Source organism: Penicillium robsamsonii, assembly GCF_028829455.1.
Source record: "Penicillium robsamsonii strain IBT 29466 chromosome Unknown utg000001l_segment0_segment0, whole genome shotgun sequence".
Lineage (NCBI taxonomy): Eukaryota > Fungi > Ascomycota > Eurotiomycetes > Eurotiales > Aspergillaceae > Penicillium > Penicillium robsamsonii.
In genome coordinates this window covers 5,525,900-5,583,812 of record NW_026643219.1, presented here as the reverse complement: position 1 = coordinate 5,583,812, position 57,913 = coordinate 5,525,900, and the positions used below count along the sequence as shown (strand labels likewise).

Sequence of the window (57,913 nt, the reverse complement as noted above, 5' to 3'; positions counted from 1 at the left end):
AAGGCTTATAGTTATGCGTAGAATCCTTGATTATGGTATGCTAAAGCCTAGTGTCGAGATCTAGGCGAAGAACGATCATAAAGGGGCATCTAGTCGTAAGTGTATTAGTATTCCGCCGCTTTATAGGGGGATCTGTATCCTATATGACCTTTCGACCACGGTCACAGCAGAGATAGATAGTCTTTTTCACCCCTTTCTTTATGTTTTTAGAACGTAGAGAGGTGACCGCATACCCGTACGACCGCGTAAAGGTATTTATCGCGGTAATCGCTTCATCCGAGGTAGCGTATGTCTAGTCCATTAGCGGAAGCGGGAAGGTAAAGCTTAGTATAGACTCGTTAGCGTGATTAGTGCTTAGCGGCGCCGGTGGGGACTCGGGGACGATCTCACGGTCGGAATCAGCGTCTAAATCGGACGAATCAAGGTATGCTAGGCCTAAAGAGGCCATTTTGGTTACTGAAATGATAAAAGCAGGATGGAAATGATGAAAAAAAAGGATTAAAACTGATGATTTAGTGTAAATACAGATGAAAAAATGAGTTAGGAGAAGGCAGGTTAATATGTGTAAACTAAAATTAGATTTGCTACTCGAGTCCTATAACATACATAGGACAAAAGTGACTTATTTTTACTATATGTTTGCATATAAATTGTAGGTATCTGCTATCGTCCTATAGTGTTAGAGGGAAGTTTGACACGAAGGCGGTGTAAAAACTCGAAGGCGGTGTAGAGAGCGGTAAATTGATGCTGAAAAATCAGGCAGAGGGGTGTCAGATTACTGAAAGGGGTGTCAGATTACTGAAAGGGGTGTCAGATTACTGAAAGGGGTGTCAGATTACTGAAAGGGGTGTCAGATTACTGAAAGGGGTGTCAGATTACTGAAAGGGGTGTCAGATTACTGAAAGGGGTGTCAGATTACTGAAAGGGGTGTCAGATTACTGAAAGGGGTGTCAGATTACTGAAAGGGGTGTCAGATTACAGGGAGGGGGTGTCTCTATACCAATCCCCTATATAGATCTAATAGATCGTAAATTAAGTGTAGACCCACTATCTATTATAAGCTGATTAGCTATAACGTATTTCACATGCGAGTGGTCCACACAAGCGAGTGGTCCACGCAAAAACACATAGTAAAAGCGATATAGTTGTCACTTATATTTCAACAACTAACGTTTTTATCTAGCTTCATAACTTGCCGATAATGATTGATAAGCATTTTTAATATAATATATCAATCTTAAACGAATTGAATACTTCCATTGTTGTGGTATTAAAAATTACGCCGCTGGATTCTACAAATATATATATCTCAATTACCAGCCTATTAAATTCCCTCAAAATATATAAAGTAACTAGATATCATATAAGCAGCATTAGGCTGCAAGAGCCAGTTTATATACAAAACCGTTGTTGCACTAACATGTTGTAATTTATCGCTTTTACTATGTGTTTTGGCGTGGACCACTCGCTTGTGTGGACCACTCGCATGTGAAATACGTTAAGTGTCTTTATCTATAGGCGTGCCCACGGGTATACCTATAGATATATACCTAAACGCCTATCTTAAGTTATAATCGAAGGATTTAAAACCCCTGGAATAATAACGTAAGTCTTTTAGTGATTTAATTAATAGAATTTAGTGATATAAGCTTATAAAATAAGAATTATACTAATTTACTTTCGATCTACCTATAAGAAATATACTAGAGCGAGAGATAAAGTAGAATCTATGAGTAGTATTTTACTTATGGAAAATAGTAGGTATATACCACTGACTTAAATATATATCTTTAAACTGTTATAGTATGATTTAATAAGTTAATAAAAATACCACATAACATGATATATTTCAATCAAAAATTTATTCTAAGTCGTATCATATATATATTAGTTTCTCATATACTCAGATATTTCAGTAAATTTTATAGATGTTATAGATTAAGACCGCGATTTTACATGGAGTTAGTAAAACAGGTGTAAATAACAGTTATTTATTATGCAATGGTGGGCATAGTGGGCATGCCCGTGGGCCTTGGGCGTTATGGACGGGCACTCGAAGATCCAAATAGCCCACCGCCCACCGTGGACGGGCGATGGGCGTCTCCTAGGTGCCCATAGACGGGCGATGTCGCAGTCTAGGTCCCATTACCCTGTCACTCCCATGGGAGTCCCACGGGGGTGATGGGACTCCCATATGGTCCCACGCTAGCATAATTTTGCTTAGTATTTCCTATTTCGGTTGCATAAGACTTCTGACTGTTCAGATAAAATACTGTTATTTATGTTATATCGGTGTCGTTACTTTTATTATTAATATAGCTTCTTTACATCATATAGTTTAAGGGAAGTTAATATGTTATTCCAGTCCTTGTTACAAAATCACATGTCAAGGAACCACTTAGAATATAGAAGTGTGGTGGCTTATAGATAAAAGGAGGTGGTTAAACTTAGAATCATATAGAAGTGGTAGAGTAGAATATATATATTCAAACCTACTTTCCACCATTACTATTTCTGACCGCGGTCAGAGATTACTTATGTGCTAAACCTCTTTTATACCACCACTATTTCCGACCTCGGTCAGAAATTATACCTATAGGCTTTATGAGGTCTAATTCCTATATACCTATCAGTATAAAGATTAAATTTTAGACTTATGGGGATCGTAGATACCCCTAAATCTAATCAGCTCTTTATAATTTAGGACTCCCATTCGATAGTCTAATAGGCATACTCTGTTAAGTGGGTGCTAGCCTATTTATGATGTATAATCGCGCTGCCCTTAATTTCAATTTACTAGTGCTAAACGCGACTCTTACCCTTATAAAGGTAGGCGTTAGAGATCTTCCTTTTATACCTCTTCCTTACTAGTAAACTGTTTTTCTAGTATATCCCAGTATGACCTATATACTAATGCTGGCCCTTCGTCTCAGATTACGTTATCCTAAATTCATCCTCCACCTTCTTCTATCTTTAGCGTCGGTGTTATTAATGAGCCCCTTACGCTAGATCATTTAATTAGCTAATAGCTAGTTAATAACGGCCTAGAATCCGATACTCTCTATCCGTAACCGAATACTATTCCTCCTAGTCTCTGTCTAATTAGCCTAAGAAATTAAAAGTTCTGGGTTCTTTAGACTTAAATGAATAAGACCGACTTTATCGAGTGGTGGCGCTATATAGTAGGTGCTCACCCACTACCTCCGACTCGTAAAGTTAACTTCGAAGTAAAGTATACCTCTACTACTTAGGAGCACTTTAACTAAGTAGCCCACTTCTAAACTAGGAAACTAATGGCACTCTATCGGAGGTATAGAAAGGCACTACCACACCTATCTTTAACCTTAAATAGGTCGAAATCGCTCGCTGCGCATTTATTAAGCCGCGTATATAGAGTTATCGGGTAAAAGGAGTTAACCTAGCAGGATATATAGTAATCGCTTTAGCTTTCGGTATATTATATATCTTAATCTATCTATGCCTTATTAACCTAATACTAATATATATCTTTATCTAGTCTACTCGTGCGCCTACCCGAAGAACGTTTAACTAACAGCGATTTAAACGAGCCTAAGTTAAATTTATTATAAACTCACGCCTTCCCTTTTAGGTCCTCCGGCATAAAGACTTCTAAGATCTAATCATAGAGGCCCAGCTTTCTTAATAAAAGCTAACCCTACTCTCACTAAAGACTACCCGGCGCCGGCTTAATCCATCGTTTAGGTAGAGTAGTAAAAGCTACTCTCGCTCCTCCCGACCGGGGTAAAGCTCTCGATTATACTCGATTACTAGACATCACCCTTCTAATAAGCCTTTATAGCTATCACTAGCTATTTCGTGGACGATAAATAGGATTACCATAAGATTCTCCTTAGTTTTATACTAATTCGTGGCCAGCACTTTAGCGCCTATCTTATAGATATTCTCCTTAGGGTTCTCGAAGAGCATTAGATTACTAATAGAGTGATTATAATTACTATAGATAATGCGTCGAATAATAAAACCCTAGTTAATAGCCTATGTGATTCGATTAAATAGATAGAGCTTCCTTCTTCCACTAAGATTATACGGATTCTATGCCTTACTTATGTGATTTAACTGAGTCTAAAAGATCTCCTTAGCCTAATGAAGGCCGATCTAAAAAACGATATAATAGTAATAACTTAGAAGAAACCGGGAGTATTCTTCTAAAAGTAAAGAGACAGAAGGGTATTATTTATACCCTAGTAAAGGTAAGCTAACTAAATAATTAATTAATCTCGCCTAATACTAACTATATAACTAGGTGCGGGCTTTCGTAGTTTTTATTAATGCTAGCCCGCAGCGGCGGGAGGCATTTTTATATCTATAGAGCGAGGAACCACGGCTCGCACTAATCTAGGATATACGCACTCGGTGGAATTTAACATATCTTATGCTCTAGCGTGCTAATCGTCTCTCGGTTAGCTACTAAAGATATTATGTAGAGCACTAGCGCCCTAAATTCCGACTTAGTAAAAGTGAGTGGCGGTAGATCGAGTACCTACTCTATATTATAAAGCCTTTCTATAAGTGGACAGTCAGCCTATTAAAGATTAAGGCGATAACTATCTATAACGTGTTCTAGGTTTATAACCGGCTATTTACCTATTTTAAGTAGGCTTAGGCCTAACTTCGGCGAAAGAAAGTGCCCTAGAAGAAGGCTATGCTTTAAGCTCTTAAAGTAGGAAGTAAGAAGCTTTCGGTATACTACGAGGCGACCGAGTAAGCACATAGAAGTGTGTACATAATCGGTATAATTCTTATACCATAGTAGAAGCTTAAATTTTTTAAGGGACTAGAGTGGGAAGGAGAAATCGATGATTCTACTTCTTCCTAGTATAATATATACGAGAGCTCTCTCTATAGTTATCTCGAGGATTATTTAAAACGTAATCCAGAAAAGTAAGTGCTTAAAAAGATAATCCTCTCGCTATATAGCACGGATATAATAATGAGTCTTTTTAAGGAGGATTAGCCAGAGCGACTACCGCAGCTAAAGGCTAGCTAGTAAGAAGAACTTAGGGGATATCTTAATCTCGGTACGTATAAAGGATCTTAATTTATATTTAACTATACTAATAATCTATAACGTATTTCACTACCGAGTGGGCCACCACTACCGAGTGGGCCACCTATCCAAAACGCGTTAATTAATTTAACCCCTTCTTCTTTAACCACCCACCATGCCACTAATTCGCTCTCAACGCTCTAGAAATTTAATAGAGTAAGAGGGTAGGATCTTACTAGCTATCCAGGCTTTTAAGAATCAAGAAATCTCTTCAATTCGTGAAGTGGCACGCCGTTTCGAAGTCCCCGCTCTACCTTATAACGCCGCCTCGCTAGTGATACCTTTCGTCCTAAAACACGCGCTAATAGTCATATATTAACAGAACTCGAGGAGGAATCTCTTTAAAAATGGATACTCTCTATGGATTCTCGTGGAGGGGCCCCCCGGCACTCTATAGTACGAGAAATGGCGGATCTTCTTCTTTAAAAGCGTGGAACTACCCCGGTTCTTTCGGTCGGCGAAAACTAGGTTACGAAATTTATATAACGGCATCCTCTCCTCTCCTCCCGATTCTTAAAACGGTATAACTACGAGAGTGCGAAATATAAAGACCCGAAAATCATTTAAGAGTGGTTTAATCTAGTTTAAAAGATAATCCTTTAATTTAGAATCGACCCCGACGATATCTATAACTTCGATAAGACCGGTTTCGCTATAGGAGTGATTTTAACTATAAAGGTTATCACGAGAAGTGATTTACCTAGTCGAAGAGTAGTTTTATAACCTAAAAATCGTGAATAGGTGACTATAATTAAGTGTACGAATGCTTTAGGTTAGGCCCTCCCTCCGTGTGTGATTTTTAAAGGTAAAAAGTCTTTCTTAAATCATGGTTCGAAGGCCTTCCGGAGAACTAGCGTTTCGAAGTAAGCCCTAACGGCTGGACCTCTAATAAAATTAGACTCTATTAGCTAGAAAAGCTCTTTATTCCTAGTACTTCTGCGCGTACGAAGGGGGAATATCGGCTTCTAGTACTTAACGGCCACGGAAGTCATTTAACGCCTAAATTTAACGAAATTTATGAGTAAAATAAGGTAATACTAATCTATATGCTAGCACATTTATCTTATCTTTTATAACCTCTAGATATTAGCTATTTTACGGTATTAAAACGATCGTACGGTCGGATAGTTAAAACTAAAATGCGGAACGGGATTAACCATATCGATAAGCTTAACTTCCTCGAAGTATACCCCCTCGCACGAATTAAAGCCTTTAAATCAGAGACTATTAAAAATAGCTTCGGAGCAGCTGGCTTAGTACCTTTTATACCCGACCGAGTGATCTCGAAGCTAAATATTTATCTTCGAACACCGACCCCCCCTCCGAGCCGGGGGAGCGAATCGAGTTAGAATTTTACACTAAAAATACTAGCCACAGAGAAAGAACTACGTCGATAGGCTTCGTTAATTAAAGCTTTACTTCGTATAAGATCTCGAAGTCCGCCTAGCCCATCAGATCGTGCATTAAACTAGCTTATAAAAGGCTTCCGTCTTATAATATAAGGTGCTATCTTACTCGCTAAAGAAAATAAGGAATTACGCGCCGCTAACGAGAAGCAGAAGTAAAAGCGTACTCGATCCCGAAAGCAGATACCCGCCGAAGAAGGCCTTTTAGTTTAAGAAGCTTCTCAATTAATTACTGGGCTAGTAGAAGTAACTAAAGCACCTCTCCCCGGCCCCGGCATACCTAGAGAATCGGCTATTTAGCCACGTACGCGGCCCCCCCCCGGGGGTGTGGAATATATAGATTACCAGGGCATAGAAGAGAAACATGTCTAGATAGACCACTTAGTTAGTTGAATTACTTTAATGGCGTTTTAGTTGAGATAAATGCATTTAAAATTGGTAGGTTAGATGGGGTGGCCCACTCGGTAGTGGTGGGCCACTCGGTAGTGAAATACATTAACTAGAGCGAGTTATAATTAATCTATGCCACTTCTAGAAGGAGAATAAGGATAAATTTCCTACACTCGTAGCTATTATACGGGATATCTTTTCTATCCTAGCTATAGGGGCGGGTATTAAGCGCCTCTTTAGCACTACTCGCGATATCTGCTATTATCGACGAGGCTCACTAAACGAAGTAACTATTTAAGATTTAATGATACTTCGTTATTTATTAAAGTTTAATATTAAAAGTGAGGAAACTAGAGAGGAATCCCTATAAGAGTCTACCCTTAACCTAGACGAAAGGACTAAGGCCGATGAGAGAAGGGAGGTAGCACTTCCTAAGTGTATACCAGAGCTAATTAGCGATAGTGAAGATAGTGATAATGTAGAAGAAGCGGATAAAATTAATATCGATGATGAAGCTATTAAGGAGGAGTCGGAGGATGATGATTCGGCATATAACACCCATTACCTATGATTAAAAGTACTAGCTAAATACGCCCCTGAAGACAGCGTAAGCGGCGTAGAGATAAAGATGAATACGAGTACACTATATAGCGTAGATAGTTTAATCGCAGAATAATATGATATACTATCTTAGGCCGAAAGTCGTTCTAAGATAATTCTCTGACTATAAGTAGAATACCTAATAATATAAGGCATTTCTACATAACTTATATAAGTCACGTTTTTCTATATATTTGCATTATTTACAGTCCCATGGGACTACTCCCACGGGAGTAAATGTGGGAGTTGGCAAGGTCTAGGACGAAGTCGGGGAAGGGGACGCGGAGCGAGTACTCCTATCACTAAGAACGCCGAGGAGAGTAACGATACCGAGACCGGAGGACAGGGACGTGGAAAACGCGCGGGGAAGTGCCTGAGACAAAGGGTAATCAATTTATAGAGTAGACTAATGCAGAAACCAATAAAACGTACGATTTTTTCTAATTAAAATGGTGCATTTTTTACTATGTAAACCAGAATTACTATGGTGGTGGCAGAATATATGGCAGAATTACTGGTCGCACCCAATTAGACAGGCGGTACTGAGAAATCAGGCAGGGGGGGGTCAGGTTAGCAATCCCCTTTTTTTAATATGATAATACCAAAACCTTTATTACTTGTTAAAGGTTCTGGAAAAGTTTATTTTATTATTTGAAGTGAAAAGTATTATAATACTCATACTTATTGGTATAAAAATTGTAGATTATAATATATAATACATACTTTATTATGATATTGTGATTATACAATATAGTAGAGTGAGTATTATAATGAGTGTAATTTCAAATAAGTCTTAAATCTATTAAGATAATATTAGAGATAACAATTATTAATAATCCAATAACCATTATATTTTACTAGTATGCTGCATTAGCCCGTTGTAGTATTTATTAGTAATATAAGCCGAAAAATACTTACGAAGTTATAGAGATATGTTTTAGTGATATATATTTCACTAGGATATTATAGTTATTATATTTTTAAGTTCTTAATAGCTCTTCGGGGTATAGTGCGGGGTTTTGCGGGTCTTTTATGGGTTCTTACGGGGTTATATGGGGTTTACCCATTAAAGCTGTAGTAAAGCAGCTAATTACTAATATTTTTAAGGTTTCCAAAGTACGACGATATATTAACTCTAAGAGTGATAACGTACTAGTTAAGACTTTATATAATTATTCTTATATATGAAACCTTTCTTCTACTAAACTCTACTATTCTGCTATTCCCTTACGCTATATCTATCTTAAGACTCTAAGTTAATGTTCTGACACGTTCTTATTATCTCTTTACGATATTGAAGTTAATAACTTTACCTACCTTATACCTAATAACGAGTAACCCTCTACCTCCGAACCCCTAAATAGCTAGTAAGCAGTCGATACATCTAGTACTAAGTTTCTTCGCCCCTATAACGTATTTCACTACCGAGTGGGCCACCACTACCGAGTGGGCCACCCCATCTAACCTACCAATTTTAAATGCATTTATCTCAACCAAAACGCCATTAAATTAATTCAACTAACTAAGTGGTCTATCTGGACATGTTTCTCTTCTATGCCCTGGCAATCTGCATATTCCACACCCCCGGGGGGGCCGCGTACGTGGCTGAATAGTTGATTCTCTAGGCATGCCGGGGCCGGGGGGAGGTGCTTCAATTGCTTCTTGTTGCTGCATAATTAATGCAGAGGCTTCTTAAACTGAAAGGCCTTCTTCGGCGGGTATCTGCTTTCGGGATCGAGTACGCTTTTGCTTCTGCTTTTCGTTAGCGGCGCGTAATTCCTTGTTTTCTTTAGCGAGTAAGATAGCACCTTGCATTATAAGACGGAAGCCTTTCATAAGCTGGTTTAATGCACGATCTGATGGGCTAGGCGGGCTTCGAGATCTTGTACGAAGTAAAGCTTTGATTGATGAAGCCTGACGACGTAGATCTTTCTCTGTAAAAGGGGTTTTTGGTGTAAAATTCCGGCTTGATTCACTACCCCGGCTAGCTGGGGGGGGTTAGAGTTCGAAGCCGAATATTAAGCTTTGAAATCACTCTCTCCGGTAAAAAGGGGACTAAACCGGCTGCTCCGAAGCTATTTTTAATAGTCTCCGATTTAAAAGCTTCAATTCGTGCGAGGGGGTATGCTTCGAGGAAGTCAAGCTTATCGATATGGTTAATCCCGTTCCGCATTTTGGTTTCAACCATCCGACCGTACGATCGTTTTAATACCGCAAAACAGCCAATATCCAGAGGTTATAAAAGATGAGATGAATGTGCTGGCATATAGATTAGTATCACCTTATTTTACTCACAAATTTCGTTAAATTTAGGCGTTAAATGACTTCCGTGGCCGTTAAGTACTAGAAGCCGATACCCCCCTTCGTACGCGCAGAAGTACTAGGAATAAAGAGCTTTTCTAGCTAACGGAGTCTAATTTCATCAGAGGTCCAGCCGTTAGGGCTTACTTCGAAACGCCAGTTCTCCGGAAGGCCTTCGAACCATGATTTAAGAAAGACTTTGCCTTTAAAAATCACACACGGAGGGAGGGCCTAACCTGAAGCATTCGTACACTTAATTGTAGTCACCCATTCACGATTTCTAGGTTATAAAACTCCTCTTCGACTAGGTAAATCACTTCTCGTAATAACCTTCATAGTTAAAACCACTCCCATAGCGAAACCAGTCTCATCGAAGTTATAGATATCGTCGGGGTCGATTCTAAATTAAAGGATTGTCTTTTGAACCAGATTAAACCACTCTTAAATGATTTTCGGGTCTTCGCATTTCGCACGCTCGTAGTTATACCGTTTTGAGAATCGGGAGGAGAGGAGAGGATGCCGTTATATAAATTTCGTAACCTAGTTTTCGCCGACCGAAAGAACCGGGGTAGTTCCACGCTTTTGAAGAAGAAGATCCGCCATTTCTCGTACCATAGAGTGCCGGGGGGCCCCTCCACGAGAATCTATAGAGAGTATCCATTTTTGAAGAGATTCCTCCTCGAGTTCTGTTAATATATGACTATTGGCGCGTGTTTTAGGACGAAAGGTATCACCAGCGAGGCGGCGTTATAAGGTAGAGCGGGGGACTTCGAAACGGCGCGCCACTTCACGAATTGAAGAGATTTCTTGATTCTTAAAAGCCTGGATAGCTAGTAAGATCCTACCCTCTTGCTCTATTGAATTTCTAGAGCGTTGAGAGCGAATTGGTGGCATGGTGGGTGGTTGAAGAAGAAGGGGTTAAATTAATTGACGCGTTTTGGATAGGTGGCCCACTCGGTAGTGGTGGCCCACTCGGTAGTGAAATACGTTATACCACTTTTAGTCCCTAAGAACCTTATACGCGTGGGTCTAGATCGCAGAAAGGCATTCGTTCTTTATAACGATATGTTTAATAAGGAATTTATATAATAGTGGATTAGAACATAATGTGGTAGTCTAATACTGCTAAGATTAAATGGGACTCGAAGCATCTGTTAATGAAGTCTTAAGATAAATTCGAATAAGTCGCACATAGCTCCGATAGCGCACCCAAGGTGATATATAAGCGATGTGGAGTAATCTTAGAGAGCATCCTTAGTCCCTTTTATTAGGAATAATAGCACGGTATAGGACCTCTATAATGGGAAAGCATCTTAAAGGTATAAGCTGTACTAAGGCAGTTAGGTACCGTACCCAGAAGCCGGGTATTACTTAGTTTATAAAAGCAGCTGAGAGTTTATACCCTATAATATCTAGTTTTAGACTAATATCTCTTATTATAAGAAATAGGATTCCCTTATAGAGATAACCTTTAGCTAGGACGCCTAGGATGACCAGCTACTACGATTCCTTACGGTCGCCCGCCTTCTATTCCGGTTGATTAAGTATCCTAAATTTCATAACTTAGTTATACTTAAATAAGCAGTAAGTTCTCTCCCTTGAATTCTATATGCGAAAATAACCGACGACGCCTTTAGAGCACTATATAAGAGCGCCAGGAGAGTATTCTTCGGAGACTACCCTCTAACCGGCCCTTACATTCTTTTACAAAAATTACAGACCCTCCTTACGGAGGAGGGTCCGCCACCCAAACGTAAGATTTTTTATCATTTCTACTTTAACCACCATTTACTATACAACCACATAGTAAATTAATTAATTTAAAATAGTATATGAATCAATTGATCAATTTACTATATAAATATAAAATCAATTTAATTTCCCCGACGTTTTTTAGCCCTTCTAAGCTTCCTAATTTCAATCAATATCTTCCTCTACTTCCGTCTTATTTTTTCTAAATCGACTTTCTCAGTTAATCTATACTCTTTTCTTCTGATTTCTCTGACCTAGCTAGCATTAGCGATGCTAGTAATCTGTACATAACGACGAGAGGCGTTATATTAGGCGTGGCGTGCTCCTATAATAGCTTTTATATTATCGAATTCCCGCTATAGTTAGTAAGCTAAAGTAGCTTATACCTTAGCCCCCTTTATAAGCTTTATAAGCCCTTCTTTAAATCGTAAATCAGTAGGGGTATATTAATTAAGACGATCGCTAATTCTTCGGACTTTTTCAGCTATTTTTAGGGTGCTAAAGTCGGTACATTAAGACGTTATTAAAGGGGTATTCGATCTCTATAGATTATTAGGATAGGGGTCGTACGTCGTTAATTCGTCCGTAATTAGCTTCAGATTCATAGGCTAAGGGCCTATTAATTTAAATCTGAGCTTAATTATATACGGATAAAAGGTCTTTTCTCTGATTTCTGCGATAGAATAGAGGAATTCGTCCTTTATGAATTTACGGTAGCTAGTCTTAGTAGCAGCTTTAATAGCCTCACTATGCTAGTGTTTATAGACGCTAAACACGCCTATATATAAAGGCTATATAGTATATAACTAGTATACGAAAGTAAAAAGAATAAAATGATATTATTCTCTTTATAAAAATCGATAAATTAACGTGTTATATAGGATCTAAAACGGTCGCATAAAATAAGCCTATATCCACTAAGTGTACGACTTTTTATCCACTTATGATTTTAAATAGCTTAGTCCATTAAAGTGCTAGGGTATTATTAATATATCTAATATCTATTAGCACTACGATATACTTATCTGCTTTAATAGTATCGAACTAGCGTAGGAGAGCTTATTTTATACTTAAAATAATAAGCGGAGGATAGATAAAACTATCGGCCGAAATAGCTTATAAAATAGTGATAGATTCGCGATTTATGATAGATCTATTAAATAGCTTCTTTTTTAGTTCCCTTATAACGATAAACTAATTAAGACCGACACTAATTTAAAAGCTAGTTTCGTTAAAGTTATAGATATCTCGGGGGTTAATGCCGTAGATCCTAACTATACGAATATAGTCTTTAAACCACCTTTATACCATAGATTTATTAAGTGTGGTGGCTCTTTCGACATTAAGAGCTCGCCGGCGTCGTATATAGTACTTAGGATAACGTTTAAGAAAACGCTTTAGCTAATGGTCGCCGGTTCGTGGGGGTTCGGTTAAAGGGTCTTTATGGTCGACTTTAAGAATTAAATCGGCAGCGATCACGATTTATCGACGATTTATTAATGCTCCCACCGAGTTAAAGTAATTAATATATTCACATAGAGCCTATTCTTACTCCGTACTGAGTTTCTGACCGTTAGGTTATCTTTAAAATAGCGATTTTCCTCCTTTCTATCGGCGTCGGAGTCGACTTTCTGGGACCGCGAATTCTCGCGCAGTTTTCGCGACATTAGGCTTTATTTAATCTGATAGGCAATTAAGAGCCTTACTGATCTGATCCTCGATGATTTAGGTAGATTTAGGCATATTTAGTGGAGTGGTTAGTGGTTAAAGATGAAATTGAGAAATGATAAAAAACCTTACGTTTGGGTGATCCCCTCCGTTTGGGTGGCGGACTCTCCTCCGTAAGGAGGGTCTGTAATTTTTGTAAAAAAATGTAAGGGCCGGTTACTGCGGATATCCGTAAAATATCCATCCTCATTGAGGATATGGCATGTGACCCGATATCCAGTGGAGAGGATATGCCGCAGTCTAATACTATAAAATAAGACCACCCTTATAGGACTATACGCCGTAGTATAGGTATCCTATATCTAGCCTAATAGGTTATACTTTACCAAAGTCTATAAAATATATCCTTTATCTCCTATCTAGAGACGCTATCCCAACTTAGTATAATACCGGTGCTATTATACCTATAACGTAATAAGTAATAGCCGTAGGAAAGGGTTCGGACATATGATATAATAACCCTCTAAGTACTGCTAGTATATAATAGGGATAGGCTATCGAAGTGTTAGCGAATTAGAACTAAATTAATCGCGATCTTATATCACTCACTTAGCTTTTATCCTTTTTATTATCCTTATAGAGGCTATAAGCAGATTTTATGCGCTTAATGCATAGCCTTAAAGTCCTTTAGAAACCTAAGAAGCTCGTCGTATATATAATAACCGTTATCGCTAGAATAAACCTAGGCTACCTATTAGAGAATCGACCCTAAATTACAGGCGTCTCGCTATATACCCTCGTATAGATGTCCGTAGCACGAATGTCGATCGATATATTATTTATACTTCTTTAAATACTCGATACTAAGAAAGCACTAAATCGAAAACGGTTCACTAGTATCCATAGTGTCCTAACTCTTAATGCTAGTGCATAGGCACTATATATACCACGCGTTCTTTAACTAAATCTGGTTTTTACGTAGAGTCGGAGGCATAATTGAAACTCGAGGATTAATTAATATTTTAAGTTCTACGGGATAAATACTAGGTCTATATAGGAGGTAGTATAAAGGATCATAATAAGAGGGTTTAAATTTCTCTATGCTATTCTAGATATATCCTCTTTATCACGAATCACTACCGATTTCTCCCTAATATTTCATTATTTCTATATATCTATTTTAATGTATTCTTTACTTTAGACAGGGATATCCTCCTAGAGGAGAGGGGATGATTATAATAGATAAAGATCCTTATAACATAGAGACGGAGTCACTTAACCGCATCTGTTAGTAGGCCTTAACAAGTACCGTGGCGGTACTAAGAGTCTACTCCGGTCTCTACGGTACTAAGCTTGGCGGTACCAATGCTCTAGTCCGGTGTCGTGGTACCGCGACGGTAGTACCGCGGTACTGTAAATAATGTAAACACAGCTAAATTTATAAGATCCTGTGACTTACATAAGTTATGTAGAAAATCTCTGTATTTTTAGGTATTTAACTTATAACTTCAAAATCGCTAATAATTCTAATGAAATTAATATTCCTAGTAATCTTAATTCCTAAAGTCTACTTCTGCTTCTTTATATATATACATATTCATTCTCATCTCTACGGCGCTTCCGCTCTGTCTGGGGACGCTCGCTGTTAGAAATCTGTCCTTAAGGGATTAAAATGCTTAGTAATGGGAGTTTAGTCGAGTCATCCTTAGTACTATCAGCATTATCGTTTTCGCTATCACCATCCTCTTCATCATCACTAATCGTAGTTAAATCATAATCAAGAAGCTGTTCTTCTTCCTCTGTATCAGCTTCTATTTATTTAGTCGGATCTTCACTTCTTATAGAAACCTGAGGTCTAGTTTCCATGTTAAATCGGGTCATATAACGAAAGATCATTAGATCCTGGATAGTCGTTACATTAAGAGATCCCCGTCGGTAGTGACATATATCACGAGCAGAGCTAAATAAGCGCTCTACACCTACCTACACCAGTAGTAGGAATCAAGAAAACCTCTCGTGTAAGCGCTATAAGTGTTAGGAACTCCTTCTCATGGAGTCTCTAGAATCGACATGAATCATCTTCATCGGTACCTAGGACGATCAGTTAGCTATAGACTTAATTAAGATTAGTAGATAATATACATACGAAGATTAAGATATTCTTAGAGTTCCTCTTGCCAACCAATCTTTCCTGGTATTAGAGTCTGCTTCTTTGGCTTGGCTTAGGCTAACAGACTAGACATTGCAGTACTAGCTGGAGCCTTACCTTTATCCGCTGCCTGTATGTTCGGCTGAAACTAGGAGTACTCTTTAAGGTAGGAATGTAAAGTGTGAAGGTGGAAGTTAAATTGATTCAATACTAACTAAGCCAACATGCTGTTTACAAAAAGCTTGAAGAGAAGGAATGAAACAAGCGGGACAGTAATAGAGGTGACAGGCAAGGCGGTGGCAGAACGGAGGCGTGCGGGAGTGGAAGGCTATATGGCCCTGCCATATAGTATAGGAAGCGGGTCTAACCCATTACATAAAGAGCTTTCATACTCATGATACCAATCCCGGTCATCACTAACCCAGTCGTCACCTTTGAAGTAGTCTAACTTATACGACGGGGCAAGAATTGTCCTTATCGCATAAAGATGTCCATGAGTTTCCTTAGTATCATGGTAGTACACTGAGAGTTTCTGTTCACCAGCCTTTAAAGCCCGTAACATAGCCTATTTCCAAGGGACTCTCTTCCGAGCTAATAGACGCTAGGCGTCTTCGAAATGGCGGAATAGTACATTATATACTTTAAAGACAGAGGATATAGTCACATCCTTAATCCTAGAGAGTCTAACAGTCCATGTGTAGAAGGGCTTCATGATATAAAGAAGGTAATCGACTTATCGCCACTCTTGTATGCTAAGTCAAAATTAACACTGGTTATATACTGAGCAGTATTAGTTAAATACTTAAGAAAGGCGGTTTACCCGTCGGAGCATTAGATATATAGAGTTCTAGCGAGTCCGGATATCCTATATTAGTGTAAGCCTTAGCTTAGCCTCTTGAAGATTTAAAAAGAGTTCTCTTCGCCGAGGGCTCGCTCGTATTAATAAAGACTGCGAAAGCACGAATCTATAATATTAGTTAGGAATATTTAAAGAAGAAACGTAGGATATAGCTTACCTTTATAGGGGTATAGATAATACCTTCTTTAGACTTTATTTATTATAGCGTAACACTATGATCTTCCTCTGACTATATGGTATAGGCTATGTTATTCTTTAGATTAACTTTTATTAGTCCGAGGAGACCTTTTAAGCTAAGCTAAATCATATAAGTAAGGCATAGGATCCGTGTAATGCGTATGTGACTTAGGGGGTCTAATGCTTTAATTAACTAGTGGAGACTTTCCACTAGTGTTTTATTATTTAATCCATTATCAGTGGTCACTATAAGTACTCGATTCATTATGCTTATTAAGTACCTATCAAAGGATCTCACTAAGATAACTACCAGTATACTAACCATATACTAACGTATTTCACTACCGAGTGGGCCACCACTACCGAGTGGGCCACCTATCCAAAACGCGTCAATTAATTTAACCCCTTCTTCTTCAACCACCCACCATGCCACCAATTCGCTCTCAACGCTCTGGAAATTCAATAGAGTAAGAGGGTAGGATCTTACTAGCTATCCAGGCTTTTAAGAATCAAGAAATCTCTTTAATTCGTGAAGTGGCGCGCCGTTTCGAAGTCCCCCGCTCTACCTTATAACGCCGCCTCGCTGGTGATACCTTTTATCCTGAAACACGCGTTAATAGTCATATATTAACAGAACTCGAGGAGGAATCTCTTTAAAAATGGATACTCTCTATAGATTCTCGTGGAGGGGCCCCCCGGCACTCTATAGTACGAGAAATGGCGGATCTTCTTCTTTAAAAGCGTAGAACTACCCCGGTTCTTTCGGTCGGCGAAAACTAGGTTACGAAATTTATATAACGGTATCCTCTCCTCTCCTCCCGATTCTTAAAACGGTATAACTACGAGCGTGCGAAATGCGAAGACCCGAAAATCATTTAAGAGTGGTTTAATCTAGTTTAAAAGATAATCCTTTAATTTAGAATCGACCCCGACGATATCTATAACTTCGATAAGACCGGTTTCGCTATAGGAGTGGTTTTAACTATGAAGGTTATTACGAGAAGTGATTTACCTAGTCGAAGAGGAGTTTTATAACCTAGAAATCGTGAATGGGTGACTATAATTAAGTGTACGAATGCTTTAGGGTAGGCCCTCCCTCCGTGTGTGATTTTTAAAGGTAAAGTCTTTCTTAAATCATGGTTCGAAGGCCTTCCGGAGAACTAGCGTTTCGAAGTAAGCCCTAACGGCTAGACCTCTGATGAAATTGGACTCCGTTGGCTAGAAAAGCTCTTTATTCCTAGTACTTCTGCGCGTACGAAGGGGGGGTATCGGCTTCTAGTACTTAACGGCCACGGAAGTCATTTAACGCCTAAATTTAACGAAATTTATGAGTAAAATAAGGTAATACTAATCTATATGCCAGCATATTCATCTTATCTTTTATAACCTCTAGATATTAGCTGTTTTACGGTATTAAAACGATCGTACGGTCGGATAGTTAAAACTAAAATGCGGAACGGGATTAACCATATCGATAAGCTTAACTTCCTCGAAGCATACCCCCTCGCACGAATTAAAGCTTTTAAATCGGAGACTATTAAAAATAGCTTCGGAGCAGCCGGTTTAGTCCCCTTTTTACCGGAGAGAGTGATTTTAAAGCTTAATATTCGGCTTCGAACTCTAACCCCCCCAGCTAGCCGGGGTAGTGAATTAAGCCGGAATTTTACACTAAAAACCCCTTTTATAGAGAAAGATCTACGTCGTTAGGCTTCATTAATCAAAGCTTTACTTCGTATAAGATCTCGAAGCCCGCCTAGCCTATCAGATCGTGCATTAAACCAGCTTATGAAAGGCTTCCGTCTTATAATATAAGGTGCTATCTTACTCGCTAAAGAAAATAAGGAATTACGCGCCGCTAACGAGAAGCAGAAGCAAAAGCGTACTCGATCCTAAAAGCAGATACCCGCCGAAGAAGGCCTTTCAGTTTAAGAAGCCTCTGCATTAATTATGCAGTAATAAGAAGCAATTAAAGCACCTCCCCCCGGCCCCGGCATGCCTAGAGAATCAACTATTCAGCCACGTACGCGGCCCCCCCGGGGGTGTGGAATATGCAGATTACCAGGGCATAGAAGAGAAACATGTCCAGATAGATCACTTAGTTAGTTGAATTAATTTAATGGCGTTTTGGTTAAGATAAATGCATTTAAAATTGGTAGGTTAGATGGGGTGGCCCACTCGGTAGTGAAATACGTTAGTTAAGATCCGAGGAGAATTTTATGATAATCCTAATTAACATCGAGGAAGTAGCCAGTAATGGCTATAAATGCCTATTAGAGTAGAGATATCTAATAGTTAAGAGTAATTAAGATCTTTACCCCGGTCGGAAGATAGGAAAACACCTTTTATTAGTCTATTTAGATCATTGTTTTAAGGCGACGTCGCGCGGTCTTTAGTGTTAGGAGTGGAGGCATCTCTTTTAATAGATGGGTGAAACGGGTAAACTTGAGGAGCTCTAGCCGTGTGAGGAATTAGAAAGGAAGTTAATACATTCTAAGTAAATTAATCTAGATTCGCTCCTAGTCCTTAGTGTTAAAGGCTATCTTCTAGGGGGTTAGGTAGTTAGACTAGGAAGTTAGAATATTAATTATCTGAGTTTAGGAGTCTTGGTATAATAGTATATTATGGCAGAGTATAATGTTGTTGTGGAAGTCATATATAAACTACTGATAATATTAATATATCTATGGATATATTAAATCTGGTAAACTGTAATATGACTCACCTCTAAATCGCCATAAATCATGAGATAATGAAATATCATCGATTATCTTATATTTGCCTCCTAAATGATCTATAAAAAGGCGCTGATTTACACTTTAGGACATGATTCCTAATATATTCTTAACATATACATATCCTCATCTCCTCCTTATCTCCTATTTAGGATAAGTATACGTTGCTTATTAATATCTTATATAATTTGCTTATATAAGATATAACTTCCCTAAATATTATAGTCTACTACTAGACTATAATAATTGTTCTGCTTAATTGCTCACAAGGAGAATACTTTACTATAAATTATAGCGATTACTATAAGGTTTATTAAAGTGATATATTAGTCCCTACCCTTATATAGGACTTACTCTCCTGGTGCTTTTTTAGCGAACTAAGTGTTCTAGTTACTAATGGGTGAGGTATATTCTTTCCACGCCTAATATAAGGGACTAGCTTCAGAGAATGGCCGAAACTCTGATATCTTAAAAGAATAGAAATAAAGGCACACATTTAACTTAAAGAGTGAAGGGAGTGATTAAAAAATATACTTATATAATTAGGTAGCTTTAATCTATAAAAATAAAAGGAGTAGGTATTCAGTAATAATGACATATACCTTTATAAAGCGCGATAACGTATTTCACTACCGAGTGGGCCACCACTACCGAGTGGGCCACCTATCCAAAACGCGTCAATTAATTTAACCCCTTCTTCTTCAACCACCCACCATGCCACCAATTCGCTCTCAACGCTCTAGAAATTCAATAGAGCAAGAGGGTAGGATCTTACTAGCTATCCAGGCTTTTAAGAATCAAGAAATCTCTTCAATTCGTGAAGTGGCGCGCCGTTTCGAAGTCCCCCGCTCTACCTTACAACGCCGCCTCGCTGGTGATACCTTTCGTCCTGAAACACGCGCCAATAGTCATATATTAACAGAACTCGAGGAGGAATCTCTTCAAAAATGGATACTCTCTATGGATTCTCGTGGAGGGGCCCCCCGGCACTCTATGGTACGAGAAATGGCGGATCTTCTTCTTCAAAAGCGTGGAACTACCCCGGTTCTTTCGGTCGGCGAAAACTGGGTTACGAAATTTATACAACGGCATCCTCTCCTCTCCTCCCGATTCTCAAAACGGTATAACTACGAGCGTGCGAAATGCGAAGACCCGAAAATCATTCAAGAGTGGTTTAATCTGGTTCAAAAGACAATCCTTCAATTTAGAATCGACCCCGACGATATCTATAACTTCGATGAGACTAGTTTCGCTATGGGAGTGGTTTTAACTATGAAGGTTATTACGAGAAGTGATTTACCTAGTCGAAGAGGAGTTTTATAACCTGGAAATCGTGAATGGGTGACTACAATTAAGTGTACGAATGCTTCAGGTTAGGCCCTCCCTCCGTGTGTGATTTTTAAAGGCAAAGTCTTTCTTAAATCATGGTTCGAAGGCCTTCCGGAGAACTGGCGTTTCGAAGTAAGCCCTAACGGCTGGACCTCTGATGAAATTAGACTCCGTTAGCTAGAAAAGCTCTTTATTCCTAGTACTTCTGCGCGTACGAAGGGGGGTATCGGCTTCTAGTACTTAACGGCCACGGAAGTCATTTAACGCCTAAATTTAACGAAATTTATGAGCAAAATAAGGTGATACCAATCTGTATGCCAGCACATTCATCTCATCTTTTATAACCTCTGGATATTAGCTGTTTTGCGGTATTAAAACGATCGTACGGTCGGATGGTTAAAACCAAAATGCGGAACGGGATCAACCATATCGATAAGCTTGACTTCCTCGAAGCATACCCCCTCGCACGAATTAAAGCTTTTAAATCGGAGACTATTAAAAATAGCTTCGGAGCAGCCGGTTTAGTCCCCTTTTTACCGGAGAGAGTGATTTTAAAGCTCAATATTCGGCTTCGAACTCTAACCCCCCAGCTAGCCGGGGTAGTGAATTAAGCCGGAATTTTACACCAAAAACCCCTTTTACAGAGAAAGATCTACGTCGTCAGGCTTCATCAATCAAAGCTTTACTTCGTATAAGATCTCGAAGCCCGCCTAGCCCATCAGATCGTGCATTAAACCAGCTTATGAAAGGCTTCCGTCTTACAATGCAAGGTGCTATCTTACTCGCTAAAGAAAACAAGGAATTACGCGCCGCTAACGAAAAGCAGAAGCAAAAGCGTACTCGATCCCGAAAGCAGATACCCGCCGAAGAAGGCCTTTCAGTTCAAGAAGCCTCTGCATTAATTATGCAGCAATAAGAAGTAATTAAAGCACCTCCCCCCGGCCCCGGCATGCCTAGAGAATTAACTATTCAGCCACGTACGCGGCCCCCCCGGGGTGTGGAATATGCAGATTGCCAGGGCATAGAAGAGAAACATGTCCAGATAGACCACTTAGTTAGTTGAATTAATTTAATGGCGTTTTGGTTGAGATAAATGCATTTAAAATTGGTAGGTTAGATGGGGTGGCCCACTCGGTAGTGGTGGCCCACTCGGTAGTGAAATACGTTAATAGATCTTAAATCGTATAGTGCTATTGTATCTTGATTAGGTACATCCCTTATATACTCACATATACCCCACCGGAGTGCTACGGGAGTACCGCCGGTGCAATCTATAGTACCGTAGGAATAGGAGTTTTTAGGGTCTACACTATTCCCTGGGTGAAAGATTTTTAGTTCAGTTAATATTAAACCATTCCACACAGCATAGACTTGACGTGGTTTAAAATGTAGACGAAGGATAAAACCCTGAAAACTCCTAAATATAAATTTATACATCAGTATTACTTAACTTAGTCTGTAGAGTGATCTATACACCTAAACACGGAATACTTAGAATAATACAGGTATATAAAGGTAGTACTAATAATATATATGGGTAGTCATATCTCCGAGTACTTTTTTTAAAGTAAGAACAGGTAGTTCGAACGATGTATACTCGTTAATGATCATGAAGGTAGAAGACTCGGGTCCAGATACAGCCTATACACTCATAAAAAACAGTATTTTATCGACTTACGCAGCATTTTATGCAACCTAAATAGATAATTTCTTAGCAAATTATGCAGAAACGGTACCATATAGAGACTACCGTTGGTACCGCAGCACCATGCGGTACCGACACCGAGTAACGGTGCCAAAATCTGTAAAGTCACGCGGTACCCCACGACACCGAGCAACATTACCAAAATTGGCTTGGTACCGCGTGACTTGCCAAGGCCTAGTGATATATATCGAGCCTTATTCTAAGATACTCTTATACCTTACTAAGAGCGTTAGGCTACTAGCTAAGGCCTACTAGTCTCCTCTCCCGGATTAAGGCTAAGCATAGCTCTACATAATCCACTTCGCCTAAAGAAACCTAAAGCGAAGCCGGTTAGTGACGAGATAACCTAGTATCTTAATAGTAATAAGTTATACCCTTCTTCTAATCTTATTTCGATGAATATCTATTACTAATTTTATATAGATATCGTTAATTCTAAGCCGCTACCCTTTTAGCGAGAGAACTATAACCGTTTCCCTACAATTACTTTGCTTACGTGGGATATTCTTATAATTCTAGTAACTAGTATAGGTGTAGAACGATTATTTAACACTACTCGCGATATTTACCATTATCGCCGCGGTCGTATAAAGGCTAAGACTATTAAAGAGTTAGTGCTATTCCTTTAACGTATTTCACTACTGAGTGGGCCACCACTACCGAGTGGGCCACCCCATCTAACCTACCAATTTTAAATGCATTTATCTTAACCAAAACGCCATTAAATTAATTCAACTAACTAAGTGGTCTATCTGGACATGTTTCTCTTCTATGCCCTGGTAATCTGCATATTCCACACCCCCGGGGGGGCCGCGTACGTGGCTGAATAGTTGATTCTCTAGGCATGCCGGGGCCGGGGGGAGGTGCTTTAATTACTTCTTATTACTGCATAATTAATGCAGAGGCTTCTTAAACTAAAAGGCCTTCTTCGGCGGGTATCTGCTTTCGGGATCGAGTACGCTTTTACTTCTGCTTCTCGTTAGCGGCGCGTAATTCCTTATTTTCTTTAGCGAGTAAGATAGCACCTTATATTATAAGACGGAAGCCTTTCATGAGCTAGTTTAATACACGATCTAATAGGCTAGGCGGGCTTCGAGATCTTATACGAAGTAAAGCTTTAATTAATGAAGCCTAACGACGTAGATCTTTCTCTATAAAAGGGGTTTTTAGTGTAAAATTCCGGCTTAATTCACTACCCCGGCTAGCTGGGGGGGTTAGAGTTCGAAGCCGAATATTAAGCTTTAAAATCACTCTCTCCGGTAAAAAGGGGACTAAACCGGCTACTCCGAAGCTATTTTTAATAGTCTCCGATTTAAAAGCTTTAATTCGTGCGAGGGGGTATACTTCGAGGAAGTTAAGCTTATCGATATGGTTAATCCCGTTCCGCATTTTAGTTTTAACTATCCGACCGTACGATCGTTTTAATACCGTAAAACAGCTAATATCTAGAGGTTATAAAAGATAAGATAAATGTGCTAGCATATAGATTAGTATTACCTTATTTTACTCATAAATTTCGTTAAATTTAGGCGTTAAATGACTTCCGTGGCCGTTAAGTACTAGAAGCCGATACTCCCCCTTCGTACGCGCAGAAGTACTAGGAATAAAGAGCTTTTCTAGCTAATAGAGTCTAATTTTATTAGAGGTCCAGCCGTTAGGGCTTACTTCGAAACGCTAGTTCTCCGGAAGGCCTTCGAACCATGATTTAAGAAAGACTTTACCTTTAAAAATCACACACGGAGGGAGGGCCTAACCTAAAGCATTCGTACACTTAATTATAGTCACCTATTCACGATTTTTAGGTTATAAAACTCCTCTTCGACTAGGTAAATCACTTCTCGTAATAACCTTTATAGTTAAAACCACTCCTATAGCGAAACCGGTCTCATCGAAGTTATAGATATCGTCGGGGTCGATTCTAAATTAAAGGATTATCTTTTAAACTAGATTAAACCACTCTTAAATGATTTTCGGGTCTTTATATTTCGCACTCTCGTAGTTATACCGTTTTAAGAATCGGGAGAAGAGGAGAGGATGCCGTTATATAAATTTCGTAACCTAGTTTTCGCCGACCGAAAGAACCGGGGTAGTTCCACGCTTTTAAAGAAGAAGATCCGCCATTTCTCGTACTATAGAGTGCCGGGGGGCCCCTCCACGAGAATCTATAGAGAGTATCCATTTTTAAAGAGATTCCTCCTCGAGTTCTGTTAATATATGACTATTAGCGCGTGTTTTAGGACGAAAGGTATCACCAGCGAGGCGGCGTTATAAGGTAGAGCGGGGGACTTCGAAACGGCGCGCCACTTCACGAATTAAAGAGATTTCTTGATTCTTAAAAGCCTGGATAGCTAGTAAGATCCTACCCTCTTACTCTATTGAATTTCCAGAGCGTTGAGAGCGAATTGGTGGCATGGTGGGTGGTTGAAGAAGAAGGGGTTAAATTAATTGACGCGTTTTGGATAGGTGGCCCACTCGGTAGTGGAATACGTTAAGTAATTTATTCCTATAAGCGGATTCCTTACTAACTATATTATATTCTGCGCCTATGTCTAGATTTATATAGGTTTTAACACCGTTTCTAAGGGTAACTAGTATATAAAGGTATATTATAGTCCTAATCTATAGGTATAGAACTAGGGTATTAGGTTCTTTTTACTCTAGCTCTTTTATTTTTCCTAACTACCTTCATTATCCTAATCTAATTATTTAGGTTATTGGTTAGATAGCTACTTTCTAGGGGCATTCTAGTGCCTGGTGGTTTTTATCTCTCTATATATAATGACTTCCTCTTGACGTTAAATTAGCACTATTACTATTTTTTAGCGGAGGTAGCGCTCCCTCCTAAGGCGTAGGATCTACCTTTAGTGTGTCCTTAGCCTTTTAGGTTTCCTCTTTCTCTTATACTTATTCCCCTTCGTAATATACCCTTATATCTATTATAGGGGTAAATATTCGATAAGGGTATTATTATTAGTTTAGGGCTAATTTAACAATAAATCGCTATAGCTTCCCTTTATTGTTTATCTTATATATATATAATAGGTAGTCCTTCCCTTTTAGATAGTAAGAAGTAGACTTAGGTAAAGGCTAAAGCCTATATTAATATTTCCTCTTTTATATTTAGTAGGATGTTATTTATAATAGTAATAATTATATCTTAAAGCGGATTCTAAAGCTTTATAAATAGTGCTTAGGCCTTTGACCCTTAGTCTGACCTGGGAGGTATTTCCTAGCGATTCGAGATAGCCTTCGAAGTTATGCGGGTCTCAGTAGGGGCGTATTTCTGCCTTTTAATAGAGGATAAGGAGATTGGTAGTAACCGGCCCTTACATTTTGTACCAAAATTACAGACCCTCGCAAGCGAGGGTCCGCCACCCATTTGCAAAGGATCATCTAAATGTAAATATTCTTTTAAATGCTACCCTTTTATTTTGACCATCAACCACACCACTAAAAATGCCTAAAACCAATAAAGATATAGAGTAACAGATTCAGCTAGCTCTCGATTCTCTATCTAAGCAGATAAAGCCGAATATCTCGAAAACTGCGCGAGAATTCGCGGTTCCCATGTACCCACCGACTACGCCGGCGATAGTACGGTGGAAAATCACCTTTTTAATAAAACCTAATGACCGGAAGCTTAATCCTATATAGGAGCAGGCTTTATGTGATTATATTAATTACTTTAACACGGTCGGAGCATTAATAAATCGCCGATAAATTACTATTACTGCTAATTTAATTCTCGAAGAAGCCTATACCGATTCTACCACTCCACCACCATAAATCGGCGACCACTAGCTAAAGCGTTTTCTTAAACGTAATCCTAAGTACTATGTACGACGCCGGCGAGCCCTTAATGTCGAAAGGGCTAGTGCACTTAATAAAACCGTGGTAGAGAGGTGGTTTTAAGACTATTAACGTGTGGTGACTAAGCATAGTATATACTATTAAGATATCTATAATTTTAATAAAACTAGCTTCTAAATTAGCGTCGGTCGCGATTAATTCATTATTACTAGGCATCTAAAAAAGAAGCTATTTAATGGATCTATTATAAATCGCGAGTCTACCACGGTTTTAGAGGCTATTTCGGCCGATAGTTTTACCTACCCGCCACTTATAATCCTAAGTATAAAATAGGCATTACTACGTTAGTTTAATACTATCTAGGAGGATAAGTATATAGCTATAACCGATACTAGCTATATTAACGATACCTTAGTATATTAATGGATTTAGCTCTTTTATAAGTGGACGGTTAGTCGTACACTTAGAAGAAAAAAGGCTAGTTATATGCGACCGTTTTAGTTCGTATTTAACGCGCTAATTTATTCGATTTTATGAGAAGAATGATATTATATTATTCTTCTTACTCTCGCATACTAGTTATATACTATAGCCTCTCGATGTCGGCGTATTAGCGTGTATAAACACTAGCATAGTGAGGCTATAGAAGCTACTATAATGACTAGATGCCGTAAATTCTCTAAGGATAAATTTCTATACTTAATTGGAGAAATTAGACGGAAAACCTTCCGGTCGAATATAATAAAGCTTAGATTTAAATTAACTAGCCTCTAGCCTATTAATCCTAAGCTTATTACGGATGAATTAGAGTCGTACGATCTATATTATAATAATTTACCCCGGTCGAATACACCCTTAACCACCTCATAAAACACTAAGTTTAGCACTCTAAAAACCGCTGAGAAAGTGAGAAGGATTAGCTGCCGGCTTAATTAGTATAATCTAGATACTTAGCGCTTTAAAAATGCCTTAATAAAGCTTTAAAAGGGGGCTAAAGCGTAAGCTATATTAGCTTACTAGATATAGCGGGAATTCGATTTAATATAAGCTATTATGGGTGCTCGCTATACCCGGTACGATACTTCTCGTTATTATATATAGATCACCGGAATCATTAATTTATCCTAAGTTAAAGAGATAAAAGGAAAAGAGTTTAAATTAAGTGAAAAGATGGATTAAGAAAAAATAAGGCGGAAGTGGAAGAAGGTGTTAGTTAAAATTAGGAAGCATAGTAGGGTAAAAAAACGCCGGGAGAAGTGATTTTCTTTTATATTCTAGTAGTTAAATAGCTAATTAATTTCTTTACTATTTTTAATTAATTAATATACTACGACGTATTATAAGATAGTAAATGGTGGTTAAAGTAAAAGGTATGAAAATATTTACATTTAGGTGATCCTTTATAAATGGGTGACGGACCCTCGCTTACGAAGGTCTGTAATTTTGGTACAAAATGTAAGGGCCGGTTAATACCTAGTGATACATATATTGATTAATATTAATATTAAATATAAAAATTCACTATTATTTATAAATAAAAGCATATATAGATTAATCTATGATATTATGACTCTAAATTATAATATTAAAAATCTAACATTAAGTCTTAAGTAAAATAATAGAATTTTAAAATTAAGCATAAATGTACTGCTAAAATCTAGTATAGAAAGTAGAATAATCTATTAATGAGTTTTATAGGTTTAATTCATTAATTTAACCTTCGTCTTAATTTAATCTAATTTTTCTTAATTTATTTATCTGCTATAACCTCCTAGAAGTAGGAAGCTCTCGTGCCTTTTTTTTTAATTAGACCCTATAAAATCATTAAGGAAGTTAGAAATTCTTATAATTTAGACCTACTAGAGGCGATTTAAGCTACCTAACTTAGGTAAACTCGAAAGACCACGATAGTAGAACTATTATAAGGATAACTTATAGATCTATTACTAGCGATTAAGAACGGATAAATGGATAAATAGGAAGTCGAAAATATGCTTAACGTTAGGATATATTATTAGAAACTATAGTACCGTGTATAGTACCTTAGATATAATCTTAAACTATAATATATGCTATAGGAAATTAAAGTATACACTAGAAAGTATTTAGGAACTCTACACGTAAGATCCTCTAAAACCTAGTCCCCCGATACGTTTATAGGAGTAGCTTAATATAGTTATGATGGTTAGATCCTAAAAGACTATCTTAATGACGATAAACTTATATTGAGGGCCTAAATGCTCTCGTAGGGGCTATATAATAATTTAAGAATATTTCCTTATTAGGTTATTTATTTAGTTAATAAAGCGAGAGGTAGATATTTACACTATTTATATTAGTGGGTAGGAAAGAACCCATAAAATCCCTTAACCCACCAATTCTTTTCTCTTTTTCTCTTTCTTTCTCCATAACCTGGCCCCTATAATTATTTGTAATAAAAAAGGCGGACCATCGTAAGCGAGGGTCCGCCACCTATATAAAACAGATCACCTAAATGGCATATTTTTCATACTTTTTACATTTTTAAATTAATTCTTAACCATACCACTAACTATGCGTAAATTAAATAAAAATATTAAGCAGCAGATTCAGCTAATATTAGACTCCCTATCTAATTAGTTTAAGCCTAATACTAGGAAGACTGCGCGAGAATTCGCGGTTCTTAAGGGCCGGCTTCATCGACACTAGTAAGGCGGAAAATCACTTTTTTAACGATAATTTAATGGTCGGAAGCTTACTCCTATATAGAAGAAGGCTTTATGTGAATATATTAATTACTTTAACGCGGTCGGAGCATTAATAGTCGATAAATAGCTATTACTACTAATTTAATTCTCGAGGATAACTATACCGATTCTACCACGAGACCCCTATAAATTAGTGACCACTGGCTAAAACGTTTTCTTAAACGTAATGTAGAGTACTACGTACGACGTCGGCGTGCTCTTAACGTTAAAAGAGTAGTGCACTCGATAATATAGTCGTCGCTAGATGGTTTAAAGACTACGAACGAATTATTACTAAGTATAGTATCTGCCACTTAAGATATCTATAATTTCGGTATAACTAGCTTCTAAATTAGCGTTAGACGTGATTAATTTATTATTATAAGGTATCTAAAAAAAAGCTATTTAATGGATCTATCACAAGTCGTGAATTTATTAGTGTTTTAGAGGCTATTTCTACCAATAGTTTTACCTACCCGCCGCTCATAATTCTAAGCGTAAAGTGGGTACTACTACGCGAGTTTAATATAATTAATGGCGATAAGCATATCGCAGGAACCGACACTAGTTATATTAATGACACTAGCATTTTAGTGGATTTAGCTATTCTATAAGTGGACAGCTCGTGGTATAATTAGTGAAAAAATGCTAGTTTTATGCGACCATTTTAGCTCCCATTTCACACCTAAATTTATTAAGTTTATGAGAAGAATGATATCATTTTATTCTTCTTACTTTCTTATACTAGTTATATACTCTAGCCTCACTATGCTAGTGTTTATAGACGCTATTAAGGCGGCTATAATAAGCGGATGCCGTAAACTCTCTTAAGGATAAATTCCTATATTTAATTAGTGAAATCAGACGAAAGACCTCCTCCCGGCCACAAATAATTAAGCTAGGATTTAGATTAATAGGCCTATAACGTATTTCACCACCGAGTGGCCACCCCACCCAAAACGCGTCAATTAATTTAACCCTTTGTTCTTCGACCACCAACTATGCCACTAATTCGCTCCTAAAGCTCGAAAAATTTAATTGAGTAAGAGGGTAGGCTTTTATTAGCTATCCAGGCTTTTAAAAATGGAGATGTCAGTAATATTACTCTCGCTGCTCGCACTTTTAATGTGCCGCGTTTAACTCTCCGCCGCCGCCTTAGCAGCGTGTAAGACCGCGCGATTTCTCGCGCTAATTCGCATAAATTAACAGAACTTAAAGAGGAATGTCTTAAAAATGGATTATCTCTATGGATTCTCGTAGAGCAGCCCCCCCGCCCTCTTCCGTATAAGAAATGGCGGATCTTCTTCTTTAATAACGTGGAACTACCCCGGTTCTTTTAGTCAGCGAAAATTAGGTTACGAAATTCGTGAAACGACACCCTCTCCTCTCCTCCCGATTCTCGAAACGGTATAACTACGAACGTGTGAAATACGAAGACCCGAAAATTATTAGGGAGTGGTTTAATCTAGTATAAAAAATAATCCTTTAATTTAGAATCGACCTAGATAACGTTCATAACTTTAACGAGACCGGTTTCGCGTTAGGATTGACCGCGACCGCGAAGGTTATTACGAGAAGTGATATATACGGTTAGCGTAAGACTTTACAGTCAGTGGACATAAGTTCTTGCACCCCTAGGGCCCACACCCCCTTGATTATATAATATACTGCCGGTCAAAACCTCAATGAATTCATACTATGGAAGCTAGTACGGCGTATACCATCCCTGGCTCTCAATAATAGCTTCTACACGGTGCGGCATCGTCTCAGAGAGATGCTTCAAGTGGCGTAGCTCTAATTCGTCCCATGCCTGCTGCGCTGTCGCCACCAGTATCTCCTTTGTCGTGTCATTATTCCCCATACTGCGCGTTTTAGGTAGGCGGTATAAATATCTATTGGCGGTGAGATAGGTGGGGCTATAGGGGGTGCAAGAACTTATGTCCAGTCACTGTATAAGCTAGAACTCGCGAGTGGGTGATAGTAATTAAATGTATGGGTGCTTCTAGCTAGGTGCTTCCTCTATGTGTGATTTTTAAAGGTAAAGTCTTCCTCGAATCTTAGTTTAGAAGCGGCCCGAATGACTAGCGCTTTAAAGTAAGCCCTAACGGTTAGACTTCGGATAAAATTAGACGTTATTAGCTTAAATAGCTCTTTATTCCTTCGACTTCTTCGCGTACGAAGGGGAGGTATCGGCTTCTAGTACTCGACGGTCACGGAGGCCATTTAACACTAAAGTTCGACGAAATCTACGAATAAAATAGTATTATACTAATTTATATGCCTCCGTATTCCTCTTACCTTTTATAACCTCTCGATATCGGCTATTTTACGGTACTAAAACGTGCGTACGGTCGGTTTATTAAATTTAAAATGCGGAGTGGGATAAATTATATCGATAAACTTAACTTCCTCGAAGCATACCCACTCGTACGAATTAAAGCTTTTAAATCATAGACTATTAAAAATAGCTTCGGAGCAGACGGACTTCACCGATCTTCTCGTCATTATGGCGGTATTCTGCATTATTGGTAGGCCGAGAAGAGTCGTAGATATCATCCCAGTTCTGGACAACATGTGTTTCAAAGTTCTTCTTGCGCTTCTTTCTTCCACCGCGTTGTCGCTTTTCGCGCGCGTACTCATAATTGTCATCTTCAATAGCGGTCCAAATATTGCCAGGACATAGAAGAGAAACATGCCCAGATAGACTAATTAGTTAGTTGAATTAATTTAATGGAGTTTTGGTAGAGAAAAATGTATTTGAATTTAATATGTAGGGTTAGGGTGGCCACTCGGTGGTGAAATACGTCAGTCTATTAATCCGAAGCTTATTACCGATAAACTAGATTTACACGACCTATATAATAATAACCCCGGCTGGATACTATGAATGGCTAAAGCGAGACTTAGATTTAATCTGACTAGGCCATAAACCGTGTATAAAAAGCTTAGAGAAGAGAAGGAATTTTGGTGTCTAGAGAGGAATAGCTTAATAACTTAATTGCCCTCTTCGAAGGAGCCTTAAAGAAATCTATTTCGGACTCCTAAAAGGTGCTCGCTATAATAAACTACCTTTATATAAGCTATAAAGAAAAGTGGGCATCTTATGTATAAAAATACCCTAAATATAAGGCGAATTAGTATAACTTCGAAGAATAGATGAAGACGCTACTATAAAATTCCTATGATATTATTACCGATATCTTTATCCTCTATTAAAAGGCAGAAATACGCCCCTACTAGGACCCGCGAAACTTCGAAGACTATCTCAAATCGCTAGAGAAATACCTAAATTAAACCGAGGAATAAAAGGCCTAGGCACTATTTATAAAGCTTTAGAGAAGCCGCCTCGAGACCTAATTATTATCACGAACCATAAGAGAGGAAATATCGATATAGGCTTTAACCCTTACTCTAGTCTATTTCTCACTATCGAAAAGGAAGGACTACTTATTATATATATAAGATAAGAGACGAAAGGGAAGCTATAGCGATTCGCCCTCGAATCGACCCTAAAACGATAATACCACCCACCCTATCGAACATATACTTCCGTAGAGGACGTAGGGGTATATTACGAAGAGGAATAAGCATGAGGAAGGGGAAACCTAAGAGGCTAAGGACGCGGCGGATTAGGATATTAAGGTAGATCCTACGCCCTATGGATAAATACCACCTCTTCTAGAAATAGTAATAGCGCCGACTTAGCGTCGAAAGGAAGCTACTACCTATATAGAGATAAAAACCACTAGATACTAGAATACCCCTAGAAAGTAACTATCTAATTAGTTATCTAACGTATTTCACGTGCGAGCCGCCACCATAAGCGAGCCGCCATCATAAGCGAGCCGCTATCTCTAAAACACATAGTAGATGCGACAAATTATAGCTTCATGTTTTAACCATAATAACTTAATTTGATTCCCGCTATAGATAGATAGGTATTGATAGGCATTTTCGGTAGCATATAGCAATTTTAAGGAAATCGAAAGCTTACATTATTGTCGTATTGAAAATTACGTCGCTGGGCTCCAGAAATATATATATGTCAGTTACTAGAAGATCAAATTCTTTGAAACTCCCTAAAGTAGCTGGATATCATATAAAAACCGTGGAATTAATAGGAAAAGCTAATATAGACCACCGTTGTTGAGATATCAAGTTATAATCTATCGCATTTACTATGTGTTTTGGAGATGGCGGCTCGCTTGTGGTGGCGGCTCGCTTGTGAAATACGTTAAGTAATCCGATTAGGGTAACTAAGGTAGTTAGGAAAAGTGAGAGAGCTAGAGTAGAACCCGATATCCTAGCTCTATACCCGTAGATCAGGACCGTAGCACGCCTCTATATACTGATTACCCTTAAAAACGGTGTTAAAACCTATACGGATCTAGATATAGGTGCGGAATGCGATATAGTTAGTAAGGAATTCGCTTATAGGAATAAATTACTCGCCGCTCTATTCTCGTCCCCCTCTCTAAAAGACGTCGGCCTAGAGCGACTACGTACCTATAGTTTATTCTAGGTCTTATTTATAATTACGGACTCTAGAGGAACCAAGAAGATAATAAAGAGGCCCTATATAGGCATTAATAGAGACCTACGCGTAGAGGGAAGTCTAATACTTCTATCGTGTACCTTTATTAATGAATTCGATAACGTATTTCACTACCGAGTCGGCCACACCACCGAGTCGGCCACCCCACCCAAAACGCGTCAATTAATTTTAACCCTTTATCTTTAACCACCCACTATGCCACTAATTCGCTCCTAAACCTCTAGAAATTCAACAGAGCAAGAGGGTAGGATTCTTTTAGCCATTCAGGCTTTTAAGAATAAAGAAATCTCTTCTATTCGTGAAGTGGCGCGCCGATTTAACGTACCACGTTTAACTCTCTAAGACAGACTACGCGGTCTTTAACACCGCGCGATTTCTCGCGTAAATTCGCATAAATTAACAGAGGTTAAGGAGGAATCTCTTCGAAAATGGATTCTCTCTATGGATTCTCGTGGAGTAGCCCCCCGCCATGCTACTATACGAGAAATGGCGAATCTTCTCCTCGAATAGCGTAGAACTACCCCGGTTCTTTCGGTCGGCGAAAATTAGGTTATGAAGTTCGTTAAAAGAAACCCTCTTCTTTTATCCCGGTTCTCGAGACGTTATAATTACGATCGCGCGAAATGCGAAGACCTAAAAATCATTCGAGAGTGGTTCGATCTTATTTAAAAAATAATCCTTTAATTTAGAATCGACCCCGATGACGTTTATAACTTCGACGAGACTGGTTTCGCGATAGGGTTAATCGCTACGGCGAAGGTGATCACGAGGAGTGAACTCTCTAGTCGGCGCTTAGTTTTATAACCTAGAAATCGTGAATGGGTGACTACTATTAAGTGTATAAATGCTTCGGGGTGGGCCCTCCCTCCGTGTGTGATTTTTAAAGGTAAAGTCTTCCTCGAATCTTAGTTCGACGGCCTTCCAGATAACTAGCGGTTTAAAGTTAGTCCGAATGGATGGACCTCCGATGAAATTAGACTTCGGTGGCTCGAAAGGCTCTTTATTCCGACGACTTCTTTATGTACGAAGGGGAGGTATCGACTTCTAGTACTCGACGGTCACGGAAGCCATTTAACCCTAAAGTTCGATGAAATATGCGAGAAAAATCATATTATACCGATCTGTATGCCTCCGCACTCCTCTTATCTTTTATAGCCTCTTAATATCGGTTATTTTACGGTGTTAAAACGATCATATAGTCGGCTAGTTAAGATAAAAATGCGGAATAGGATTAACTATATCGATAAACTTAACTTCCTCGAAGCATACCCCCTCGCACGAATTAAAGCCTTTAAATCGGAGACTATTAAAAATAGCTTCGGAGTAGCTAGCTTAGTACCTTTTACACCCGACCGAGTGATCTCGAAGCTAAATATTTATCTTCGAACACCGACCCCCCCCTCCGAGCCGGGGGAGCGAATCGAGTCGGAATTTTATACTAAAAACACTAGCTATAGAGAAAGAACTACGTCGATAGGCTTCGTTAATTAAAGCTTTACTTCGTATAAGATCTCGAAGTCCGTATAGCCCGTCAGATCGTGCATTAAACCAGCTTATGAAGGGCTTCCGTCTTATAATATAAGGTGCTATCTTACTGGCGAAAGAAAATAAGGAATTACGCGCTGAAAATGAGAAGAAGAAGTAAAAGCGCACCCGATCTAGAAGGCATATACCTTCCGAAGAAGGCCTCTTAGTTTAAGAAGCCTCTACTTTAATTTTACAGACGGGGGAAGCAGTTAAACCACCTCCCCCCAGCGCTAATATACAGGGAGAATCGGCTATTCGGCCACGTACGCGCCCCCCCCCCCCCGGGGGTGTGGAATATGCAGGTTACCAGGGCATAGAAGAGAAACCTGTCCAGATAGACCGATTAGTTAGTTGAATTAATTTAATGGCATTTTCGTTGAAATAATTGCAATTAAAATTCATAAGTTAGATTGGGTGGCCGACTCGGTGGTGTGGCCGACTCGGTAGTGAAATACGTTATCACCCTTCGCCCTAGTAGACTACTTACTAGTGGCTCGGAGTTAAGTCCTTTAACCTAATGAATCTACACCGTTTCGCTAAGTTATCGAGGAACTCCGTAGTCGTCTACGCGTTAGTGAAGATACCTAAATAAGTCTAGCTCCCTAACGAAAACGGTAACTAGCTAGAACTAGACCTGGCTAGGAACCGCGGGTGAACCTCACGAACCTCAAGGAGGTTCACCCACCCGGAGGTTAAGGTTCTATGACCTAGAACCTCCGGGCGGTTCTATCTTGGACCGAACCTCATGGAGGTTACCCGCGGGTGAACCTGAGGTTCAATAAGCATGATAAATAGGTAAAAAACGTGACTTAGGGTCAACTACATAAATTATGTAGAAATAGGCTGTATTCTCTCGTAATTATAAAACAGAAGTTCATTAATGTATGCCCTTATAGGAGGATTTAGTGCATATCATGGATTCAGCTTCGAATTAGGGTTTTAACTTTTAATTATTAATGGTTTATATTATATCTATAGTGCAGTGTCTGGTTATAGTTCTGAAGAGTTAAGATTTAAGTAATCAAGCTATATACCCATCCAGTAGTCTCGACTTCTTCCGTATTCTACCGGATACACGATGCTGCGTATTAGGGAAGTTAGGTAAGGGTGATGCCCTGTTCTTATCTGGTTCCGTAAATTCATCGGTATCAGAGTCTTCCTTATCGTCAGAATTAACTGCAGGCCGCTTTCTAGCGGCGACTGCTAAGAGTAGCGGTGCGTCTAGAGTTACTTACGTAAATGATATAGCAGCCGGTGTATTAAGACGTATCTTAATATCCTCCTCATTATCACTAATTACCTCGAAAGCATATGTCTGGACATTAAGTGCTTCGGCCGAAGCGGCTATCTCATGGTCTAAAAGATACTCTTAGAGAATCAGCCGCTGCTCCTCCTTAATATCGAATCTTATTATACACATATATAACATAATATCGCGAACAGTCTCTGGGTTTAACGACCCCCGGCGGTAGTGGCATATATCCCGGGCAGAGTTAAAAAGACGCTTAACTCCGGCACTAGTCGCTAGAATTAACATAATATCACGGGTAATGCTTATAAGAATAGGGAATTCCCTCTAATGATCTTTCTAGAAGATCCGAATAGATCCTTTAATAGTATCTAATTAGATAAGGTTAGTTATATGATTCATAAAGTAGGCTTACTTACTTATCACTCTGGAGATATTTAGTGAGCTCGTCGTACTGCGGAGCAGTTAATCGTTATGAAGAATCGCCGTTAAGGGCCTTCTTAAGCTCCGATTCAGTTATGAATAACTAGCTATTAGATTATATTATCTCTAATGGTATACGTTAGCTGTATCTCTTAAAAAAAGACTAAAGACTCTCGCGGTATTCCTTTCTATAGTCCTTTCCTATCTTAAGATCTAGGTCCTAATCACTTATTAAAAAGAACTCTATCTTACTCGACGGCGCTAGGATCGTCCTAATTATATAGAGATTACCTTCGATACTATCTGTCTCGGCGTAGTATTTTTTTAGTTTCTCTTTCGCAGTATCGAGGGAGGAAAGCATTAACTGTTTCTAGGGAACCTTCTTTCGACGAAGCTAACCTATCGATCTTTTAAGATGATCGAAGAGCTTATTATAAATCCTAAAGATAAGGTGGATACTCGAGTCTTTAGTACGATAAACTAGCGTAGTGAGCGTAAAAAAGGGCTAAAGAATATAAAGCAGATAGTTAATCTGTCGCCACCCCTCTGCACTTAATGTAAAATGGTGTTAATTATAGTCGGAACAGAACTTATTAAATACGATATAAAGCCTCTTCGCCCGTCGGAGCATTAGAAATGTCGAATTCCACCGTGTACGAATATCCTAGATTAGAAGAAGCCGTAGCGTATTACTAGGCTGGGTATTCAGGAAGGCTTCCTTACGTTAAGGGCTTCCGTTAATATAAACCGTAAGACCTCGGACCTATCAGGAATCAGAATAGTTAGTATTATTAAATCATAATTTATGATTCATAAATAGAAGCATACCTTATTTAGAGTATCGGCGATCTCATGTTTCTGCTGGCGCGCACGAAGTAAACGTACACGATCATTAGACCATTCTGTCTCAGCGTTATCATTCTTTAGCGAAGCCTTGATTTTACTAAGTAAATTAACTAGACTTAATTAAATAACATGCGTAAGGCAGGGCACTTAGATAATCGTAGATTCCGTCTCTATATATAGCTTCTTAATTAAATCATTCACTACTGCGATAAGTGTCTTATTATTAGACGCATTATTAGTTATCACCGCGAGCACTCGGTCAGCGATTTAGTGCTTTTATAGGATCTAGAGAACTACGTCCCTAAGGTTCACGCCAGTATAAGATCCAGAAATTAGCTTAAACCTAAGTAGGACCTCACGATACTCCCATTCCTAGTCTAGGAAGTATCCTATGATAGCCATAAATGCGTGCTTAAATGGGGATATCCAGCAGTTAAGCGTAATCGACATTTTTGCACTAGATAGGAGCTATTATAGTGTCTCTTATTAATACTCTGTAACGAAACCCCGGAGGCGGTCGCGAATCACCTTTCTTAATAGAACGCTCGGTGATATAGGTGCTAGCCGTGCGTAGGAAATAAGGTCATAGAATTCTTAGTGCTCGACGAAGAGGAAGGGTAAATGTGATATAGTGATTAGGTTTAGAATCTTCTGTTCCTATGTTTATTAGGTAAAGAGAGGCGCTAGTCTTCTCTCGGCCTAAGATATAGTGAATTCATTATTAGTATTAATATTAAATTTAGGCTATTTCGAACATACCGCGTCGCTAAGTAGTTACTAGATATTACCCTTCTTCGTAATTCGCTGTCGACACCTTAGCCCATTAAGATGCTTCTGCATCGATGAGTTTCTAGTATGATTTATAGCTGGATGCGTAAGAACTATACGGCACCGATTACACATAACGCTAGGCTTTCTATCTTTAGTATATATAACTTATTAAAACCTAGTCCAGCAGTCTGCGTGACGGCTAACCTCCCAGTTTAGCCGCTTTTTCTTACTAAAATCGGTTTAAAGCCACTAGTTAACGAATTCCGCGGACATATCGGTAGTAAAGACAATATACTCGTTAATACTATCTGGCTTAATTCGCGTAAGGGTGTCTAGGGCCTAAGGTCCTACGCGAGATCGGACTTAGTTATCTAGAAGGTCTAGAAGGTCTAGAACTAAATTAAACTGGCTTTCGCGTTAGGATAGCGTATCGTTAGGGGTAAGGTATTATAGCGCGTCTAAAGGTAACCCTTCGAAGCTAGATGATGCGTAGCCGTAGCCGTCGGTAATCTGAGACATGATAACTTTAGTAAACTAGTGTAACTTAGCGAAGATAATAAGGAACTTACTAGTTATTCTATAGAAGTTACGGGGTCTTCTTAGGGCATCTGTTTATCCCTATTCCATAATACTTAAATTAATATATTAACTTTTATAAGCCCTATCTATATCTGATTCGCTAGTATAGTGGATCACTATAGAAACGAACCTTAATAAACCTTAACTAACCTTAACGAATCTTAACGAACCTTAACGAGAACCTTAATATAGGAAAAATAGAATGTCTAAGTCTAATAATTAGGACATTTAAACCGGATTCACGGTATATCTAGATTAATTGATCTAAATTCTAAAAGATAAAGTGATAGAAGAGGATATAACGGTTTAAATGATATTAAAATAAGGGGAATTAAACTACATCTTTATAGTTTTCTTAAAGAACAGTAGTTCTACTAATAAAGATACACATACTTTATAATGTCTGCGATATATATATCTATAACTTTATATGCCATTTATCGATGACCTCTATTAATAACCCACCACGTCGATATCATCGAATATTACCTATAATTTATAGGCGACCACGCCTCCTATTTACCTTTTAATGAATATATCTTTATAATTCATTATGTTGATAAAGTATTCAGTGGAAAGTCTATTAGTTAACGAAACATCTGTAAAAAACAGAGATGAATCATTAATTTTATCCAGCTAAAAGAGGAAAGGCGTCAAGAAATTATGTATATGCAGGTTCATGCGGGTCGATGGAGGTTGAACCTCAAAGAACCTCTGGAGGTTAATGGGCGGTTGGAGGTTAGTAAGGTTGGAACCTCACCTCAAGAGGTGAGGTTCGAGGTTCCGGGGTAGGGACCCATGCGGAGGTTCAAAGCCAGGTCTAGCTAGAACTAGACCCCTCACGAATACCCTCTAAATTAGAGGAGTATCTAGACGTATTCGACCATAAAAAGGCGGGTACTCTACTAATCTTAAAGGTATCCGATTATACTATCGAGATTAAAGAGGGAAAACCCCGCTATACGGCCCGATGTTCCCCTTCTTAAGGACTAAGCTAAAGAGCTATAGGCTTACCTTATAGATAGTATTAAGAAAAAGAGGATTCGGCTATCTAGGAGTCCTATAGGAGCACCGATCCTTTTCGTCCCTAAAAAGGATAGAGGTTTATGTCTATATATAGACTACCGGGGTCTTAACTATGTTTCGGTTAAGAATTAGTACCTATTACCTCTTATTTTAGAGATCCTAGATCGGCTATTAGGAGCTTAATACTTTAGTAGAGTGGATATAAAGGACGCCTACTATCATATTAGAATATAAGAAGGCGATAAGTAAAAAACCGCTTTCCGAATAAGATTATAGCTATTTCGAGTATATAGTTATGCCTTCTAGGTTATCGAACGCTCTTATCACTTTTTAAAGTTATATCTATATAGCCCTTAGCGGAATAATCAATATCGTTTATATAGCGTATCTAGATAATATCCTTATCTTTACGCTAGATCGAGAATCCTATATAAAAGCACTATAATAAGTCTTCGATTAACTAAGAAAGGCAGAGCTCTACGTTAAACCCCTAAAATGCACCTTCTATTAAAAGGAAGTCGAGTTCCTAGGATTTATCGTTAATAGCGACGGGGTACGAATAGATAAAGGTTATATCCGCGTAATCTAGGAATAAGAGAAGCCTTAGAGCTACTATAACGTATAAGTATTCTTTAGATTCTATAATTTTTATCGTAGATTTATTAAGGGATACTCCTACGTCTCTTTACCCCTTATATTAATCCTTAAGGGGTTAAAGAATAGGAAAAAGCCTAGGAAAGTATAACTTAGCGATACCGAATCGAAGGCGTTTCGGTAGCTAAAAGCCTCCTTTAAATTAGCGTCTCTCTTATGTTATTTTAACCCTAAAAAGTATATTAGGCTAGAGACTAATACTCTAAATAAGGGAATAGGAGGAGTATTATCCTAGCTAGATAGCGAGGGATAATAGTACCTAGTCGCATTTTAGTCTCAGAAATTCTCTGGAGTAGAACTTAACTACCCGACACCGGATTAGGAGCTATTCGCTATTATATACTTATTTTAACACCAAAGACACTACCTTAACGGTAATAAGTACCTGGTTAAAGTGCTCTTAGATCACACGAATCTTCGCACTTTTATAGTATAGTAGAAGCTAAATAGGAGATAGGTATAGTACTATATAACGTATTTCACTACCGAGTGGGTCACCCCATCTAACCTACTAATTTAAATACATTTATCTTAACTAAAACGCCATTAACGTATTCGGTAAGCGAGTGGTCCACCTAACCTAAAACGCGTCTTTTAATTAGCAGTTAATTAATTTAACCACCCATCATGCCACCAATTCGCTCCCGATGCTCCAGAAATTTAACAGAGTAAGAGGGCAGGGTCTTATTACCTATTAAGGCTATTAAGACCGAGTAAATCATCTCTATTTATGAAGCAGCGCGCCGTTTCTAAGTCCTAAAATCGACACTCCTCCGTCGTTCAAAGGGCACCCCTTACCGCGCGATTTCTCGCGTAAATTCACAGAAATTCACAGAAACTGAAGAGGAATCTCTTTAAAAATAGATTCTTTCTATGGACTCTCGTGGAGTAGCTCACCGGCCTTCTACTATACGAGAAATGGCGAATCTTTTACTTTAATAACGTGGAACCACCCCGGTTATTTCGGTCGGCGAAAAATGGGTTTATAACTTCGTGAAAAACGACACCCTATCCTCTCCTCCCGATTCTCGAAACGCTATAATTATAAACGTACGAAATATAAAGACCCGAAAACTATTCGAGAGTGGTTCGATCTTATTTAAAAAATAATGCTTTAATTTAGAATCGACCCCGATAATATTTATAACTTCGACGAGACCGGTTTCGCGATAGGGTTAATCGCTACAGCGAAGGTGATCACGAGGAGTGATCTCCCTGGTCGGTGCTCGCTTCTATAGCCTAGAAATCGTGAATGGGTGACTACTATTAAATGTACGAATGCTTTAGGGTAGGGCCTCCCTCTGTGTGTGATTTTTAAAGGTAAAGTCTTCCTCGAATCTTAGTTCGACGGCCTTCTAGATGACTAGCGGTTTAAAGTTAGTCCGAATGGATAGACCTCCGATAAAATTAGACTTCGGTGGCTTAAAAAGCTCTTTATTCCGACGACTTCTTTACGTACGGAGGGGAGGTATCGACTTCTAGTACTCGACGGTCACGGAAGCCATTTAACCCTAAAGTTCCATAAAATATGCGAGAAAAATCATATTATACCGATCTATATACCTCCGCACTCCTCTTATCTTTTATAGCCTCTTAATATTAGTTATTTTACGGTGTTAAAACGATCATATGGTCGGCTAGTTAAGATAAAAATTCGGACTTGGATTGACTATATCGATAAACTTAACTTCCTCGAAATATACCCTCTCGTACGAATCGAAGCTCTTAAAGTAGAGACGATTCAGGATAGCTTTAAAGCAGCTAATTTAGTACCTTTTATACCTAATTGAGTGATCTTAAAGCTAGATATTTAACCTCGAACCCCCCCCCCCCCCCCTAAGTAGTGGAGCGATTAGGACCTAAAAACGCCCTTGAACTATATATAATACAGTTTTCGGGTGTAAGGCCTGTTAACCGGGTAAGATACAATGACTTAGAGACGAATGGAATTATACTGTCTGTTTGTGCCAAGACTAATTCTTGCTAAAAGAGGGGATTCAGGGGAATTCCTAACCAGTATGTGTACCGCCATGCTCACGTGGTAACCATGTGACGATTCCTTAGCAATCCATTCCTGATACTTAACTGATGCGGTTAGGTGACTCCGTCTCTAACGTATTTATTTCACCACCGAGTGGTCCATGCCCCCGAGTGGTCCACCCCAAAACACATATAGTAAAAGTGATAAATTATAACATGATATTATAATAACGGTTATTTATATGAAATTCTCCTTATAATCTAATGCCTTTTATATAAAATCCATCTAATTTAGAGAGTTTCGGGAAATCTAATACATTAGTGACCAAGATATATATATTTATGAAGGGTGGTGATGTAATTTTCGATACTATATCAATGTAAGTTTTCGATTTATTCGAAATCGGGATATAATACTAAAAATGCTTATTAATCTCTATCGGAAAGTAATAATATTAAATAAGAACGTTAGTTATTGAGATAAAAATGAGGAATTCATCGCTTTTACTATGTGTTTTAAGGTGGACCACTCGGGGGTATAGACCACTTGGTGGTGAAATACGTTAAAGATAGACCCCTAGTCGGATATAATACTATTTAGTGGTCCGAATCCTAGTTTAATATCTTAATATAATAGCTTAGCTAATTCTGTAGCGTCTATCGTAGTTAAAACTAGGAAGATAAGAAGAAAAGGCACTATCTCGAGAAACGGTCTACGACCACTAAAATCGCATTAACTATCCTCCCTTTCTAGATCGATCAAGGTAATCCTATAATAAAATCTATTAATAATCCGGGAAAGGATCGAGACAGAATGGGTAGTGGTTCGAGCTTATCGAATGGTTAATGCCCTGGGGTCTACGTTATTCAGTAGATTCTATAAGATTTAATATATCTCCTAACGTATTTCACCACCGAGCTACGCACCCCACCCACCCGATTGATTTTAAATGCATTTATTTGAACTAAAACGCCATTGAATTAAATTAAATAGGAATTAGTCTATCTAGATATGTTTCTCTTCTATGCCCTAGTAATCTGCATGTTCCACACCCCTAGGGTGGCCATGTACGTGGCTAAATAGCCGATTCTCTAGGTATACTAGGACCCGGGGGAGGTGCTTTACCTACTTCCTATTACTGCATAATTAATGCAGAGGCTTCTTCGACTGAGAGTCCTTCTTCGGAGGGTATATGCCTTCGAGATCTAGCCCGCTTTTACTTCTGCTTCTCGTTAGCGGCGCGTAAATCGCTAACTTCTTTCTCGAGAAAAGCAGCAGACTATATAGTGATTCAATAGGCCTTTAAAACCTGATTTATCGCGTAATTTAGCGGGCTCGGAGGGCTCCTCGATCTAGTACGAAGTAAGGCTTTAATTAACGAAGCTTACTTTTATAATTACACGTAGTTCGAGGGCGTTTTAGGGTCCTAATCGCTCCCCCCTACTTAGAGGGGGGGTAGGGGTTCGAAGTTAAATATCTAGCTTCGAGATCACTTAATTAGGTGTAAAAGGTACTAAACTAGCTACTTTAAAGCTATTCTTAATCGTCTCCGATTTAAAAGCTTCGATTCGTGCGAGGGGGTATATTTCGAGGAAGTTAAGTTTATCGATATAGTTAATCCGAGTCCGTATTTTTATTTTAGCCAGCCGACTATACGATCGTTTTAACACCGTAAAACAGTAGATATTAAGAGGCTATAAAAGGTAAGAGGAGTGAGGTGGCATATAGATCGGTACTACCTTAGTTTACTTATAGATCCTATCGAATTTCGGGGTTAAATGGCTTCTATGTCCGTCGAGTATTAAAGGTCGATACTCCCCCTTCGTACATAAAGAAGTCCTTAGAATAAAGAGCTTTTTAAGCCAGCGAGTTCTAATTTCATTAGAGGTCTAACCGTTCGGACTAACTTTAAATCGCTAGTTATCCGGAAGGCTATCGAACTAAGATTCGAGGACTTTATATTTAAAAATCATACACAGAGAGAGGGCCTACCCTAAAGCATTCGTACATTTAATAGTAGTCACCTACTTATTCACGATTTCTAGGTTATAAAACCGGGCGCTAACCGTAGAAATCGCTCCTTATAATAACCTTAGCTATAACGATTAATCCTATCGCGAAACTAGTCTCATCGAAGTTATAAACGTTATTAGGGTCGATTCCGAATTAAAGGATTATTTTTTATATAAGATTAAACCACTCTCGAATAGTTTTCGGGCCTTCGCATTTCGCACGTTCATAATTATACCGTTTCGAGAATCGGGAGGAGAGTAGAGGACGTCGTTTAATATATTTTATAACCTAATTCTCGCCGACCGAAAGAATTAGGGTAGTTCCGCGCTTTTCGAGGAGAAGATTCGCTACTTCTCGTATTATAGAAGGCTAGGGGGCTAATTAACGAGAATCTATAGAGAGAATTCATTTTTAAAGAGATTCCTCTTTAATATCTATTAATTTCTGGTAATTTACGCGGGTTTCGGAGCGATTTATGAGACCATTAAGGCGGTTCCGTAAAGAGGAGAATGGCACTTTAAAACGACGTGATGCTCCGCGTATAGAGATAATTTACCGGATTTTAATAGCCTAGCTAGCTAATAAAAGCCTACCCTTTTACTCTACTGAACTACTAGAGGATCAGGGGCGAATTAGTGGCATAGTGGGTAGTTAAAGTGGTTAGGTGCTAAATCATGGACGTGTTTTCGTGTCGCTGATTCACTCGGTGGTGTGATCCACTCGGTGGTGAAATACGTTATTAGTATAATTTTATCTCTATCTTAAAAGCTTTAATTCTTCTCATTAAAGGAATGGGAATTAGATAATCCTAGCGAAGCTATCTAGAAGGATATTTACTGAGGTAGTCTTAAGACTTAGGTTAAGCGCTATAAGGAGTAGCTTAATATTAGGGATAGTTATCGCTAATTGGTCTATTATCTAGGGTTAGGATATCCGAGCTTAAATCTGCGTTAAGAGTTAAATGGCTCCTAGCAGTGAAGGCGATGAGATACACTCTAGTGCTAAGGATAGTATAGATAAAGAGGGCGAAATTCCTCTCCCTCGGTCGTCTAGAAGAGTTCGGAAGGTTTTAAAAAGGCTTAATGGATATGTAGTAGTCTAGTAGATAGGAACTAGGTTTAAGAATATATAACATAAGTTTTTATAATAATAAATCACTAAAAATTAATGTTAAAGAAGTTCGGATATATAGTCAGGATACTTAAAAATATAGGGTAAATCTACATAAAGTATGCATATCACGAGATCTACCTATTTATCTTATTTAACGACCCTTTAGGTCACCCGCGGGTGGCCCTCCCAGGGTCTACCCTCTAGGTGGACTACCCTTAGGGTCGTGAGGGTCACCCGTAGGTCACTGCTAGGTCTAGCTTTAGGTGGGGTGCGTAGCTCGGTGGTAAAATACGTTAACATCTTCTTATATTTAGACCTAATAACGTATTTCACTACCGAGTGGCCACTACCCCCGAGTGGCCATCTCCAAAACACATAGTAAATGCGATAGATTATTTCAACAACTATAAGTTAACTTAATTTTCACTATTAGTGGATAGGTATCGATAAGCATTTCTAGTAGCATGTATTAATTTTCAAAAAGATTAGAAGACTATATTACTATCATTTCAAAAATTACCGAAAATTATGTTACCAAAATCTAGAAATAGATATATCTCAGTCACCGACCCATCAAATTTCTCGAAACTCTCTAAAGAGACTAGATATCACCAAAAATAAATTAGGTTATAAGGAAAGCTCTATATAGACTACCGTTGTTGAGATATTAAGCTGTAATTTATCGCATTTACTACGTGTTTTAGAGATGGCCACTCGGGGGTAGTGGCCGCTCGGTAGTGGAATACGTTAGTAGTTCTATCGTAATAACTCTTCTATTTTCACCCGACTAAAATAGCCCACTATAGGGTTATTATAGTGTATTTATAGTAGTTTTACACGAATACCCTCTTTCCTTAGTACGTATATACGTCCTTAGTACCGTAGTAATCCTAAGGCGTCGACTAACTAGCCTTTATTACTAGGTCTCTATACTAAAACGTCCCCGATTCGGCGGACTACTAATAGACTAGATTATTACTATAGTAATATCTCTAATGTCGAATAGTATATTTAAATCGTCGTATAGTTCTTTTTATTCTAACTAATTATCTACGATAATATATCTAGTATTATACCTATAGGTACACTAGATCTAGGGTTTCCCGATCTAGCTAATTATCTAAATCTAAATTAGAATTTTAAGTTATATGTATTCAGTTAAATTATACTTATAATCTACGTCTAGATTCTTTATCCCTATAATACTCTATATTATAAGGGTTAATAGTTCCTCGTCTCGAATTTAAGCTAGGATATTATCGTCCACGATTGGATCTTAAATCGGGATTATTAATTCCGTTCCGAAGGTAGCTAGCTTACTTAGAGTTTAGAATTCTAGAAAGCCCGTCTACGGGATTTATCTTTCTAGGCTAATACTTTATAATTAAAGTTAAGACGTTAGGAATAATGTATTTCACTACCGAGTGGGCCACCTATCTAAAACGCATTAATTAATTTAAACCATGTCTCTTTAACCACCCACTGTGAAGGGCTGAAGCTTTATTGATTCAATTAGGCTAGGCCAACATGCTGTTTACATCAATCTTGGAGAAAAGGTAACTATCTACTAGCGATGGGGGTTTATGTATGTTGTGGGCACGTGCCTCACGTGATCCAAGCCGGGCTCTGGCCCGTTACACCCACCATGCCACTAATTCGCTCTTAACGCTCTAAAAAATTAATAGAGTAAGAGGGTAGGATATTACTAGCTATCTAGGCTTTTAAGAATCAAGAAATATCTTCAGTTCGTGAAGTGGCGCGCCGTTTTAACGTACCCGAAACTACCCTTCGCCGCCGCCTCAGTGGTACATAAAACCGCGCGAATTCTCGCGTAAATTCGTCTAAATTAACATAAATTAAAGAGGAGTCTCTTTAAAAATGGATTCTCTCTATGGATTCTCGTGGAGTAGCCCCCCGGCCCTCTATAGTACGAGAAATAGCGGATCTTCTTCTTTAAAAGCGTAGAACTACCCCGATTCTTTCGGTCGGCGAAAAATTAGTATATAACTTTATAAAATAGCGTCCTCTCCTCTCCTCTCGATTTTTAAAACGGTATACCTATAAGCGCGCGAAATGTGAAGACCCTAGAATCATTAAGGAGTGGTTTAATCTAGTTTAAAAGATAATCATTTAATTCGGAATCGACCCTAATAACGTTTATAACTTCGACGAGACCGGGTTCGTAATAGATTAATCGCTATAGCGAAGGTGATTTCGAGGAGTGATCTCTCTAGCCGGCGCTCCCTTTTATAGCCTAGAAATCGTGAATAGGTGACTATTATCGAATATATAAATGTATCGAGGTAGGTGCTCCCTCCGTATGTGATTTTTAAAGGTAAAATCTTCCTCGAATCTTAGTTTAAGGGCCTTCCGGATAACTAGCGATTTAAAGTTAGTCCGAACGGCTAGACCTCTAATGAAATTAGAGTTCGCTAGCTCGAAAAGCTCTTTATTCCGATGACTTCTTCGCGTACGAAGGGGGGTATCGACTTTTAATACTTAACGGACACGGAAGCCATTTAGCCCCTAAATTCGACGAGATTTATAAGTAAAATAAGGTAATACCGATCTATATGCCACCTCACTCCTCTCACCTTTTATAGCCTCTCGATATTAGCTGTTTTACGGTGTTAAAACGATCATATGGTCGGCTAGTCGAGACGAAAATGCGGACCGGAATTAACTATATCGATAAACTTAATTTCCTCGAAGCATACCCCCTCGCACGAATTAAAGCTTTTAAATCGGAGGCTATTAAAAATAGCTTCGGAGCAGCTGGTTTAGTGCCTTTTTCACCTAATAGAGTGCTTTCGAAGCTTAATATTTAGCTTCGAACCCCGACCCCCCTCCGAGTAGAGGAAGCGATTAGGACCTAAAAACGCCCTCGAACTACGTGTAATTATAAAAGTAAGCTTCGTTAATTAAAGCTTTACTTCGTGTTAGATCGAGGAGCCCTCCGAGCCCGCTAAATTACGCGATAAATCAGGTTTTAAAGGCATGCTAGATCACTATATAATCCGCCGCACTTCTTAAGAAAGAAGTAAGCGAATTACGCGCCGCTAACGAGAAGTAAAAGTAAAAGCGCACTCGATCCCGAAGGCAGATACCTGCCGAAGAAGGCCTCTCAGTTTAAAAAGCTTCTTAATTAATTACTAAGCCGGTGGAAGTAATTAAAGCACCTCCCTCCCCTCCACGAAGAAGCCTATCGCCGGCTTTATAACCACGTTCGCGGGCCTCCCTAAAGTGTAGTGGTTATGGAGAAATAGGGCATAAAATCAATAGATGCCTAGCTAGATAAATCAATTTAGTTGAATTAATTTAATGTTGTTTTAGTTGAGATAAATATAGTTAAATCCAATGGTTTAGGTTAGGTGCGCCACTCGCTTGCGTGCGCCGCTCGCTTACCGAACACGTTATATAAGTAGTGCTTATATTATTACTATTAGTCCCTTTTAAGTCTATTAAATTTAGGTTAAGTTACTAACGTTCCGCTCGTTTTTTAGTCTACCCTTATCGCTGATAATAATTAGGTACTTTCTTAGGCTACTTATGCTATTCGTGATAATTATAGTATAACGTATTTCACTAGTGAGTGGGCCACACCAGCGAGTGAGCCACCCACCCAGAACGCGTCCATGAATTAGAACTTAATCATTTTAACCACCCACCATGCCACTAATTCGGTCTTAATCCTCTAAAAAATCTAACAGAGGAGGAGGGTAGGATCTTATTAGCTATCCAGGCTATTAAGAATCAAGAAAAAACTATAATTCGTGAAGCAGCACGTATATTTTAAGTCCCCCGCTCTACCTTATAACGTCGCCTCGCTGGTGATAGTTTAGTCTAAAACACGAGCTAATAACCTTAAGTTAACTAAAACTAAGGAGTAATCACTTAAAAAGTGGATTATCTCTATGGATCTACGTAGAGGAGCCCCCCGGCCTTCTATAGGACGAGAAATGGCGAATCTTCTTCTTAAAAAGCGGGGAACTACCATAGTTCCTTTAGTCGGCGAAAATTAAGCTATAAAGTTTATTAAGAGGTATCCTCTCTTATCCTCCTAGTTCTTAAAACGATATAATTACGAGCGTGCGAAATGCGAAGATCTAAAAATCATTAGGGAGGAGTGGTTTAATCCTATTTAAAAAAACCATCCTTTAATTTAGCATCGACCCCGATAATGTTTATAACTTTGATAAGACTAGTTTTATAATAGGGTTAATCGCTATAGCGAAGGTGATTATAAGGAGTGATCTATCCGGTCGGCGCTTACTTTTATAACTTAGAAATCATAAATAGGTGACTATTATTAAGTGTACGAATGCTTCGGGGTAGGCCCTCCCTCTGTGTGTGATTTTTAAAGGTAAAGTCTTCCTCAAAATCTTAGTTCGACGGCCTTCCGGATAACTAGCGATTTAAAGTTAGTCCGAATGGATAGACCTCCGATGAAATTAGACTTCGCTAGCTCTAAAAGCTCTTCATTCCGACGACTTCTTTATATACGAAGGGGAGGTATCGGCTTCTAGTACTTAACGATCACGGAAGCTATCTAACCCCTAAATTCGATAAAATCTGCGAGAAAAATTAGATTATACTAATCTATATACCTCCGCACTCCTCTTACCTTTTATAACCCCTCGATATCGGCTGTTTTTCAGTACTAAAAATGCGGGTCGGGATAAATTATATCGATAAACTTAACTTCCTCGAACTATACACCCTCGCACGAACTAAAGCTTTTAAATCGGAGACTATTAAAAATAGCTTTAAAGTAGCTAGTTTAATACCTTTTATACCTAATCGAGTGATATTAAAGCTAAATATTCGCCTTCGTACACTAACCCCCTCCGAGCCAGGGGAGCGAATTAAGCCGGAATTCTACACTAAAAACACTAGCTATAGAGAAAGAACTACGTCGATAGGCTACTTTAATTAAAGCTCTACTTCGTATAAGATTAAGAAGTCCACTAAGTTCCCTCCGACCGTGCATTAACCCAGCTTATAAAAGGCTTCCGTCTTATAATATAAGGGGCTATCTTACTCGCTAAAGAAAACCAGGAACTACGCGCTAAAAACGAGAAGAAGAAGTAAAAGCGCACCCGATCTAGAAGGCATATACCTTCCGAAGAAGGCCCTTAGGTTAAGAGGCCTCTGCTTTGATTTTATAGGCGGGGGAAGTAAGTGAAGCACCTCCCCCGGGTCCCGGTATGCCTAGAGAATCGGCTATTCAGCCACGTACGCGCCCCCCCCCCCCCCCGCGAGGGTGTGGAATATCCAGGTGACTAGGGCATAGAAGAGAAACATGTCTAGATAGACTAATTTCTAGTTAAACTAATATAACGGTATTTTGGTTAAATAAATGCATTTAAAATTAATGGGTTAGATTTATTAGACCACTCGGGGGTGAAATACGTTATAGTCTTATTATAAAGCCTCCTTAGAGAGCGAGCGATGCTAGAGAGGAGAGATTAAGTAGAATATTAGAAAATTCGATAAAAGCTTTAGTATCTAATAAAAAGAGGAATAGCTTATTAACCTAATCGACCTCTTCGATGAAGCCCTAAAGAAATTTATTTTAGACTCCTAGAAAGTGTTTATTATAATAACTACCGTTATAGAAGTTATAAAGAGAAGTGGGTATCTTATGTATAAAAATACACTAAAGATAAGGGGAATTAATATAACTTTTAAAAGAATAGATAAATATAATACTATAAAACTCCTATAATACTAACCGGCCCTTACATTTTGTACTAAAATTACAGACCTTCGCAAGCGAGGGTCCGCCACCCATTTATAAAGGATCACCTAAATGTAAATATTTTCATACCTTTTACTTTAACCACCATTTACTATCTTATAATACGTCGTAGTATATTAATTAATTAAAAATAGTAAAGAAATTAATTAGCTATTTAACTACTAGAATATAAAAGAAAATCACTTCTCCCGGCGTTTTTTTACCCTACTATGCTTCCTAATTTTAACTAACACCTTCTTCCACTTCCGCCTTATTTTTTCTTAATCCATCTTTTCACTTAATTTAAACTCTTTTCCTTTTATCTCTTTAACTTAGGATAAATTAATGATTCCGGTGATCTATATATAATAACGAGAAGTATCGTACCGGGCATAGCGAGCACCCATAATAGCTTATATTAAATCGAATTCCCGCTATATCTAGTAAGCTAATATAGCTTACGCTTTAGCCCCCTTTTAAAGCTTTATTAAGGCATTTTTAAAGCGCTAAGTATCTAGATTATACTAATTAAGCCGGCAGCTAATCCTTCTCACTTTCTCAGCGGTTTTTAGAGTGCTAAACTTAGTGTTTTATGAGGTGGTTAAGGGTGTATTCGACCGGGGTAAATTATTATAATATAGATCGTACGACTCTAATTCATCCGTAATAAGCTTAGGATTAATAGGCTAGAGGCTAGTTAATTTAAATCTAAGCTTTATTATATTCGACCGGAAGGTTTTCCGTCTAATTTCTCCAATTAAGTATAGAAATTTATCCTTAGAGAATTTACGGCATCTAGTCATTATAGTAGCTTCTATAGCCTCACTATGCTAGTGTTTATACACGCTAATACGCCGACATCGAGAGGCTATAGTATATAACTAGTATGCGAGAGTAAGAAGAATAATATAATATCATTCTTCTCATAAAATCGAATAAATTAGCGCGTTAAATACGAACTAAAACGGTCGCATATAACTAGCCTTTTTTCTTCTAAGTGTACGACTAACCGTCCACTTATAAAAGAGCTAAATCCATTAATATACTAAGGTATCGTTAATATAGCTAGTATCGGTTATAGCTATATACTTATCCTCCTAGATAGTATTAAACTAACGTAGTAATGCCTATTTTATACTTAGGATTATAAGTGGCGGGTAGGTAAAACTATCGGCCGAAATAGCCTCTAAAACCGTGGTAGACTCGCGATTTATAATAGATCCATTAAATAGCTTCTTTTTTAGATGCCTAGTAATAATGAATTAATCGCGACCGACGCTAATTTAGAAGCTAGTTTTATTAAAATTATAGATATCTTAATAGTATATACTATGCTTAGTCACCACACGTTAATAGTCTTAAAACCACCTCTCTACCACGGTTTTATTAAGTGCACTAGCCCTTTCGACATTAAGGGCTCGCCGGCGTCGTACATAGTACTTAGGATTACGTTTAAGAAAACGCTTTAGCTAGTGGTCGCCGATTTATGGTGGTGGAGTGGTAGAATCGGTATAGGCTTCTTCGAGAATTAAATTAGCAGTAATAGTAATTTATCGGCGATTTATTAATGCTCCGACCGTGTTAAAGTAATTAATATAATCACATAAAGCCTGCTCCTATATAGGATTAAGCTTCCGGTCATTAGGTTTTATTAAAAAGGTGATTTTCCACCGTACTATCGCCGGCGTAGTCGGTGGGTACATGGGAACCGCGAATTCTCGCGCAGTTTTCGAGATATTCGGCTTTATCTGCTTAGATAGAGAATCGAGAGCTAGCTGAATCTGTTACTCTATATCTTTATTGGTTTTAGGCATTTTTAGTGGTGTGGTTGATGGTCAAAATAAAAGGGTAGCATTTAAAAGAATATTTACATTTAGATGATCCTTTGCAAATGGGTGGCGGACCCTCGCTTGCGAGGGTCTGTAATTTTGGTACAAAATGTAAGGGCCGGTTACTACCAATCTCCTTATCCTCTATTAAAAGGCAGAAATACGCCCCTACTGAGACCCGCATAACTTCGAAGGCTATCTCGAATCGCTAGGAAATACCTCCCAGGTCAGACTAAGGGTCAAAGGCCTAAGCACTATTTATAAAGCTTTAGAATCCGCTTTAAGATATAATTATTACTATTATAAATAACATCCTACTAAATATAAAAGAGGAAATATTAATATAGGCTTTAGCCTTTACCTAAGTCTACTTCTTACTATCTAAAAGGGAAGGACTACCTATTATATATATATAAGATAAACAATAAAGGGAAGCTATAGCGATTTATTGTTAAATTAGCCCTAAACTAATAATAATACCCTTATCGAATATTTACCCCTATAATAGATATAAGGGTATATTACGAAGGGGAATAAGTATAAGAGAAAGAGGAAACCTAAAAGGCTAAGGACACACTAAAGGTAGATCCTACGCCTTAGGAGGGAGCGCTACCTCCGCTAAAAAATAGTAATAGTGCTAATTTAACGTCAAGAGGAAGTCATTATATATAGAGAGATAAAAACCACCAGGCACTAGAATGCCCCTAGAAAGTAGCTATCTAACCAATAACCTAAATAATTAGATTAGGATAATGAAGGTAGTTAGGAAAAATAAAAGAGCTAGAGTAAAAAGAACCTAATACCCTAGTTCTATACCTATAGATTAGGACTATAATATACCTTTATATACTAGTTACCCTTAGAAACGGTGTTAAAACCTATATAAATCTAGACATAGGCGCAGAATATAATATAGTTAGTAAGGAATCCGCTTATAGGAATAAATTACTTAACGTATTCCACTACCGAGTGGGCCACCTATCCAAAACGCGTCAATTAATTTAACCCCTTCTTCTTCAACCACCCACCATGCCACCAATTCGCTCTCAACGCTCTGGAAATTCAATAGAGTAAGAGGGTAGGATCTTACTAGCTATCCAGGCTTTTAAGAATCAAGAAATCTCTTTAATTCGTGAAGTGGCGCGCCGTTTCGAAGTCCCCCGCTCTACCTTATAACGCCGCCTCGCTGGTGATACCTTTCGTCCTAAAACACGCGCTAATAGTCATATATTAACAGAACTCGAGGAGGAATCTCTTTAAAAATGGATACTCTCTATAGATTCTCGTGGAGGGGCCCCCCGGCACTCTATAGTACGAGAAATGGCGGATCTTCTTCTTTAAAAGCGTGGAACTACCCCGGTTCTTTCGGTCGGCGAAAACTAGGTTACGAAATTTATATAACGGCATCCTCTCCTCTTCTCCCGATTCTTAAAACGGTATAACTACGAGAGTGCGAAATATAAAGACCCGAAAATCATTTAAGAGTGGTTTAATCTAGTTTAAAAGATAATCCTTTAATTTAGAATCGACCCCGACGATATCTATAACTTCGATGAGACCGGTTTCGCTATAGGAGTGGTTTTAACTATAAAGGTTATTACGAGAAGTGATTTACCTAGTCGAAGAGGAGTTTTATAACCTAAAAATCGTGAATAGGTGACTATAATTAAGTGTACGAATGCTTTAGGTTAGGCCCTCCCTCCGTGTGTGATTTTTAAAGGTAAAGTCTTTCTTAAATCATGGTTCGAAGGCCTTCCGGAGAACTAGCGTTTCGAAGTAAGCCCTAACGGCTGGACCTCTAATAAAATTAGACTCTATTAGCTAGAAAAGCTCTTTATTCCTAGTACTTCTGCGCGTACGAAGGGGGAGTATCGGCTTCTAGTACTTAACGGCCACGGAAGTCATTTAACGCCTAAATTTAACGAAATTTATGAGTAAAATAAGGTAATACTAATCTATATGCTAGCACATTTATCTTATCTTTTATAACCTCTAGATATTAGCTGTTTTACGGTATTAAAACGATCGTACGGTCGGATGGTTAAAACTAAAATGCGGAACGGGATTAACTATATCGATAAGCTTAACTTCCTCGAAGTATACCCCCTCGCACGAATTAAAGCTTTTAAATCGGAGACTATTAAAAATAGCTTCGGAGTAGCCGGTTTAGTCCCCTTTTTACCGGAGAGAGTGATTTTAAAGCTTAATATTTGGCTTCGAACTCTAACCCCCCCAGCTAGCCGGGGTAGTGAATTAAGCCGGAATTTTACACTAAAAACCCCTTTTATAGAGAAAGATCTACGTCGTTAGGCTTCATTAATTAAAGCTTTACTTCGTATAAGATCTCGAAGCCCGCCTAGCCCATCAGATCGTGCATTAAACTAGCTTATAAAAGGCTTCCATCTTATAATATAAGGTGCTATCCTACTCGCTAAAGAAAATAAGGAATTACGCGCCGCTAACGAGAAGCAGAAGTAAAAGCGTACTAGATCCCGGAGGTAAATACCCGCCGAAGAAGGCCTTTCAGTTCAAGAAGCCTCTGCATTAATTATGCAGTAATAAGAAGTAATTAAAGCACCTCCCCCCGGCCCCGGCATGCCTAGAGAATCAACTATTCAGCCACGTACGCGGCCCCCCGGGGGTGTGGAATATGCAGATTACTAGGGAATAGAAGAGAAATATGTCCAGATAGACCAGTTATTAGTTGATTTAATTTAATGGTGTTTTGGTAGAGATATATGCATTTCAATTCAATATGTTAGGTTAGGGTGGCGGCTTGGTGGTGAAATACGTTATATAACGATTTAAAGATACTATTCGATATTAGGGATACCACTATAGTAGTAATCTAGTCTGTTAGTATAGATACTAAAGACCTAGAGATAGTCCGCCGAAATGGGGACGTCTTAGTGTAGAGACCTAGTAATAAAGGCTAGTTAGTTAACGCCTTAGGATTATTATAGTACTAAGGACGTATATACATATTAAAGAAAGAGGGTATTTATATAAAACTACTATAAATGCACTATAATAACCCTATTATAGGCTATTTTAGTTAGGTGAGAACGGAGGAGTTATTATAATATAGTTAACTACTATTAGGTCTAGATATAAGAAGACATTAAAGGTTATATTAACCTTATAGAATCTACTAAATAACACAGATACTAAGACATCGACCATTTAGTAAGCTCGAACTATTACCGATTCCGTCTTAACCCTTTACTAAATTATTCATAGATTTTATTATAGGATTATCTTAATCGATCTAGAAAGGAAGGATATTTAATGCGATTTTAGTGGCTATAGACCATTTCTTAAAATAGTGCTTCTTCTTCCTAATTTTAACTACGATAGACACTATAGAATTAGCCGAGCTATTCTATTAACGTATTTCATGAGCGGCCCGGCCACTTATCCTAACCCATTAATTTTAAATGCATTTATTTTAACTAAAACGCCGTTATATTAGTTTAACTAGAAATTAGTCTATCTAGACATATTTCTCTTCTATGCCCTAGTAACCTACATATTCCACACCCCCCGGGGGGGGGGGGGGGGGGGCGTACGTGGCTGAATAGCCGATTCTCTAGGTATACTAGGACCCGGGGGAGGTGCTTCACCTACTTCCTATTACTGTATAATTAATGCAGAGGCTTCTTCCACTAAGAGACCTTCTTCGGGGGGTATATGCCTTCATGATCTAGCCTGCTTTTACTTCTGCTTCTTATTAGCGGCGCGTAATTCCTTATCTTCTTTCGCTAGTAAAATAGCGTTATGCATTATAAGCTAGAAGCCTTTTATAAGTTAGATTAATGTATGATTTAATAGGTTAACGTATTTCACCACCGAGTGGCCACCCCACCCAAAACGCGTTAATTAATTTAATCCCTTCTTCTTTAACCACCCACTATGCCACTAATTCGCTCCTAAAGCTCGAAAAATTTAATTAAGTAAGAGGGTAGGCTTTTATTAGCTATCTAGGCTTTTAAAAATGGAGATATCAGTAATATTACTCTCGCTGCTCGCACTTTTAATGTGCCGCGTTTAACTCTCCGCCGCCGCCTTAGCGGCGTCTAAGACCGCGCGACTTCTCGCGCTAATTCGCATAAATTAACAGAACTTAAAGAGGAATCTCTTAAAAAATGGATTATCTCTATGGATTCTTATAGAGTAGCCCCCCGGCCCTCTTCCGTACGAGAAATAGCGGATCTTCTTTAATAACGTGGAACTACCCCGGTTCTTTCGGTCGGCGAAAATTAGGTTATGAAATTCGTAAAACGATATTCTCTCCTCTCCTCCCGATTCTCGAAACGGTATAATTATAAGCGTGCGAAATGCGAAGACCCTAAAATCATTAGGGAGTGGTTTAATCTAGTTTAAAAGACGATCCTTTAATTTAGAATCGACCCCGATAACGTTTATAACTTTAACGAGACCGGTTTCGCGTTAGGATTAACCGCGACCGCGAAGGTTATTACGAGAAGTGATATAACCGGTCGGCGTAAGACTTTATAACCTAGAACTCGCTAGTGGGTGATAGTAATTAAATATACGGGTGCTTCTGGCTAGGTGCTTCCTCCGTGTGTGATTTTTAAAGGTAAAGTCTTCCTCGAATCTTAGTTTAAAAGCGTCCCGAATGACTAGCGCTTTAAAGTAAGCCCTAACGGTTAGACTTCGGATAAAATTAGACTTCGTTAGCTCGAAAAGCTCTTTATTCCTTCGACTTCTTCGCATACGAAGGGGAGGTATCGGCTTCTAGTACTCGACGGTCACGGAAGCCATTTAACACCGAAGTTCGACGAAATCTACGAATAAAATGGTATTATACTAATTTATATGCCTCCGCATTCCTCTCACCTTTTATAACCTCTCGATATCGGCTATTTTACGGTACTAAAACGTGCGTACGGT

The 57,913-nt window shown here is 38.5% G+C and overlaps 3 protein-coding genes across 3 annotated transcripts, besides 2 other annotated features; 2 read left to right on the top strand and 1 right to left on the bottom strand.

Annotated features, from left to right (window-relative positions):
- Positions 1-25,508: 25,508 nt before the first annotated feature.
- On the top strand, positions 25,509-25,811 carry N7447_002173 (uncharacterized protein; the record flags this gene model as incomplete). Its single annotated transcript, XM_057226448.1, has 2 exons — positions 25,509-25,556; positions 25,647-25,811. Coding segments are annotated over 2 exons (213 nt in total), but the record flags the coding sequence as incomplete, so codon positions are not given.
- A 1,209-nt stretch (positions 25,812-27,020) lies between these two features.
- On the top strand, positions 27,021-29,524 carry N7447_002172 (uncharacterized protein; the record flags this gene model as incomplete). Its single annotated transcript, XM_057226447.1, is given in 6 exon segments — positions 27,021-27,040; positions 28,587-28,754; positions 28,849-28,930; positions 28,949-28,996; positions 29,080-29,286; positions 29,297-29,524. The coding sequence occupies 6 exon segments, from the start codon at positions 27,021-27,023 to the stop codon at positions 29,522-29,524; spliced, it is 753 nt and encodes a 250-aa protein (XP_057090463.1).
- A 6,272-nt stretch (positions 29,525-35,796) lies between these two features.
- On the bottom strand, positions 35,797-36,478 carry N7447_002171 (uncharacterized protein; the record flags this gene model as incomplete). The annotated part of the gene is made up of 2 exons (XM_057226446.1): positions 35,797-35,965; positions 36,444-36,478. Coding segments are annotated over 2 exons (204 nt in total), but the record flags the coding sequence as incomplete, so codon positions are not given.
- A 15,019-nt stretch (positions 36,479-51,497) lies between these two features.
- Positions 51,498-51,501: a sequence feature (Short protein (N7447_002170, KAJ5836144.1) was converted to a misc_feature.).
- A 56-nt stretch (positions 51,502-51,557) lies between these two features.
- Positions 51,558-51,577: a sequence feature (Short protein (N7447_002170, KAJ5836144.1) was converted to a misc_feature.).
- Between the last annotated feature and the right edge of the window lie 6,336 nt (positions 51,578-57,913).